The 72089-nt window shown below is 38.3% G+C and overlaps 1 long non-coding RNA gene across 1 annotated transcript; it reads right to left on the bottom strand.

The window, feature by feature from the left end:
• Positions 1-27880: 27880 nt before the first annotated feature.
• On the bottom strand, positions 27881-38419 carry LOC127466833 (uncharacterized). The gene is made up of 4 exons (XR_007902876.1): positions 37919-38419; positions 35912-36015; positions 30880-30953; positions 27881-28082 (listed from the first exon to the last, which is right to left on the bottom strand). It is a non-coding gene; the product is annotated as an uncharacterized LOC127466833 (long non-coding RNA).
• Positions 38420-72089: the final 33670 nt, after the last annotated feature.

Consider the following 72089-nt stretch of genomic DNA (forward strand, 5'->3'; position numbering starts at 1 on the left):
TGTGAATGCCCCATCCCTGGAAGTGTTCAAGGCCAGGTTGAATGGGGTTCTGAGCAACCTGGTCTAGTGGAAGGTGAACCCTACCCATAGCAGGGATGTTGAAACTAGATGATCTTTAAGGTCACTTCCAACTGAGACCATTCTATGATTCTATGATTAGCTGCTAAATGTAAAAATCATGCTATTATTTGATTTTATGTGATAGTGTGAATATCCAGCATCCAGTCTTTGAGGAATTCTCTAACATCATTCGATGTTGAACACCGAGAAGTGCTTGCAAGTAGTAGGTGCTATAATACAGACAGTAGCACATTGAAGGTAACAATGAAATTTCCTTTCCTGTGAGTTGATCAGGCAAATATAACTAAAGAAATCGTCAAACTGATTTACTCACATCTGTAGAAATCTTGAACCTAGGTTGACTTTGCATTCTGTCAAAGTAAAAGAAAAGCTGAAAATACACTGCTGATGATAGTATGTAAACCATATTTATTGTATCAGGTCACAGAATCACAGAATGACTGACATGGAATGGACCTCTGCTCCAACTTGCTCAAACAAGGCCACCCCTTGTCCAAGACCATGTTGAAATGACTTTTGAATATCTCTAAGAAGAGAGACTATACAACTTCTCTGGGCAATCTCTTCCAGTGCTCAGTCACCCTCACAGTAAAAAAGTGTTTCATGATGTTCAGAGGGAGCCCCTTGTGTTTCAGTTTGTGCCCATTGCCTCGTATTCAAAAGTACCTGTCTTAAAATGGAAGAACGTCCTTAAATAAATATTTTTCTTTTAGATACTCAGGTCTAGCAAAAGCGTCTGAAATCTAAGTGTTGGATATTAAACTTAATATGATGCACAAAGAAAGTTAAGAAAATAAAAATGGGATATATGATGAAAGACTGTGCTGAACAGTGAGTGACCTACACTAAGCCAAAGGGACACACTGAGACTAAGGTTATGTATTAAATGTCACCCTGTGTGGACTTTATATTCCATTTGCCCTGGAGTCCAAAGCACCATTCTTTCTTCCAAGGAACATCATTGAGCATACACTTTAACCACCCTTTTAAAACAATCACTCTGAATTCATGTTTTCCTTCATATGTAACTGAGAAAAGGCATGCTACTGCTAATTTTCAGCTACTTGCCAACACTTAGTTTAAAACTCTACTGAGACTTTATTTTTTTTAGTGCTTTGACAGTAATTTGATGGTTTGTAAAGAGTCAGAGGAGTACTTGAGAGGCTGAGAACTAAGTGGTGTCTAATATTAAATGTTCATGAAATGAAGACAGAGAAAATTCACACACTTGAGAACAACTTTATCCAAAGGCTTGGCTGCTCTGTATGTGAGAACAGCTGATTGTAATCCCAGACAGTGATGCTGACATGCAGCTGACTCCAAGGGATCAGAATGATGAAGCTCTGTATGACAGTAAATGAAACAGTGCTAGCTTCATACCTGCAAACTTGACTGTTTTTTTAGAAAGAACCTGCATATTTTCATCTACATTCCAACTAGCACTTTCCAAAAAGTCAGCACAAATAGGCCAATCTTAAAGAGTGGCAATTTTTAGATATCTAAACCCCAATGGACTAAATGATGCCTTGAATAACTGGCAATTACATGGGCTACTTGAAGACTACAGCTCTATGTAATTTCTGTGTTAGCTGACAATCCCTGTTCAGATCTAGCCATGCTGTCCCTTCTCTGATTCACTCTTCAGCTTGCCTTCTCTACTGCACTGGTTGTTTGCTCTTTTCCCCATCCTTGTATCCTTAACTCCTCATCTTAATCCTTCTACTCCCATTAGCTTTTTATCCAAGTATGCTCATCTCACTTCCAGTTTGGCTCCAGACTGGGTTTAGCTGGAAGAATCAAGCATGTCATCAAGCCCCAGCAGAGCAATATTGAGTCTAACATAAGCAGACATTTCCTGTAAACCTGATACCTGGGTTATATCCATGATGTAAAGATGACAAATGGCTCATTAAATAATAGACTTCATAAATGCATTATCACTTCAGTGAAATGTTCCATAGCATTTCTGAAAAGGCAATAAGAAGTGAACTGTAGTGCAATTCTCTGCTGAGCTTCATAGCCAGAACTAGTTCTAGGTCCATGTAAGATGCTGAAAAAACAAGTTGGCACATGATATCACCACCAGATGTTATATCCATCACCAGAGATATAACTTGATGTATTTCTTGTGGTTGATGGGCTGAAGAGCTAATCAAACCGTTATTCCTCTTTGTGTAAAAGCAGTGATACATCTGTTAGGAATTGCACTAAACCTTTGGGATTTTCAAATGCAGCAATGCTGTTTTGCAGATGTAGCTCATTATACATTGCTAGATAATGAAGATTTAGATTTTGGGGGGTGAAGGGAGAGGAATGTATTCCATATTTTGTTTTCTTAGTATTATAACTAAATTTCTTTATATTATATCCCACTTAGCAAAGGAGAGGCTTGGAAAAGAAACTTTTTATTTGGTTTATTTTTTTTTTTTTTGAGAAGTGCCAACTACTTCTCACACTGATCCCTTTACACAGCTCTTGCCATGTAAATGTCACAATATTTCAAAGATGAGATGAACTGACTGTGGTAAAGAGTTGGTCTTACACATTGGCCAGCAAACAACAACAATGCAGGAATTTTGTTAGTGATGCAAAAATCATATTTTAATAATTGCCATTCGACCTCTGAAATGCAGAAACAAAGGATAACTTCAAGTCAACTTGATATTCACTTGACAATAGATGCAGATTGTTCTCTTCGAAATTTTATAGTTCCAAAGAAATGCAAAAAAATAATTTCAATGGAATAAATAGGTCTGAAACCTAGTTGTTTGGAAATTCCAATATGTCTTGGAGCTGAGCTGTAGCATGTAAAGGAGAGGAACATTCAGGGTTGTAAAGCCTGCAAACACAGCTGGCCATGGAGTTCTCTCCTTTAGAATATTATTTACCCAACCATATTATTTTTAGGGCAGCAGCTCAGGATGATTGGTGAAGCAACTGGTCTTTACATTTGCTGCTGAAATGTGTGTCTCAGACAAAATTTCTTGTCTCTGACAAATGTTTTTTGCTGTATATACTATGTCCTCTCTATTCCCAGCAGTAGTTAAGAAACACCTTACCTCATTCACCTAACTGTGATGACATTTCAGGTCAATTTGTGAAAATAATTCAGACAAAACCTTGTATATCTTAATGTGAGAAAGCTCTGGTCAGCCTGTGAAGACATTTTAAAAGACATTTTTAAAGTAAAAGTTTTTGCTTGACCACATGAGAAATCCTGGATATGAAAGCATCAGGATAGGGGTTGCCAATATCCAGGTTCTGTAGTTTGGTCTGTAACAGCCCATGACCTCTGCATAAAGGAAGATTCATTATATCTTGTCTTTAAGAAACAATAACTACATAAGAAACAATAACTACGTAAGAGAAGCTCCATCTTGAGTCAACTTGGGAATTTCCTGTAATGGATGGCACCATCTCTGAGGCCATGAGAGCATATATGAGCAGAACAGCAGACAGAGCCCTGCAGCTTAGCAGGGTCTCCTCACGTGTTCCTGATCCCTTCCTGAGGCTTTGCTGCAGCTACAAAGTCACTGTTGGTAGATGAAGTCCAGTCAGCCTGCTCGCAGGCTCAGGGCTGCAGACAGAGAGTTCCTCTTTTCAGCCTAAAAACAGACAGGTGCCTATCTTTCAAAGAAGGGAATGCGGATTGCAAAGGATTTTGCCACATTTCATTACATTGAGAGGAAGCAAAAAGCATGGCTGGTGATATTTGTGGATGTGAAGTAGTTTGCCTGTTAATTTCAAGGGCATTTACAGCAAGCTGAACATCTCTCTGTCTGAATAAAAGCCCGTTTTGTGGGCTGCCATTTGAACTTGACCACTTTTTTTTCCCAGAGATGTTTTGCTCTTAAACTTCAAGTATGTCTTTTCCCCAGTAAAAGAATTTAGGAACTTGAAACAACCTCATGAATTTCCTCTAACTCCTGCTAAAACTGCCTAGTTTACTACACTGAATTGCACACAGGTTTGAGTTCTCTCTTCAGTTTCTGGTTTACAGGACAGGTCTGAAAATTACATTCATAAATCTTTAATGCACCCCCAAAACAGGACACTGGGCAAGCTACTGTGTGTTGATTTTAAGCCTTGAAAGTCTCATGACATTTTTATTTGCTTCACAGAAAGCAGCAATTGTATGTTTAGCTATTTGTTTTGCAGTTGAAAAAATCAGAAATTTTTTTTTTCTTATTAACCAGACCAGTTTGTGGACACCAGGGAGTCCTTATAAACCAGCTTTTTTCAATATTCTACTTTCTTCCAGATGGCTGAGAAAAATAATGCATCTGTTCCAAATCTCAGGAGACCCACACATTACAGACGTCACTGGAGCCCTAAAACAACTATGTTATGTAAAGCTGGAAATATTTCAAGAGTTCCCATAATTATTAACTCATATGACATTCACTTGAGAAACATAACAGCTTGGAACAAATTATCTTTTCTAACCTAGCTAACTGCAACTAGATTTTCCTCAGTCTGTATGTAAAGTGGTAAGAAGGGAGCAGGGTAGACAGATGGGTTGAACAGTGTCTTGTGCTGCACCAAAAAGGAACAGAGATGGTTCCCAGCAGCCCAAGATCTATGACCGGGAATGAGGTAATTGGGTTACCAGCCCCAGGTTTTACTCTTCTCTGGTGGTTTGAGCTGTAGTATCCATTGATTTAAATTGTCAGCAATACATGAGGAGAGAGCAAGTTCTAAATAACTCAAAGCAGATCCCTTCTGCCAGAATGAACTCCCTTGCTTACTTTTTTGAAGATATTTATACATGTCTTCATCAGGAAAATCCTCTGTGCAACACACTTCACATTCAAGGACTTTCTGGGAAATCATTATGACCTCATGGTGGAGATTTTAGCTTGTTTCTACCTGGGGCATAGCCAACATCATTTATGTTTCCTGTGACAGGGCATTTTATAAAAGTTTTAAAAGAATTTTCAACAATTTTTTATCCCCACTTAAACAACAGAAAATGTCCCCCCTTAAAGATTCTAGTTTGTTTTATTATGTTTTATTATTTATTATGGTAACCTCATTTTCATATGTTAGGTTTTTTTATTTGTTCATCTTTATAGATGGCAAAGATTAAACATTTTTGTCTCTTCAGAATTGTCAATACTTTTAACTGTCTTGTTATTTTGAGTCATAACACAGTAAAAATAAATGTACCAAAAATTAGGATGTATTAATTTAGTATTATCTAAAAATGTCACCCCTTGTCAAAGACCCAGTACAATACCATAGCTTATCAGTACAATTAAAAAAAACCCTGGGTTTAGGTAGTCTGAATAATGCCTTTCTGACCATGAGGAAAATTTGTCTGTGAGGGGTAGGACCTGAGGGAAATGACAAGATGCATGAAAGAAAGAGAGACAAACAGAGGTTTTACTGTGTAGAAGGACTTAAGTTGTTGATACAACCAAGGCATTTTTATGATTTCTTTTTAAAGATGACTGTCTTAAGTCCCACACCTTGAACTGATGCCAGCCTGTCTCTATTTAGACTGTTTCTTATTTTTGACTTATGCATGTTTCCAGTTTCTGTTTTATTGTAACCTCTTTTAATCGTTTTGTATTTGTTTTCCCTTATTTATAGTGTCCATCAGTTCCCCTCCGATTTTTGGCCAAGAAGTGTGTGGCAAGGGAAAGCAATGATCTTCAGTTTGCCTTTGTACAACTTCCTTAAGGCTCTCCCTTAGCACGTGCGGGAGTAAAAAACAGCCCTTCACTTGGATACCCAAATTGGATACCCAGCCCAGGATGTTATCCTCACATGCCTCATGAGTTATAAGAGATAAAAGATATATTTTCTGGATTTGGAAAGTAAATTGGTACATGCTGTTAATATTCCCTGAAAGTAGAGTTCTTTACCAGATGGACATGTATGAAATTTGAGGGTTACAAGGACCAGTGAGGACAATTTGTCTCTTGTTAGCAACTAACAACAACTACTACAGTGGAGGCTAGTAATGCATGATGCATATTGAGACTACTGTATTAACTGAATTGTGCATATAGTTCACTGATAGATCATATTTTGGATGGACCAGACCTATTGCAAAGGTACACTTCTGCTCTGAGAGGTCAATCTGTTCATCACATGCAGTGAACATGTGTCCTGGGTGTCTGTCCAGATCATTCCATTTGTGTGGTGGAGCACATGTACAAATATTTCTGCGTGGGAGGTACCACTCAAAAAATGCCTTGAAAACAGTTTATCTTACCTAGGGCAGAGCAGCCCCTCTGGTCTCAGAAGCTCTGGTAGTTCAGTAACTAGTTGCTGAAATTCTGGAAGCGATATACAGGAAGGAAAAACATATTTTCTCTATGTAACACAATAAATATGTTGATTTTTTTTCTTCTTTCTTTTTCTTTCTTTTCAAATAATTGAGGAGAGAGTTTTCAAGAGGCAATGGCTGCTGAGAATGATGAACTGAAGAATTTCTAAATTGGTATTTTAAAGCCAATGTTTTCTAGATCAGAGGCATAACATGAATGGTCCCTTTCAGTGTCAGTCATTGCTCTGGTGAGCTGCAGGAAAGAACTCTTCAACCTTTAAAGTGATATTCAAGAAATACTTTTAAGCAATCATGTATTTAGTAGAAAAGACTACTTTGCTAGTTTGAGCATTGTGGGATACTCAATTAGTTATTTAGACAATTATTCCAATCAAGTGTAATATTTATCTGGCTATAAACTGTTCATTATTACAGTTATTAATGTATTTGTTATACTAGTGACATTTTTATATGTTTTGGAGCACAGATATATGGGTTTAGAAACTGTATTTAACATGCACAGTTTTAAATGTTTGGTACAGATTTAATGTTCAAATGTAAAATCATGTTATGAACTTCAATTACTATGCCAGGTGTTCATCTTCCCCAGCTAGTTCCTCCAATTCTCTGCTGAAAATTCATGCTCCAGATCCTCTTCCTTTCCCCCATGTTCCTCAGGAAAGTTTCCTTCCGGCTCTCTGAGATCTCTACAGAAAAAACAACAGCGTTACTTATCTTTAGTATACCAAGCTGATCTTTTATACATTCAAGTATGAGCAGTTCATATTTTTCACTTGTGAAAATTCACATAAGATAATGCTGTGACAACAAACTCAGCTTAATGATCTCTGACAGGAATGCTACAGAGATATTATGCTGGTGGTAATAGGTATTTCTACCCTGGAGTAAGGAAATCCCACTTATGCCTGGCAGTGGCTTGGATGCACCTCTAAAGATGACTGATGTTGGGTGCTGAGCAAAATGAGCCATGGGACTTTGTTCAGAGGATATCCAATTAGGAACCCTGAAAGAGGAGAGATTAGTCTAAGGAAGCCTTGGCAGCAGCAGGGAAATATTAATTACAGGCTGAAAATTACCTCTGTACCTCAAGCCTGATCATAAAATTCCAGTCTTGTGCCAGCTCTTTATTTTTTATCCCCTTTGTGATACTTGGATCTTTGTTTGCATACTTAAAGTTATAACGTCCGTGTCCATTACTGCTCGGAGGCTGCAGAGATCATGCCTTTGCTCTAGTCAGAAAGGATCTGTTTTTCTCATAGCATTTTTTCCCACTTGTCCTCAGAGCAACTGATTGTTCCTGTGGTTACCATAGGGACTAGAAAGACATTCAGCATATTCTTACACAATGTTTTTGCAGGCTGCATGAGCCTGCACAATTCCAGTAGCATAACAATATGTTATCTTTATTTATTTAAGATTTTATCTCCTCTTTGAAGGAAATACATATTATGAATTCTGGGCAACTTCACAAGAAGCAACAAGCAACACTAACCATCTCATTAGCTCTTTTTTTCTTTTTCCATTTCTTCTTTCTGTTTTGTTTTGTTTGTTTTTTTTTAAGAAACTTAAAATAAAAAAAGGGAGAAAAAAGTCAGTTCAGTCCTCTTAAAAATCTCTGATCCAAAAGCAGAGATTGCCCTTAAACCAAGAGAATCATAGTTACTTTTGTCTTACTGTCTTAGACCTACAAGACATACAGATATAATCAAGATTAGAGAAAGTTAACATAAAAGCTATTTCATTTGTGTTCTGGGAGTAATAGAATAAAAATGACCTCTTTGTTAATATTCATTAGATCAAAGCTGCATTATGCAGGAATGTTGTATTTATGTTTTAAACTTGGATTTTACTTAGCAAATGGCTTTAGGCCCAAGTTTTGGTGATAAAATTAGATACTGAAAGTCTGATTAAACCTGTCATGAAAAAAAATACTTGACTCATGGTTCATATTTATTTCTGCCCTATTTTCCTGCAAAAAATTAGTTTTTTCAAAAGTACCCTGGTGGAATATTGTCCTGTTTATTTTTTCAGTGCACCTAATTATTTACATGTCAAGTGATTTGGGATGTTTCGGTGCTAAAGCAGATATGCAAAGCACTTTAAACTGTCCTTCAGTTGGCCTACAAAATTTCAAGGAACTAAAATCACTCAGCAGTTTAGAGACTCTTACCCTATCTTTAAAACAGTGCCCTCTTTAATTGAAAGTGTGTTGTAAAATTGTTCTCTGACTCAGGCAGTAGAGCCTCTTTCTCTAGCACTGGGATATTTTCTTAAATGTTTTCCTTACATTTGCTGGGCTTTGGTGTTGTAATAAATGGTATCCTTTTCCTTATTGGAAATAAAGAGAAATTGAAAAAGCTCCAGAATATTCTAGTCCAAACTTGTCCCTTTCTCTTCTTATATAAATAACTGTACGTCTCAAATCAGAAATTCTTTGAAGCTGACCTTCCCTGGGCTTTCTTTGTAAAGCTGACCCTGCTTTTCTTCTGCTGTGAAGGGACTTAAAGGCTGCTTGTCAGATGGTCCAGCCAAGAGAGAAAAAGGAAGGCTTCATTTCTGGGCATGGGTCAGAAAAGTACATGGGTCAGAAATCTCCTGTTTAGAGAAAATTTCCCCTAAGAAAGAAATGTTTTCTTAAAGCCACTTGCAAAGGCATGTATCTGTCTAAAATGCACTGAACATCCAGATTTCCCCATGCTGTCTCCAGGTTAATGAACTTTACCTCTGCCCTGCAGAGCTATGCTATACCCCAGCTACCATAGTCTTTCCTGCTTCTCTTCTCCTTTTAAATCTTACAGCATATTTTGCCCCTGGATTGGAATATGCAGCATGTGTTTGTGTGGAGAACACTCAGCAGGAACCAAGTTGTGTGCTTAATCTGATAAACCCTCACATCCCTGACTCCATGAGCTGTTCACACTATGAGGTTACGTGAGAATTCATGCATACTTGGATGTGATGGGCTTCTAAAAATACGCACTCCAATGTACATGCACACTGACAGCAGAAATGCCAGACATTCCTCACTGCTCCAGGCTTTTCTACTGAATGTCTGTGCATACGAAAAAGAAACCAGTTGGAGGAATGAAACCACCTCCCATAAGGCAGCACTGTAAGACAGGATTTAGCAGTTTCTTTGCTAATTGTTCATAGATTCTTTGTTTCAAATAATTGGCAGCAGTAGCCCAAAGTACTGCAGGTCTCGTCCTGCCCTTGGCTATTCTGTCAATTTGACTAACTGTGAAAAAAATTAAAGGGAGGGCTGCAGTCAAGGAAAATTTGTTATTGAATCAAAAGTGGATCTGCTTCCCTGCCAGACTTTCCGTGGACAAAAGGGTATTTGTTTTCCCTTTGGTACCCACCGTGGCATGGCTTTCATTAGAAAGTTAGCAGGCCAAGGTTACAGCTGTACGGAATTGCCAGCCAGCTTTTGCAGCCAAATGGTCTCAAGCAATCCATGAGAGCACAGCTGTCTCATAGTACAATGAGGTGAGGAGCACATGATGAATAGCTAAGTCTGTGTCTGTGGGGGAACTGGGGAAGGAGAACAGATCACTGAGGCTATTGCAGAATGCAAGTAATACAAATTATTTGGAGCATTTGCTGTCAGTGAAATGAGTTACGCATCTGATAGTGCCTGAAAGAACAGATGGATTGAACCTAGTATGTCACATTCAGCTCATCTAATCTGTAGCCAAGAAGGGTGGGGAAACATTTGAATTCCCAGCTTCAACATCATTACTTTGCTTATGGTTTCCAGTAAGATCCCAAAGCTGGAAGAGCCTGTTTCCCATTTGAGATGCAGCCAAGATTCTCAAAAGCAACAATTCTCAGGAGATTTTATGAGATTTTTTTCAAAAACCACATAACTATTAAAAAACATTTTGGCACAGTTGGTTCTGCCACCAACCCAAACTGTAATTCTGGTAAACTTAAACCTTCAAGTTTAAACAAAGGCCAATAATCTTTCCTGCAGTCCATATTTATTAACAAATACATCTTGTGTTTTGGTGTTGGTAGAAATGTCTATATTTGAATTCAATAGTAGTGAACAAATCACAGAATCACAGAAGCACAGAACATGCTTTGTTGGAAGGGACCCACAAGGATCGTTGAATCCAACCCTTAGCCCTGCACAGGACTATCCCCCAGAGTCACACCACGTGCCTGAGAGTGTCATCCAAACTCTTCTTGAACTCTGTCAGGCTTGGTGATAAATCATTGTATTTATTAAATTTTTGTCTGTCTTCTGTAGGCCTTTAAAATGCTATGTAGAATCAGTTAGTGTTAAATACAGCTATCCTTAAAATCATCTCTTTATGTGGTGTAAAGACTTTTTTGTACAAATACAAGCTGATGCACAGTATAGAGGAAAAAAGGTTACAAGACTGGACAGTCCTCAGTGTTTGGCAGTAGCTCCACATTTCCTCAGAGCCTTCTGCTACCAAAAGCCTAGCTCATAAGGGTGAGCTAAGCAGTAGTGATGGAGAAACTGGCTGCATGAGCCCTGCTCCTGATACACATGTATGGGAGAAATAAATCATAGTGGCCACATGTCATTAGTATGAATCAACACCAGAAATGGCCTTGTGCCTTTCTCTTCTCCTTGTTCTCTTTGCTACTGCTAAAGGCAGAAAAGATTAAGTCATGCCAAGTTTTCTTCCCTCAGCCTTATCTGGATTACCAGTCCTGGTTCCTTCAACATTTATGGGCCATGTTTTTAAGACCTTCAGTCATTCTTGTTGCTTGTCTGGACTGACCCACATTCTTCTTAATCTGCACTGCCCAAAAATGGGCACAGTGCTCTCCCTGAGGTCATGCTACTGACAAGTAGAATGAAAGAGTTACTTCACGTGTTTTGCAGACAAAGTTATTGTTTATCCATCTCAGTATGGTATGATCTATTTTTTTGTAGCAGTTTAGCATTGAATCATTTTCAACTCGTGACTCACCATAGTTCAGACCCTTTTCTGTAGTACCAGAGATCACAATTATTCGTCCTGTCATTATACAGCTGATCGCTCTTATGTGCAGAACTTGACATTCATTCCTGCTGAATGTATTCATTGTATTCTTCCCCAGATGGTTTCTCTAAAATTGCTCAGTGATTCCATTGTAAGCTTTTTTTTTAGAACCACTCTCGTTAGCAGAAGGTGGCTAAAGCCACTGTCACTGATGCCTCATTACCACAGGTAATGTTTGCAGTGCCACTTCTGTCACTCTGCATTAGGATAGCCCAGACACTGATGGCACAAAAGACACCTCCACGCTTGGGGTTAGTTATCTACAGGCATTTTAAGTGCTTAAACTTCCACTGCAGGCAGTTAAAATATGGTTCAGTGTGATTTATGAGTATTTGAGGATTACTTGCTTAACCAGCCATCAAAACAGTGGTTCCCGAGTGCCATCTGAAATGCCCCAGGCTGGCTCAGACATCCAGAGTAGAATGACAGAGATTGTACAGGAACTTTGGAACATCTGGGCCCTACTGGATGGCAGCAAGATGTCAAAAAAGGAGATCCTAGGACCTTTCAAATGGCACCGGATCCCTCTGATAGATTGAATCAACCCCTACACAATTAATAGAGGATTGATCTGCAGAGGTCCCTTTCAACCCTAACTATTCTGTGATTCTGTCATGGTCAGTGAAAGGAGGCAACAGCCACAAGTTGTAGCAAGAGTAATTCCAGATTTATTGTGACAGTGGTTAAGCATTGGAGGAGGCTGCCTAGAGAGTCTACAGGGTCTTCATGCTTGAAACACTTGAAACAACTTGACAAGGCCCTGAACAACCTGACCTGGCTTGGTAGCTGGCCCTGAGGCAGGAGTTGGACTAGATAGCCTCCAGAGATACCTACCAACGAAAATGTTATGACCCTAAGCCACATGCAATGTTATTTTGTAATTTCTTTACTATTGTTTTACATCATGTTTAATTAGGCAATAGAGGGAGAAGAAAAAAGAGAAGGGTAGGAAGTAATTGAAGCTATTTGGTTTCTTTAGTTCGGAAAAAAAAAAAGTCCATGGCAATAACAGCCCATGGTCATTTAGTTAATTCAACACCATTAATAAAAATTAATAACATTTTCTTATCAAGCTTCTTTATCACATTTATGGTATATTTATTTCTTACACGACACTTCATTACTGTCAACTATGACCTGAGAAACCTGACAGATGGAGAAAGAACAGCAGTTCACTGGCAGAAACGGGAACAAAACGCATTCTTCCCAAAGCTTTAGACATTTCTGCCTGTTTCCTGTTGGGAGACCTCTTGTTTAAACTGCTGTTTTAATGGATATTCAAAACTAAACATGCTGTGCATGTTCACATTTGGACAAAACATGGTGAGCTTGCTAGGTCATATTAGAGAGCACTTCACCAGCAAGGATCTCTGCTGATGTAACTTCTAATTTATTTGTCTTAAATCACATTCATGTAATCTCTGTCCTCATGTTCCAGTGAATTCCTAAACAAAGTAAAGGGAAGTCATACATGGAGTCTGTTTCTTCTTCCAAGATCCTAGCATAAAATAGAAATGGGAAGAAATAACTACCATAGGAAAAGGTTCTTCTGTTCCAGCCGTTCTATTATGACAGCTTGAGCCCTTGAACGTTCTGTCTCCCGTTGAGTTACTACTTTTCCTGTCTTGTTTTCTCCAGCCTGACAGCTAGTTTACTGACTCCCTTTTCACTTATGCCTTCCTTAAGACTTTTTTTCATAGTCTGTTTTGTAATTTTGCTATCCTTTCTGCATTCTTTTTTGAATCGTGGTGATGTGGACTCCTGGCAGGTCATAGTAATTAATCATGTGCATGAGTCCAATCTGCTTTGCTGCAAGACCTCTCTGCAAAAAACATACAGTGGGATTCCAGTTTTCCTGGAAACTTTTGCTATTTGAGCTTCAGTGTATTCTCAGTAACTTTTGACAGGACTGGATATCTTACTCTTTGACTCTACTTTTTCATTTGGCAGTCAAACAGAGAAATGCAAAAGTCAGGCCCTGTTGCTTTACTTGCTAAGTTTGTATGATTTATCTGTATTTATTTTTTCCCCCATTGGCTGATAGGATTTCTTGTAATTGAGTTTCTGACTCAGATGCATACACCAACTTGTTTCCCACCTTTTTTCATACATGATGAAAGATGATAATAAACAATGGGCATGACACGGAAAATTCACTATGTTAGAACTATGAGTGATTGTGGGAAATGTTTGTGAAGAATGCTGCTAATGGTGAAAGCAACAAAAGATGTTAATTATCGTCAGAGAATTATGTGTGTATTTCTGTCCAGCTGTGGCTGGAAGAAGACATTTCAACTTGGTGTCACAGGCTGCCATGGCAGATACTACCTATGGGGAAGTTCTTTCTTCAGCAGTTGGAAACTGGTTCATACCTAAAACCTGAGGACTTATATATCAAAGAAAATTCTGTCCTCAGATAATTTTACTATTCATACAAAGGTCCAATACTTTTTGGAAAACAGCTAAGCTATTTGGCTTCAGTAATATCATGTTTGAATCTTATCAAAATATGTTCACTCTTTGCAGCCCATAAAACATATGGGAATATCTTAGCAGAGAGTAAATGAACAGCATTGGAGCAAATGTGATAACTCAGTGTTGTTAAACATCAATCCCCAATGGAAAAAGCTTTGTTTTAATCCCCATATCAAACTTCCACTTATAGCAATAATAGCCGCAAATGAAGATCCAGGGTAATAGAAGGCTGTAGGTGTTAAGATGACTGCTTCTTGGAAAACTGGAAAAAATATGCACTATGGATAACATAAATCTTTGTTCCTACAACACTGAGCAAGCAGTTAAGGACCGTGGACTCTACTAATCAAACATAGAAAAAAGTTTCACTTTTGTGGAAGAAAACAGAAAAGAAAAACAGCTGATAAAACACAGTACTTTGCTGAAGATTGCATCAGATATGAAACTGTGCTAATTTTGGATGAGATCCATTTCACCTAAAACATGTATAGCAATAAATCAAATAGTGCTATAAAAAATATAGTCTCCAGTTTGGATGAAGACATCCTGCTTTAGAGGGGTAAAAATATTTATTGTTAATGACACAGACTATTTCACACTAGGTTGCCTTGGTGCCAAAAGCAGTTCCTGGGTATTTTTAACTTAGTAGCATAACTGTAGTCCTAAGATTCCTTCCTTCCCAAGTAAGAATTTGAATTTCTAAAACTCATCGTGTTTCAGACAGGAATCTTATCAGTCTTAACTTCAAGATGTCCTGAAATTCTGGGCATCAGTAGGCACATTCTAACTTGGCTTGGAAGTTCCCAAGACACTTTTACAGACATTCTTCATAACCTTCTTCTTCAGAGGGACTGTTCTGTTGTGAAGTTTGCTTTTGTCCATATTTCAACAGATATCCTTAGCACTTATTTCTTGGACAATACCCAGGTGGTTAAAGTGTTAATTCAGAAAGTGGGAGGCACAGCTTAAAACGCGAAGCTATTGAACTCCCTGCACCAGACTAGTTGCTGAATTCATAAGTCATGAATGTGGAGAATATTATTCACTTTAATTCAAACCCATTGTGCAGTTCAGTCTGCAAACTGCTTAGCACGAAAAAAGACTAAGGAAGAAGTAGCTAAATGTTGATGAATGACTAGCACTGGGACACTTCATGTTTTAGATCTTGCTCCTTGGAAGATGCATATGTTTTATTTTGGACTATTAATAAAACAAATAAAACTTTCTTGCAAGCAGTCACCAAATCGCTGTCTCTGCTTTGTCTCACCTAATTACTTGAGCAACAGCATAGAAAGTGGTGCCTTCTTGCTTACTGTCCTAACACAAGATCTGGCTTACTTCTGCACTCAGCATTTTTCTTTTAAAAGAGAATGAAGGTAAGGAGCTTACATTCAGTTACTCCATAGTTTTGTGCCTAAATATTTCTCTTTTGAACAAAATTGAGCCAAGAATTTGAATTATTTCTTTGCTGCTTGAATTCTCTAATCATTAATCTGTTACACCAAAGAAAAATATGCCCTCTGAATACATGGTCTTATCAAGAAAAAGCCAAGAATGGGCTGCATCCTTGTTCTGTGTACTTTTAAAGGCAAATGTAGACTCCTAAATTACCCAGAATCTGGAGAGGAAGGCAGGCTTGATGTATGTTACTGCAACTGCAGAAGGTGGTTCTACTGGACAGAATGGCTGTCCCTTTCCTGGTTTAAGGAGGTGTCTCCATCCTCTAAACAGGGAACTCAGGCACTGATTTTAGACAAGCAGACTTCACATTCACAAATATTGTACTTTAAATGTTTTTCAGGTAGACTGCCATGAGTTCATTAAATGCTCATTACATACCCATAGTACTGTTGTTAAATGTGAGCCTCCATCTGGTAAAAGTCCTGCCTAGACCATTCTAAGCTTGAAAGACAATGTAGAAAACTATGGGTTTCAGTTTTTTTTCATACTGTACTTTAGAAAGCTCCTAGATTTTTTTTTTTTTTTTTTTTTTTTTTTTTTTTTTTTTTTTTTGCAGAGAAGGGAACTAGCAAAGCCAGGTGAAAAAAAAAGGCAGATAAAAAACTAATAAACATTCAAGACCCACTCCAAACTAAACCTTTTTACATGGGAAAAGGGCATGCTATGCCTAACAAATTGTCTATGGGAAACTTTTATTATCTTTTATTATCTGAGTCATAATATGAAAAATGACAGAAAATTGGGGCTTAGAGCAGCAGGGTAATTAAGCCCAAAATACATCTTGAAAATAGTCAAATAAAGTGACTTTGCTCTGGGAACAGTTAAAACTCATGGGCAAAAATGTGAGAGGACATTGGTGTAGAATCTGAGACATAATTTCAAGTCTGTCTTTATTTGACCTGACACAAAAGGTTACATATTTACAAGGCAACTGTGCACCCGGGACTATCCTCTGGCACTGAGGCCAAGGGTCATAGAAGAGATTCATTCCATTGTCATCTTAGGCAACAAAGCAGGTTGTACATCCTTTGATATCAGTCCCTGGATTGCATTAACACTCAGGCCACACCTGGAAATTGTTTGATAGAGCAATTGCTGGCCTAGGAAAAATGGTGCCAGGGAATGCTCTAAGAGTTTAACATGTCCAAGTTTCAGTGCCCAGGAATGTTCCCTGGCAGTGCTTGATTTGTTAACACAGAAGTAGCCAAAAGCCTTTTGTTTTAGACACTTAAAATGACACTGGAGGCACCACTAGCAAAAGATGATCTCTATAGAAAATTAAGGTATTCATAGGACAAAAATAACACAAAGGTATTTTACAGCATTGATCCTCAAATCTTTGAGATTATTTTTGGTCTGAATAAATAGTTTCTCAGACAGTGATTTCCATATAGAATATATAATACTGAGTTTAAGATTATTAGATTAGATTAGATTCATTTCACAGAATGAATTATTTAATTTCATATCCAAGATCTTTATTCCAGCTCTAGGTAGGGAAGAAAATAGGATCTAGGTTGTGGTTGATGTTCCACTGATATTTGAGAGGGAACAAGTTCAGAAAGAGGATTACTCCTGTTTCCAGTTTGCATATTTACAGAAGCTAAGTCTATTGAATTATTTGATCTTCCTTAATATATGGTGTAGAGCTCAGCCTAGTTCCCATTAAGTCACCTGTTTGCTGACTTCATGGCCACTGTGTTGCACCTATAATTTTTCATTTTAATTTTCCTATTTCTCTATCTTTTATTTAGGAGCACTATTGTTAAGTGCTATTAATGTGAAAATATCCGTATCTATTTTTTAATCTGTTCTGTCATTTATATTCTAAAAGTTGTGTGAAAACCGAGATGAAAGGAGCTATTTTTTTACCTATAATTGATGGTTGACAACACAGAAAGGAATCTGAACGAAAGCTCATGCACAATCTAATATTTACCTTTTTTGGGGCAGCATGTTGCAATAAGTAATAGGAAGATGAGTGTTAGCAGATGCACTGTCCATCACCATAGGTATTACTCAAATTCAGATAATATGGATGTTCTCTAATCTATGGTAGCCATCACAGGCTACATGACATTTGAAACTGCTTCTAAGGAAGAAATTAAAACCTTATTTGGAGAATTTCTCTGCCAATTGAGGGCAATTAGAATTACTTTTTGAAAGCTCCATCACTCAAACTGAAAGAAAAAAAGAAACTCCATCTCATTCCTTGGGCAGGGAAATAAGGGTTGTGTAGAAAAAAAATAAATAGGTTCTATTGTTTCTTTTAGCTCGGTGGAGCAATCCTCAAGACTTTTTGTATTTTAATTGCATTCTTATCTTGATTAAAAATGGTACTGTCCAATTTTGGTTGCATTTTTTTATTCTTTTGCTAGAGGACCAGCAGGAATGTTCCTTGTACAGTGTAAATATCAGATCTTAATCTAAATACCAAGATGCTGCAAGAATTTAAAAATCACAGGTGTTTCTGATGGATTATAGCTTGCAGGAAGAGATTATGGTAAGCAATCCAATTTGGAAGTGCTCCATATACAGGAACAGGAGTTATGCAGGCCAGAAAACACTGCTGAAGGAATTTTATTTAGATATTTAGAAAAATCAGGACAACCACCCAAAAGAAACCATAAACTAATTGTGAGCTATATTCATAGCCAAACCAGGAGAAATTAGGCTAATAGATTTGTTCTTTTAGTATATAAAACTGGCTGTGCCCTGGAAAGCCTCGGACTGCGGTCTATAATTCTCTCCATAATGGCTGCTGAACTGCTAGCTCCCATTCACATATTAATTCTTTGCAAATGTTTTTTAGTGCAAAGACTCAAGATGTTTAGCCTTGAAAAAAGCCCAGGCTTCAAAGCACAGTTTGTCTTTCCCTCTCACACATATTCCAACGAGATTTTTTTTTTTAACTAAACAATGGGAAATGCCTTTCTCACTGTAAGATTTACTGCTCCTTACAAATATCTGACAGTTAACCTTGGCAGTCATTTCATTGCAAGAGGATGCAAGAAAAATTTCTGAAAATTCTGAGACTCTGCTCATCTGGCAGCTAAAGGATTCCAGCAAAGCCTTGCTTGGCCTTGATCTGAGAGTATGGAAGCTTTAATTGTCCATGTGAATACCTTAAACCAGAAAGGAGGCTGAATGTTGAGGGGCATTTCCCAGTATATCTGCCTGAGATAATATATATCAGTGTTTTTCTATTTCTGTGATTATTTCACACTATTTTAGTTGTCAAAAATCTATTGTTCTCATTTACATTGAATAATCAATTAGTAGCCATACATGGCTACTAATGCAAGTCAGGCAGTTTCCCCCTTTCACTATTTTTCTCAAATTTCTAAATCATATAATACAACAATATGATTTCCTGTTGATTCCTGGTATAATTTTTAATGATTTGCAATAAATTTACAAAGTTATGCACACCGATGTTACTGGGACTATTTCCATTCCATAATTGGCTGCGAATCATGCTTTTTACTGATAATTCCACAGAAATCAATGTGCAGTTGTCGTTGTCGGGACAGACACCACACTGGGATTTCACGCAGAAAAAGCCTTTATTTCATACAAACATGGCCAATTTATAGTCTCCCCTAGCCAGCGTGTTTCACCACCATTGGTGCCCTTACTACATACACATCTTAAGACTGGCTTCTCTGTAGCTTCTGCAACTCAGGGTCACTCAGCAAACAGTCCAGGCTCTCTGGCTATCACAGCTGCCCCACAGCTCCGTCCTCCTTGTCCACCTTCTAATCTTCATTGTTTACATTCCTTCACAACTTCACAGCTGCAACCACTCAAATTCAGGACCCAAACTGAAGCTTTCCACTGAAGCTCAATTGCTTCCCACATGCAGTGACTTTTAAAGTTCTTTTTCAGTAGAAATTTTAATGTCCTAACTTTTTCTTTTTTCATTTAGTAAGACACTTCTTTTTCCATCATCTACTCAGGAACTTTTTACAGACAAACTTATTATTGTGCTATCATAATGCTACCCAGCCATGAATGCCCTTATATACACAGACATTTGTGACCAAGAAAACAATTCTGCAGGAGACAGTCCATCCCAAGTCTGGTAGAGGTCTGTACACCTTGTGTAGGTGAAATGCTATTCTGTGACAAGTAGCAGCTGTGTGCACAGAAGCAACGTAAGTGTGAATAATACTTGGAGAATCACCAGGTAAAGCTCCATAATTCTGTCTAATGTGAACCTCAGCATAATGCTCACTCAGTGCGATGGGGTTTTGTTTTTGCAAACAGCTGCATTCAGGGATGTTCCACTTGTGTGAAGTGATGGCTTTCTCTGTGATGTATCAGATCCAGTGAGAGGAGGTTAAGCTGAAAAATCCACTTCTGTGATCTTGTATATGAGAACTATAGAACCAAAGAACATTGAAATGGGATCTTATGTCAATGTTTGCAGTGAGGTAGAGTTTGTACCAGCTGGAGATCCAGATCATATATTTTAAATATTAGGTTTCTGCTACTTTTTGTGACTTTAGGTTTTAAAATGCATTCTCTTTATACAAGTCTAGTAAAGCATGACATTAGGAAAGCTGAGTGATAAGAGGCTACATTAATTGTAAGAATTGCTTCCCATGACATACTTTTAATCTTGGCAGAGAATCACAGTTTTGTTTCAGGAGGAAAGCAGAAATCAGCCTGACAGTGGGCCAACACTAGCTGGACAGTTATGACTACTCCTACCCTTGGGATCTTTGCATAGTTACATTTCTGTTACCTTAGCTATAAATCAACATGTGAGCACAGTAAATATTTAAATAGAAAAAAATCTGTGATCTGTGAAAAGAGTAGTTGTTTCCCCACACACACACACTGAATAGTTGTCCCACAAAATCAGGGAGGAGAATCTATATAAAAATAATTTATGGGGGTAGTGTATAAAGTCAAATTAAAAATTGGGGAAACTAAAAAACTAGCAAAGAGATGTGTTGATAATATAATGGATTAAAGAACTGTGAAACAAAGATAACGGCATATTTCCAGATTCTTGACCATGTGCTACTTTAATTCTTACCTGTTCAATTTCAGAAATTTTTACTTGAATCACTGCAATTGTTATTTTATAATTAGTGAATTCTAGAGCCAGTGAATTCTATTTACATTAACAAAATTACTCTCATGTAATTTGCAATAACAAGATATTCCTTCTTAAGTGAGAAGGTGGCAAGCATCTTAGAAGAGTAACTACATGAAGAAAATACTTCCTCTGGCATTATACAATATTTTTATAATGGATGAAAAATTGAAATATTTTGGGATCAGCTTTAGATATGGTAAATTCAAATCAGAAATAATCTCACTGAAATTATACATAGATGTAATCAGCAGCAATCTCTTGAATTAATGGTAATGCTAGTATGAAAATCCTTTTCTTTTTATGTCTAATTGCTAAAATAGAGTTTATACCTAATGAAAAGGGCTTCCATTTCTTCTGGTCTACAGCGTAAAATTTTTGTGCACTCTTTTTTTCAAGAAATGATTTCTATGGAGAATACCTTTCAAATCTATTCCAAATATTTGCTACCAGTATGGCTTTATTCCAAAAGTTTTGCAAATGGATATTTTTGAGTGTTTCCAGAATTAATTCTGAAGTCTTCTCTTAGTAATATAGATTCAGTGAAAACTATCAGAAGTTTCAGCACCATGTCTCTTGTATACCTTAGCTTATTAGAGGACGATATATTGCTAGATCCTCAGTCAGCATAAATCAATCTAGTACAACCACAAGGGTTTTTGCCAGCTCTGATCTAGTGTCTAGTCAATTCTTGGCCTGTTCACTAAAACAACAGATAAGTTTGCCAAATTGGACGTAGTATCTTAATTTGACTGCTTCTGCTTTGATATAAAGAAAGTTGACCTACAGTATCAATTGATGTGTTGTTAGATGTCTCAGGTAAAGAACCTCTCCTACCCTTAAATTAAGTTTGTTACCCCTTCTCCTATACTTGGTGGGGAGAGTTTCATCAGGTTTGTGCAAATCCAAATAGAAATCTGTCACTGTTTGTTCTGGATCTTGACCCAGCTTCTGCAGAAGTCAAGGGCAAACTCCCACCAACTGCTGAGACAAATCAGTCATCAAAGGCAAATGTCCCTGGAGTACTGGTTCTTCACAGGGATATGCAGGAGGAGATGATCACACAGCAAGAGTAGTCATTATGTAGGAGGGAATTTTTCTGGGGATGAAGAATTCAGGATGTTTATCAGAGCTTTTGTCATATTATGTTCTGGAATTAGCACACTTGTCTGTTGCAGAAATCCTTTTATTAGCTGGCTTTTTGCCAGGTAGGATTTTTGTTTTCATACTACTTTACAAATTTCCCTAGAAACATTTGTTACTCCAGATTGTGCCTGAATATTTATCTATTTTTCCGGTAAATGTTAAAAATTTGTTCATATTTACTAAAATGTAAAAAACCCAACTAACAGAAATAAACCAGAAAGCATAAAGGATTTTGGGTCTGATCTTTCAAAGCTTTTTCCTGGCCAACTTTGACAGTATTCTTCAGGAGAATTAAGTATACTGAAGTATGTATCAGCATTGGCCTCCTCAACTGAAATGAAGTTTGGGTTCTGATAGAGAGACTTTTTGGGTAAGCCCCAGAATTGAGATCTCAAAAGGTGGGTGCCACACCTGTGTGTCTTAAAGTATGAAACTATTCTGATTTTCAGAAGAATTTACCTGTGGGATAGAAACCGGGTCAAGAAATGAGGGGGATTCCTGGAAGAGTGTCCCAGACACCTTTTCAAAGGCTGAAGACTGGAAGAGGGAAAGTCTAAGGAGAAAAGATGTTTCCACACTTCCTGCTTAAGCAGAAGTACTAAGATCCTTATCCAACTTTTCCAACTTGTCTTCCATGATCTCATATTTACACTTCACTTTCCTCATCTTTTATTTCTTCTTTGAGACTCCTGTGGGCAGCATCAGCATCATGGCTCCTGCCAGTGTGCTGGCACAGGATAATATTTGTATTAGCAGTGTTGCTAAAGGATTTGAAAAGATTTGTCCTGTAATACCAGAACTGGATACTCAGGCATCCAGACAGTGTAAACTGGTGGTCAGTCCCACCAGTGTAAAGACTTAACGCATCATAACTGATGAGTGAGCGTTGGCTGCCTTTGTTATGGTTGGAAGCTGTGCCACATAAGATGCTCTACTTTTATTCTAGGGTATACAAGACATTAAAAAATTTCTGACACACTATGAAAAGATACCAGATGTCCTACGGTTAACAATACATCCAAGATGGGAATTTTTGCATGTTTATTATCCTAGCTGGCAACATTTTGTTTTCTGTTTTTCTCTTTCTTAGTTGTATGAGTTAATCAGCTTTGTGGAATGCATGTTTTTGTCCACATAGTCTTACAGCCATGCATTTCTAGTCAGTGTTGGGACCTCACACATTTATCACACAATGATTATTCCCTATTCTTCGTGGACAGATGCTTGTTTCTAGAATAGAATTTTGCCACTTTGTCTAGTAATTATTTTTCTTCTTTTGCTTTGGGTATCAAATAAAGGTAATTTTTTGCCATGGAACTACTCCCTATTAGAGAACTCTTTGCTAAAAAGGATTTTACCTCATTCGTTTGCAATCTTTCAATAATTGATGTGACTCCATTTACTTCAATAGATTTAGCTGGCTAAAAGGTGTTGTAGCAAGATTTTTCTTGAAAACAGATGTAATCTTTTCACAGCCAGTCAGAAACAGGTAACAGATATATCACAAATCTTCATTTGGACTTTGCTGGTTTAGAATTGCACAATAGATAATAATGTTGTTATTATTATCTAGTCCTGTTTTTGCTGTTTTAATTTGCACATTTATCCTTACGGTAGTTTTGTTTCAGTCAAAACAGTTTCATCTTTTTCAAAGTTTATCCTAGGAAGATGATATGACATAGCATTCTGAAGGAAAAGGTTGATATTTGTCAGAGACATAAAAGATTTGCTTATAATCACTTTGCAATCATTTTGGACCATAAGCTTTAAAAGGTAGCAAATCCATTATTTCTATTAGGAGTAATGCAGAGAAAATAGGATGTGAAGTTATTTAGATACTTCTTTTCTGAAACCAGTAGTTCTCATGAACGTGGGAGACTAGCTGTGGCTTGATTCGCGTGTGTTTTGTCAGAAACAGTCTCATGGTTTGAGGGATAATCTCATTTCACACGGTTCGGGGGGAGGGCAATTTTTAAGTGCAGTCAGTAAAATGACATTAACTACAGTGAATACGCATATGCAAACAAACACAAAGTCCTGTGTGAACTGATCCTCAGCTTCCTGTGGGAATGACATCTTCAATGGATTACATTTGAGCTCACTGAGAATCAGCCGGGATGACAGCTGAGCTGGAAGCTATGCCAGAATACTGGCTGCCGTCTGGTTTTGTATGTTTGTGATACCTATACTTAGCCTGCTGTCTGGAGTAGAGACAGTAAAAATGGAATGAAGTGTGACTGTAAAATGAGCTTGATGTGCGATTCTTCTGAGTAGTTGTAACATTATTAGAATAGAATAGAATAGAATAGAATAGAATAGAATAGAATAGAATAGAATAGAATAGAATCATCAAGGTTGGAAAAGACCTCCAAGATCACTGAGTCCAACCTTTGACTGAACGTCACCATGCCAAGTAAACCATAGCACTAAGTGCCACATGGAGTCATTTCTTGAACATTTACAGGGATGGTGACTCCACCACTTCCCTGGGCAGCCAGTCTCAATGCATAACCACTCTTTCATTGAAGAAATTCTTCCCAATGTCCAACGTGAACCTCTCCTGGTGCATCTTGAGGCCATTTTGTCTTGTCCTGTCAGTAGTTTCCTGGGAGAAGAGGCTGATCCCCACCTGGCTACAACCTCCTTTCAAGTGGTTGTAGAGAGTGATTGAGGTCACCCCTCAACCTCCTTTTCTCCAGGCTAAACAACCCCAGCTCCCTCAGTTGCTCCTCATAGGACTTGTGCTCCAGACCCTTCACCAGCTCTGTTGTCCTTCTGTGGACATGCTCCAGCTCCTTAATGTTTTTCTTCTAGTGAGGGGCCCAGAAACAGGGTGTGTTCACCAATGCTGAGTACAGGACTATCACTGTCCTAGTCCTGCTGGCCACACTGTTGCTGATACAAACCAGGATGCCATTACCCTTCTTGGCCAGCTGGGCACACTGCTGGCTCATTAGGACCCCTAGGTTCTTTTCCACTGGACCACTTACCAGCCACTCTTACTCTTAGTCCATAGTGCTGCATGGGATTGTTGTGACCCAAGGGCAGGACTGAGCACTTGGCCTTGTTGAACCTCATACAGTTGGCCTTGGCCCATTGATCCAGCCTGTCCAGATCCCTCTGCAGAGCCTTCCTACCCTCCAGCAGATCAACACTCTCACCCAACTTGGTGTCGTCTGCGAACTGAGTGAGAATGCACTCAATCTCCTCACCCAAATCATCAATAGTGATACTGAACAGGACTCACCCCAATATTGAACACTGGGGAACCCCACTAGCGATTGGCTGCCAACTGGATGCAGCACCACTCACCACCACTCTCCGGGCCCAGCCACTCAAACAGTTTTTAATTCAACAAAAAGTGCACCTGTCCAAGCCATGGGCTGCCAGCTTCTCCAGGAGAATGTGGTGGGAGACAGTAACAAAGGTTTTGCTGAAGTCAAGGTAGACTACATCCACAGCCTTTTCCTCATCCACTAGGGTGGTCACCTGGTCATAAAAGGAGATCAGGTTGGTCAAGCAGGACCTGCCTTTCCTGCTGGCTGTGCCTGATCCCCTGGTTGTCCTGTATGTGCTGTGTGATCGCTCTCTGTTCAAACTGTTCCATAACCATATATCAAGCTGCTTCCTGAAATGTATTTTCTATTTATGAACTCTTTTATGGCTCTAGGACTTTTTTATTAAGTTGTTAGTACTAGTTATTTTCATACCTTACACTTGGTGCATTTCTTGATAGCAAGGTAACTTCTGAAAAGTAAAGTTGCATTAAGTGTAGAAATTATATGCGCAGAATGGAATTAGCAAGTAATGTATATGGGCAACATAATACAAAGCCCTAAAGAGAGATCTGGCTCTAACTTGCTGTCCTTTCTGTCTGTGAATACATACTTAAAACTGCATTACCTTGTTTCATCAGAAATCACTTTATATGTAGGGATGGTATGTGAACAGATTAAAATACAGCCTTTGCCCAAAAGCATGACAGTGATGTGTAAATCAGATGCCCTTAGTTCCTTCACAGCTGCTGCCACTATCTAATGCAGTTAGGGTCTCTTATAAGTTATTTATTAATGTGAAAACTATAGCAGTGATATAACCTACATTTCAAAAAACAAAGAAAAAATTTCAAATAGGAATAAGAAGGCTTTTGCATACATTTATAAGGTTCTCTTGAGCCTTCTTTTCTTTAGGCTGAACAGTCCCAGCTTCCTCAGCCTTTCCTCAAATGCCATATGCATATCATATTCATGGCTCTTGGCCAAATTCACTCCAGTATGTCCACATCTCTCTGGTTCTGAGTGGCTCAGAGCTGTACCCAACAGTCCAGATGGTTCTCACCACTGCTGAAAAGAGCGGAAGGATCACCTTCCTCATCCTGCTGGCAACACTCTGCCTAATGCAACCCAGGAGGCTATTGGCTTTTGCTGTTATGGCTCTTTGCTAGCTTTTAACTTGCTTAATATGTAATTAAAAATAAATAACTTAATAAATGTTTGTTTTCAAAGCTAATGCCTAGGAACTGTCTTCTTTCAATTTATTTCTATACAAGGCTTAATGGTGGGACAAACTGCTGCAGATTTAGAGTATCATCTATCCTTGTTTGAATGTGCATATCCTCTTTTGAGGTTGCTAGTCTCTCAATGCTAAACAACTCCTTCAGGCCTGAGCTGGAAGGAGTATTTTTCTTGACATTGTGCAACTGCCACAATTCCATGGTTGCTCTGCAATCTTAAGGTTGTTTGACCCTAGCATGTGATTTGTGGATGTGGTGAAGAATATGTTTGCTATGTCCTGCCTTTATAAGGAATCATCAGAAGTCACTGCTAATGGAGAGCCTGCTAACTGGGGAATGATTTCATATAATTCATCTCAAATGAAGTTCATTAGAGTGCACTGAACACTATGAATGTTAACAGCTGTCAATTGTAAAACAATAATTTATGCTAAAATCTCTAGGATGTAAAAGAAAACAGAGTAGCTTGGCAGCATGAAATGTTATGTGCGAAGTAAGTTTTCCTTCTAATATTATTTTTGGTTTTTTATGCTTTGTACATTGAATCAGTGACACTTCATTGTAGGTGTATTTTCCTTGAATAACCTGAGAAAGTGAGGGCCAAATGGAAAACTTTTTAAAGGTCTTGTTGATTTTGTTTAGGAATAAGTTCTGTGATATACTTCATATGCTACTCAAACTCAAGTTGTTTGTCATAATTTAACAATATTTTACAATGTGTACTTCATTCAATGCCCTTCTCATCTTGATTGAGCCTGCATTTTATACATTATACATGTACAGAACATGTACATGTAGATGTAAGTTCTTCTTTTAGTTAAATAACTTCTATTGGTTTTTTTTTTGAAGGCTCGGAGAGATGGGACCAGACCTGTATCTACCTTTAAAACACACAAAATATAAAAACTCTGTTATAAACAGCTGAATGCAGCAACACAATCTGTCTTTAGTTGGAAAAATAACTTGGATTGGACTCAAGAACAGCCCCTTTTCTTACCGTGAAAGGAAGAAGATTTGAGATGAGTAGCACTGTAAAACTTCTGTGTGACACATTTGAAAAAAATGATTAAGGATGTTATGTAAACACTGTGTCTTAGCGCTCTGCAGAGGGAGGCCTGCTCCCATCTTTTGGTCATCAGCAGGAAATCTACTGGTTTTATCTACACATTATGTTTTATCCAGGGTTACATCTGGATGGGGACTCCAGGTCTCCTGAGGGAGTAGATCATGTGCATGAAGAGACCCAAGCAACCATGACCTATTCTGTTCAGTGATAGAATAAGACCTGGATGCTGTCTCCAAAATCTTTGCAGCATGTAGTTTTAAAAGGCATTGGTAAGTGCCACTGCGAGAATGTAAAGGGAAATAGGGGTTCCTTCTTCAGGTACAGATCCTTTTCAAGGAACAGAAGCCTCCACTTATACAGCTTATTTGTGCCAACTTTCGTAAACATAAAGTGCATTACTTTTGTTTACATTACATGTGTGCAGTTAGAAATTCACTATTAGAAGTTCTAGAGCTGTAGACCTAAGCATGTTTCAAACACTAATCCATTCTCTTTCTTACAGATGATTTAGGACATTATTCACTGAAAATAGAAAGAAAATTTCTTAAATATGCTCCAGTACACCATAGATACAATGTTACTTTTTTGTGTTGAAATTACTGTAATTGACTTTACTTCTACCTACAACATGCATTAATGTAATATCTGGAGCAAAATTCTCACAAATCAGTAAACACTATTTTTTACATGATGTGTCATCCACAGCCCATGTATAACTGGAAAAAACCTTCTGTATACAGATGCTTTGGTCTTCAGACAAGGAACTGGACAAAATGTTTCTCCATAGTTTACCCACTTGACATGTGTAAACAGATAGTCTTCGTTCTTTTTGTCTCAGAGCATCATTCTCAAACTCTATGTCACTCTCGCAAGTTCAATCCTCATGTCCCTGGGTGTAACATTACTATTACCTGAAGTAAAGAAAGAAAACAAGCTCTAACCCCAACAGACTCTAGCAAAACCAGGGGCAAGGGAAAGGGAAATCAGGCCCACATTATTTAAAGTGCAGCTGTGACGGAAATGAGGAAGGAAAGAGAAATGTGGGAGGATGAGTAACAAAACCAGAGAAGTGTATGGAAACTACTGAATTTTCTCAGGGGCATTCTCCACCCCATAGCACAACATGTTTGTTAACTTTTCAAATCTCAAACATAATTATAGAAAATCTTTCTCTGTTTCCCCCACTGTACCCAGTATGGGTTTCACCAATGTGCCACTGACCTCTTTGAAAGAATCTTAGTGTATCATTTGGCAAGTAAATGTAGATATCCAAAATTTATGGCAAAACGGCTTTAATCCATAGCTAAAATATCTGGCAGGAGATTTGATTCTTCTAGTGAGTTAAGCCTGGGGCAAACTGCTGTGTTTTCCTGGGCTAAGTTTTCTTTCAGGAAAGGAAACTTTTGCAACTGGCCTAATCCTTTGAGCTCTCAAGCAGGGAACTTACTCTTTCTTTGTTCTCACAGGATGTTTCTCAGCAAGCAAGTGTATTTATAGTAAATATAGGAAGATACAAAATTAGATTTAATTTGCCTCATTGATAAGTGGGATAAAACATATAAGCATTAAAATGAATGTGTCCCAAAGCTTCCCAACCATAATAGGACTCATTTTTTAAAGCAGAGCCTGCACCTTCTGAAAAAGAGACTCTAAATTTTTCAAGTCAAGTCCCAAATACTAAAAGGAAAAAAGAATCTCAGTATTTAGATGTGAAATATGGGTGAAAAATGTAAAAGGACCTAGCTATAGCATCCAACAAAGTCACAAACAAAACTCAATTTTATCCATATTAAACCTGCTTACATATTTGTAGTCACATCTCAAAGGAATTTTAATGGAAATTCTTGTTTAGGACATGTAGTGACTGAAACCAAGAAGTTTCCCTGGACACAAATCTGTTTTGTAAAGAAATTGATTTCTGTTTATATTTAGTCACAAAACTCTTTTTCACAGGCTAGCAGCTTGAGAGTAAGTGTAGGCAGTGAGTCTAGAAACTTTGTTTGGGCAATATTGTGTCCAGATGTGCTTTCTGCAAATAAATGGAGTCCAGAAACTGAGATTTTGAATTATGACCCCATTTAAGATGAGACATAAAAGGCTCAAGGACTGATGCTGAAACCTCAATTCTTCAAGGGGCAAAATGGTAAATGAAGATTTGCTGAGGGCTGGTATTTGTGTTTCAAACCTTCCCTGTGCCAGTGTGAAATAATGTGTAGAAGCACTATGTAAGCGTGAATGAGCAGCCCATGGACAGTAACACAATACAGAAATGTGTTACTGCATGGTAACCGAATTCTGACTGCAAGCGAGGACAGAGCCTGCGGTGACATGCCACAGGTACTAACCAGGTTGCAGCACGAGTCTGGAGCCCCTTTGGGCAGTGGCCACATGCCACTGCTAAGGCTTTCCTTTATATCTTGGCTTAACAGGGCATGAAACCTCATAGTGCACTGGCAACCAAAATCTACACAGGCATGTATGCGTTTAGTAAATTGATGTGAACTGTGTTTGAAGACGCCACAATTAATACAACCAATTCTTTCATTTTCCCCTTAACTCTTTGAAAGATAACACTCCTGAACATCTCCTCTTTTACCTCATCAAATAGGAATTAAAAAATAAAATATGTTTATAAAACTTGACATTGTGCTTAGACTTTCAAAATGACAAAATGGGTATGACAGGCAGAAATATGTTCTCCAGGGAGACTCAACACCAGCAAACATTGTATTCTGATTTTTAATTGAAAATTATATGCCTTCCAAAGAAAGGGCTGACTTTTTTTTGGTTATCCATGTTAGTTTTCCTCCTGACTTTCCTCCTGTTTGAAGTCAGGAGATCCTTAGAAAGGCTGCAATAATCTTAGTGTAATTACAGTGATAATGTAGACAAAAGGAAACTTTCTATTATTTATCAAATACAGGAACAAATTTATCAAATACAGCTGTATTTATCAAATACAGCTGTATTTATCAAATATAACTGCTTTCCCACTTTTTCTTCTTACATTCTGCTGGACAAACAGGGAGTGATAACTAATCACCCTGCATGGAAGTTACTTCATCGTGGTCATTTAGCCCTGCACAATCCTTGAGGTGTGAGCTCTGAACTACAGGAAGGTGCTTCCATCCAGGCTGTTGTAGGACAATTGTCAGCTCATATGTCTCAGCATGACTTGAGTTTTTCAGTATAAAAAATCACTAAGAAATGCAGAATAACTTAACTGGTGAATTAATTGCCCAGTAAATAGTACATTTCTCTTGCACTGCATATTTTAAAATCTGACTGGTTATAACAGATATAACATCTCTGCAAATCTGGCGTTGATATGGTCTTTATTACTGTATTTATGTAAAGCATATATCCAAGTTTACTCAGTTATTGTATCTTATTCTGTGACAGAAATCTGTGATTTAGATTGTACCAGCAATATGTGATTGTGCCAGCACAGGAATACATGTGAAGCTTTAATCAATTTGAATGTTTTATTTCAATGCACTTAATGTGATACACACAGAAAATATGAAGTACTCTTGATACTGTTACATATAACTGGTGTTTTGGAAAGCTGCCATATCTAAATGGAATTCATACACAGGAAAAAAAGAGGGTTCAAAATTTCAGTTATAACAGAAAGAAAGGTAGAAAGGTGCTCAAAGCGAGGGCCCTGCACTGGGGGCAGTTACTTGATCAAATAATGTAGATTACCTCAGGTGGGATGGAAGCTCATCAGTGCTCAGGGCAGCCCCTGGAAAGTTTTCTCTTTATGAATAGGATAGACCCTGAGGAATAGAATGATAATTAGTGGTTAGCAAACTAGACATTGCTAGGACACTACTAAGACACTTCTTGGGCCAATTTGTTGCAGGAACAGGGTTCGCTCCTCAGAGCAATGTGTGCATGCACCACTGCCATGGGAAGTAGAGGAACTTTGTTAAACTTCTCTGAGGATATGTTCTTGAGCAGAGTCCTTATACATGGATATATTTCCCCGGAAAATGCAAAGTGTCAGAAAGAAATGAAAAACACCAGAATGTCTGGAAAAGGAAAGGAAATAATATAATCAGTCTTGGATAATGTGAATAAGAAATTTGAAGAAAACTGGACTTTAGGGAGAAAAAAAGATTAACTGAAAAATATCATGACTTTGACATACATTTTAGAGTGTAGAATCTTTATTGTACCTGACTAGAAACAAACATCAAAATTTCACTGCTGAGCATTTATGGTTTATATAGTAACTACTGTTGGAAAGGAAATGCTGAAATTTTTTTATTTAGCATGAATTTTCTGATTCGAAAAGTCAATGAGAGAAAGAAGGAAATATATAAAGAACTAGCTTGTAAGACAGATACATCTGCCCCAGACATACAGCCAGAGGAAAATTTAAGCCCCTAAAGAGTAACTGAGCAAAAATAGGGAGACGAGTTGCTTTAGATTTTGCAAGGCTCAGTTTTGCATCTGTCATGCAGAGCACTCACTGCCAGCAGGCAAGAGGCAGAAAGAAGACAGTATTCTGCTGTGCTATGGAAACGTTGAGGATAATGGACACAGGACAGGGCAGTGTGGCAAAAGCGCCAGGATGCTATTTGTGTATATGTTATTAGACTGTCAGAGGTGCAGTATATAACCTAGTCTGTATGTTACATAGTTTGTAACTTCTCCCTCTTTCACTGCTCCTTTTCTTTCCTGTTACATGTTAAAGATATTCTATCTTTTTGTATATTTCCCAGGAGCACGCTACCTTTCTGAAAATCTATGCTATGATCTGACCTTAAAACCCTAGAATCATGGCAAAACAAAATGGCAGGTGATAGACATTTCAGATTCTCAAAGAACAAACAAAACCTTCTCCTTCACTTTAGACATCTAAAACGTGAGCATCTGTGCTCCGACTAGTCAGGCTTATTTCATCAACATAAATGAAGAAAATCAACACTTTTACAGTTTGATAGGATTCATCATGTGAATGTCTATGCTGTGGTGAATCCTGTCCTAGATGTGACTCATTCTCTTATTGATGGCAGAAGGAACCAAGGGTGATGAGCTTGGACATAAACTTATACCTTATAGGTATCCAAAGCTAAATGAAATGACTCTTGGCAAGGTTGTGCTTTGTGAGCAGGTAACTAATACATGTTTTGTGCCATTTTGTTTTGCAGTATCCCAGTGAAGGGTTAGAAGTTAAGGGGTGTTTAAAAATGTCTGCTTCAAAATGCTTTCCATAGTAGCAAAGAAGGAGGATATGTGATAGCAACCATAGTACCTACAATGAGTGCCAACTCTTCCTTTCCTGTGAATGGTTAGTTAAGTCAGCACAGCATTTCTTTAAACTAACCAGAACCTTGTGAATATCCTTACAAATAACACGAGCTCAGATTTTAGCAGGAATGACACTGTTAATTGAATGCAGATGGTTTAGGTCTCTGATCAGCTAAATAATCAGATAAGTAAGAGTGACCTGATACAAAGGAAATTACAACATCAGCATAAAGAAAATTATTGTTGTTCCTATGTAAATTAATCATCTGTAATTCACTCTGCTGGGTATGTGTGTTTTGTCACAGCTGGCTAAAGTCATTCCAGACCATTCAGCTCAGGTACTACTTCTAACTGCTGTTCATCTGGCAATGCCAGATCTGTAAAATCCTCATAGCTTCTCTTCTGCAGAAGTTTCTTTCTTTCTTTCAATTCATGGCACTATTTGATTATATTTAAAATATTAAAGGCTCTAGAGTAAAACCCATATGTGATTTGAATGATGACAACATTTTTGCTGCTGTTGACGGTCTAAGTGAACTGAGGCATGCTGGAATCATCCTACTGATTACAAGACAAAAGCCAAACTTAGGGGCAGGCTGACCAATCCTCCTTGGTTCCTCTAGGCTCGCATGTCAGATAGCAGGCTCCTCCACTAAAAATTATTAGTGGATTAATTTTCTCCTATCTGGGAAGATGCTTCCAGCCTTGTTTTCAGGACCTCCAAGCTACCCTTCTATATGAGTATGACAAAAGCTGAGAAGAAATAATTTCTCATCTCATTTCACCCTTTAGTCTTCTTTAGACTTTTTCTCACTGTGTCACTTTAAGCAAAAGGACTGATCAGGTTTATTCTGTTACAGTTGGTTGCATACATAGCCTATATGTGCAAATGCCTTCTGCTTAGGCTGTCTCTCTGAAGATGGACCTAAGCTGATCAATGAACCATAGAGACCCTTCTCTCAGTTCCACTTTGTTTCTGATAATATATAACTCTATGGGTTTCATTCACTGGTCATAATGAGTATGTCTACAAGGTCAATGTTCACACGAGTCATCGAGGTGCCTTTTATCCTCTGGTGTAATTCAACTCATCCTGGAATAGATAAACATAAGTGCCTCACAAGCTACTTCTGTGATATCGTATTTCAATAATTTCCCATTTGTTCAAATGAGGCCTCATTAATGCTAGATGAAGTCCTGCAATAACTTCATAACTCAGGAGACATGTCCTGGGACTTAGTTTATTCTGTTTTGTTGCTGCAAAATAACATGCAGATGGTTATCATGAGCAATCACTCCCAGTTCACTTCCCTGACCTATGTCCTGTGACATTAACATTTTTTCATTGTAAACCTCAAGTGCATTAACATTTGAGAGCTTTCATCTTAGCAGTCGTATAGTCTCAGCAAAAGACATTCATTAAACCCAGCTCATACTCACAATGAGTAAATTTTCTCATTAATGTTCCTCAAAGGTCAGGGAGATGATGAAGGAAAAATTCTGTAGTAGTAATTAATAGTAATGGCTTAAATTTATAAAGCACTTGTATTTTCAGTTTTCCAAAGTATATTAAAAATATGTTGAATAAAAGCGTTTGTACCTGGTGTTACAGAAAAACATGAATATCACTGAAATGGAATTCTGAATAATTGCCAGACTGCACTCTGTATCATAATTTTAACTAATACTTTAAAAATTTCCACTAAAATACTATTATTACTGGTTCTCCTAAACATGACCTTAAAAACCCAGGCACCAAGTCAGGCCTATGTTAATATGATACTACTCAAAATGGGAACTCAGAGATGTCATGATTTTTTGACATAGGCATGGTACAAGTTATTATGAAGCCATTTTCTTTTTCCTTTTCTGGCAAGTGTTTCCAGGATGCTGTCACTGGAAATACTCCATTGTGCCCTGAAAAATAAAGGAGTCTTCTCATTAACTTACTTATCTTGACAGCTAATAAGCAGGATTTCTCAAGGAAAAGCTGCCTTGCACAATTTGCCGTGTTCTTATGGGGAAACTGAATCTTTATAATGACAATTTTCCATAAGAGACAGAGCACACAAGGCTTCATTTCTCTGCAAAGGACAGTAGCATAAATGCCACACCAACAAAAGCACCCACCTTTGACAAGTAACATCTAGCATCACTTTACGTAGCCACATAGTGTGAAAAAAGTCTAAGACCTAATAACTACACAAGCTAATCACCACAGACAGGTCTAACCAGGAAAGCAATTATCCTGGGAATCCATTTCTTGCTGAACAGATCCACTCTTTAGTCCTACCTTACAACTGAAAATTGCCACTGACTTCAGTTGACTCTGAAAAGGGTGTAATTTGTATTTAGGACTATATGCAAGTGACAACACTGAATTCTTGGTGTATGTTGTTCCTTTTAGCACTGCAGAGCCAACAAAGGGGTCTGCAAGAGGGAGTTAGATATGAGGCAGGCTTGTGCTTCGTCAGCAGATCTGTCTCCTCCCTTCTGATTGCAGTTTCCTTATGGCTGATGATGATTATGAGCCAGGAAAAAATCACAGCTGTTGTTCCAAAAAGCTCTATTAGAACAGGGTAAATAAAATCCTGTATCACTGGAAGTCAGTTAACATGAAATGGTCTGATGCTGATTTTGCAGGCTCATTTTTTAGTGTCCATCAAATATAAAGTTTAAGAATGAAGATCTACAATATAGACATCCCATTCACATCCTCTGCTTCAGGGGCAGAAAGTAAAGCTTCTAGCTGTTCTTATATTTGTTTTAATTTGTTCACTTTTTAGAAATGTTGATTAGGTTACAAAATACTCCCTGGCTGAAAGCATGGAAACGGAGGGGTTGGTTTTGATATGCAAAGTCTCCATTCACAAAAGAGGCCCCAAATCTGCAATGTTTTCCCCCTTATATAACTTTATAAAAATTATTGATATTAATTATAATTTATTGTTGTACAATATAAAATTATATTTTATATAATAAAAGATAAAATTACTGAAGGAGTTTTGTGTGCTTTAGCAGAAAAATGGGACTGCCTTGAACGACAACAACGAAGAAGATAGGGAAGAAAAGGCTACTGCAATGCTACCACTTACTGCCTGAAGAGGGAAGAGCTGCTCTGAGCAATTATCCACTTTCTGCTTTCCAATGTGCTCAGAGAAGAAGCATCAAATTGTATTAAATCCAGGAAAACTGTAATGTCAGGAGAACAGTAATTTTTTGTCTCTTGTATTTACTGAGAGCCTAAGGTCTTCAGAGCAGGGATTGACTACTGCTGTGAGGTTCTGTGTAACATGACAGACTTCTGAATACCATCTCAATCTTCATAATAAAGTAGTTAAAGAATATGAAGAAGCAGAGGGTCACAGTCACAGTTACACTTGGCTATGCAGCCGTAAGCCATTTATGGTAGTTGGTGTTTTAGTAATGGAGGTAGAATTAGACAGTAAAAAAGAGAAGTTGTATGTAGAGGAGTTACATGATAGTTCTGATGGAAGGTGGCATGTCCTGTGGAATGACAATGAGCTCCAAATGTCCATGTTTTCTGCTTCTTTAAGGTCTTGCAATAATAATAGAGCTGTTCTGCAAATAAAATCATGAAAACTTGGAGTAACTGCAGAATATAAACTACTTATCACCTATATCTGCCTGTGCTCTGCAGACAGGTGATTTAGTCTGCCCTTTCTGATGTGAAAATTTATTGTTGAAAATGACATTTGAACAGCTGGCGATGTTTGGAAATTCCCTCTTTAAAGATCAGAAACTGAAATGCAAGGAGACAAAGTCCTACATCAACAAAGTACACAGTTTTCATGGAAATTGATTTAACTGATTTCAGTGTCTAAGTATTTTTGAAAATATATGATGTAAAGACATCTGAATAAATCTCAAGGGAACTGTATTACAGGAGAATTATCTGAACTTCAGCTTATGGAATTCAAGGTTGTTATCAAAATTGCTTGATAGTTGAATCAAGAATATTTTTTAAATGTTGGTAGTCACACTGTATTACCCAAGACTTGGATTCAGCTATTTATTCTTGAACATAGACCATTAAATTCTAATATTTGTGGGCTTCTAAAAGAATTTAGTTTAATTGAATAAATACATCTGTCACCTAAGCCATGAACATAGACTTTATGAGCAGGTAAAGTCTTAGAGAAGTAAATAGACCTAATGATGTAATAGACCGTATGGTCTATGTTTGCCATCAACAAGTATTTTTAAGCTTAATTGGCATTTACAGCAGCTGTACAGGTACAGAAAAGCAGGAAAAACATCTAACTCTGTCAGTAAAAAGACCTTTAAAGCTCTTTCACAATGAGTATTTCAGTGTCAGAAATACCTTCTCATACAAGTAACCTTCTAAATAGGCTAAAATAATGATATCTATCTGACTTCTGGCAGATATCTGAAAAATCTACATTTGCACTTTATTTATCCTGGAGCCAAAGACCTAAATGCACGTGTTTTCAGTTGCTAGTTGTTTTATGACTAATTCTTTCTATTTTTTGCTTTTCAATCATAATCAGATGAAGGACATCTCTGACAGAGCAGTTTTCTGCATTATGTATTCAGTGTAAATGCCGTGTTTTTTCTGAACATGTGGGTTTAATTATGTTTTTTAAAGATTTCTTCCTCCAGCTTCTCCATGCTGTGGCTGCAAAGAAATAGGGAGAAGTGAGAAAATGAGAAAGATAAGAGCACCTTTCATATAGTTCTGCTAGATACCTGCTACAACTTTCTCACTCACTGCTCAGACATTTGCTTGTTTTGACTGGATCAGTTGCAGGGTTTCATGCCCTTTAAGCTCCATTAGTCTCTGGATGATGACTGATTGCTATTCTGACCTTCACGAATGCCCAGCTATTAGTCCCACATCTGACAGCCTTTGCAGCAGTGGGACTCCCACACTCAATGCAAAAACCTACCCAGGCCACTGACGTGCCACTTGGGTACGTCCCCAGTCATGTATGACCTGGGTCTGGAGACTGGGTTTCTAATGCCACTCTGAAGACTGAATAGTACAACATTTGCTGAATTTTGAGACAGAATGGTGATCTAGTCTTCTGGACTCAAATTGCATGATTTCAGCATAAGAAGAAGCTAGAAGCTGTTGCTATGCCTATATTAGCAATGTGACATATGTGATGTATTAGGAACAGCTTCGAAGGGACTTAGCATCCATGCTTCACATTATTTTGGGCAGATTTTAGACTACCAGCAGCTGGTAACCAGCAGATCCTAGGAAGACAGAGTAACCTTTTCACTGTGCCAATCTCCCTCCTGTGCAGCAAGACACCATTGCACAACTGAAAACCATAGACTTCCAGCCTACAGGCAGACCCTCTCTCTCAGCCACTCCAGGTTTTTTCCAAGGAAAGGCCACACATGTCCCACCAGAACTCCTCCTGGAGTAGGTAGTGGGGCATTTCTTGAAAGAGAACAACAGCTCCTCCCAGTTTTGTGTCATCTGCAAACTTACATATTATCCCTTCCAGTCCTGCATCCAAGTCATTTATGAAGGTGTTGAAGAGTACAGGGCCTAAGATGGAGCCCTGTGGAACCCCACTTCTGACAGGTCACCAGTCTGATGTCACCCCATTCTCTATTACCCTCTGTGCTCAACCTGTGAGCCAATTGCTCACCCACCACATGATGTGGTGGTCCAGCTGTGTGCTGGACATTTTGTCCAGAGGTATCCTGTGAGAGACAGTATTCAAAGCTTTACTGAAATCAAAAAAGATTACATCAACTGGCTTCCCTTGATCCACTAGGTCGGTTACCTTGTTATAAAAGGAAATCAGGTTTGATAAGCAAGACTTTCCTCTCATGAACCTGTGCTGGCTGTTACCAATGACTGTGTTATCTTTCAGATGTTTTTCAATACCTCCCAGAATAATCTTCTCCATAATTTTACCAGGCACTGAAGTGAGACTGACAGGCCTGTAGTTTCCAGAGTCCTCCTTCTTGCCCTTCTTGAAAACTGGGACAACACTTGCTCGCTTTCATTCAGCTGGGACCTCTCTAGGTTCCCAAGACCACTCAAGAATCATCGAGACAGGTTGTGCAATGACATCAGCCAGTGTTTTGAGGATTCTGGGCTGAATTCCATCAGGCCCCATAGATTTGTAGGGATCCAACTGAAGCAGCAGATCTCGCAGAATTTTAAATCATTCTTACAGTCATGGTCCTCCATTTCAGGGCACTGAGACCCCCTTGGTCTGTAATCTGTAGAAGACAGAGGCAAAGAAAGCTTTAAACACTTCTACCTTGCCTCTGTCCTGTTTGTGAGGTGACCATCCTCATCCTATAACAGGCCAGTGATATTCTGTACTGCCTATTGCCATTAATATATTTGAAAAAACTCTTTCTATTGCTCCCCACATTTCTGGCCAGCTTCCACCCCAGCTGAACTTTGAGTGCATGAATTTTCTCCCTGCAGTGGCAAGCAGCATCTCTATATTCTTCCTGTGTCTCTTGAACTGGCTTTCACTGCACATACACCTTCCTTTTTTTCCTTATTTCCAAGAGAAGATCCCTGCTCAACCAAGCTGGCCTTATGCCTCACCTGCTTGACTTCTGACACTTGGGAATTGCCTGTTCCTGTGCCCTTAGGAGGTGATGTTTAAAAAATGACCAGCAGCCTGAATTCCCTGAACAGCCTGAATTCTGCTCTCCTCATGTCCAGAGTTGAGGTTTTGCTGGCACTTTTCCTCCTGTCAACAGAGATTTTAAACTTGATCACTTTGTGGTTGCTGTGGCCAAGACTGGCACCAATCTCCACTTCGCTCACAAGATCTGCTCTGTTGACAAGCAGCAGATTAAGGAGGGCATCTTTCCAAAGTAGCTCCCTTAGGACCTGTTCCATAAAGTAGTCATCCAGGTTTTTTAGGAATCTTCTGACCTGGGTTGTACCAGCTGTGTGATGCTCTGAGGTAATTTTTGGCAAGTTGAAGCCCCCCATAAGGAGAAGGTCAGTTGATTTACAAGTGTGCCTTAGTTTCTCAGAGAATAATTTATGAGCATAGTCATCCTGGCTGGAAGGTCATAGCAGACTACCACAATGACATCTGCATTATTTGTTTGTTCCTTACTTTTCACCCAGAGCTCTCAACTGTGCCTTTGCCAACTGTGAGCTCCATACATTCTAACTCTTCTACTACATACAGTGCCACACCTCTGCCTCTTCTGCCCTGTTTCTGTCTATCTCATTTCTTATTTCTCTGTGCCCTTTTCTTTCTCTTTCTATCTCTCCTCTCTTAAGGTAAATCTTAAATCCCAGAACAGTATTTTCCCAGTTGCAGTTTTTTCAGTTACGATTTTTCCAGTTATTATTCTAGAGTTGTTAAAAATAAGTTGCAACCAGACATGTCTATCTCATATTGGCCTTTTTAGCCACCAACGCACTTGCAATAAATATGGATAGAGCCCTCCCCAAATCTTCATTTGTGAAGCCAAGTCATGACCATAAAAATAAGCAAAAAAAAAAAAAATTATTATAGTTTTTATAATTGGTTATGTAGTGTCGTTTCACTTTAATCCACTCCAAGGAATCCTTTGTAAAGAACATAATTTTGAAGTATGAAGGAAACTATAAAACATGCGTGTCTCTGCAGATAATATTCTATTGCATTGGTGCATAAGAGTATATTTACACATATCACGCAGGTATCATGGAAGATGACATATGATGAAGGGCATGGGGGGAGTGAACAGAGAAATACCCACTGAAACACATGGAAAACATCACTGGGCAAATGCATTATGCTTTTTTGTGGCTCTTTTGTAGGGAAAATGCTATGTGAACTCCAGAGTACAACTACGGGGGGTATATTATAGACCTGAGTTTGCATTCAGATCTCATCCTGTTTAGAAGATCATCTGGTTTCAAACTACAAACATAAGACTGTGTTCGTATGTTTCTGTAATTTTGTTCCGTTAAAAACAGCAAAGAAACATATCTCAGATCTCATGCAAATAAGGAGCAAAAACTCAGTTTAGAAATTATCAACAGTTCCAATAGGAAAGGTACCATGAATTCACTGAGTAATTTTCAGAAGATATTGGTATGATTGGGATACACTACAGTTAGCATCTTCTCTTTCTAATAAAATGGTAAATTTATTTGTTGAAATAAAAATATTGCAGTTGATTTAGCCAAGTACAACTAAAAAGAACAAACTTGTGAAATACTTGCTGCTAAAAGAAATGTCATAGTAAATCACAGTGAGCACCTGAATTGAGTGAAACTTTATCCCTAGTATAACCAGAGATACCACAAGATCCAGAGCCTGAACTTTGTATCTCATGCCATTTTAGAAACTTCAGTGGCTAAAGAAAACTCCTATTTTTGCAAGACATCAGTCCATGAGATTGAAATTTTGTGTCTCCTGAAATTTTGGCATGTTGAAATATTTTTATTAACATATTTTTAACCGCTCTGTTTAATATTTTTATTTTTAATTTTTTTTAGTGGAAAAGAAACTGACTTATGCTTTTGTCTGCTAAAACTTTTTCTTTTCAATTTTTGTCTATACAGACTTTCAGGAAATAATTATCCCTAGATGCAGGTGAAAGATAATAAAGGAAAATTTCACTCCTTTCAGATACACATTGTGACAAACATTTGCATACATTTTCTCTTTTTCCACATTATTTGTAAACATATAAAGTTACATGATCAATAAGTCCATTTGTGTGCTATACCATGAATGAACAGTTGTACTTAATAACAAAAAATAGTATTTGGGATTGATGTTTGTGATTTGGATTAGATGGACTAGCAGATTGTGTATAGCAAAATATCAGAAAACAATAAAGGGGGTACCTTGAAAACAAACAGTAAGGCAAATGCATTGTTTATGATATACATGTCAAAGTTAAGATATGTTTTATAATACAGACCAACTGTTTAATAAGCTGTGTTCCTTAGAGATATTAATTGCAATTTACTCCCACTTGTCTAGGTTTGACAAGCTCAAATTCCCACATCTTTCAGCAAAAGTCCTGCTCAGCTATTAACATCATGGGAAATGTGTTTATAGACACTGTCAGGCCCTGTAGTTAGAAGAGTCAGCAAAACTTACCCATTCATGTTTCTCATGAACTTTTTCCCTCTCTCCCCCTCTGTCTCAAACAAAAAGTTGGGTCTGTGTTTGTAGTGTACTGTGCGTGAACTGTTTCATTGCTAGCAATTAAAAACAAAGCAAGTCAAACATTTGTGGGAATTTATGAAGTGGCTATAAATCCAGCACATGCCATCCACACTCTTTTCAAACCTCTTCATATAACCTCTGCTTTTTTGTTCTGGATAAAGAGCATTGACTCTGCAAAATATAACTGCTTGAAAGAAGGAAAATCCCTATGTCATGTAGCATGCACCCCTCCTCCCTGTCCCACTCATATCCCAACTTTATAACAGGAGATTAGGAGATGGGAGTGTAGTTCACCAAAGCAACCTAAACACTATAAAATCAGGAGACTATAGATGACACAAAGCTATCCTTGCTATTGTCAGACATAACAATAAGCTTAGGAAAGGCCCGAATAAAAGGAACTAAGACAGAGTGTAGTTGCACAGAATGGTACAGAAGAAGTGGGAATTTAAGCCATTATAAATATAGTGTCATAGTACTTACACTATTGTACCATTGAAATAAAATAGAATCAATGCAACTGACAGCAGTGTTTGGCCCAGTCTGACTTAATCAGAACAGAAGTCAAAAGAGTGAAGTTTGCAGCTTGCTGTGCTAGTGAATATCTTGGAGAAAATGTAAAACCCTATTCATGCTTCAAGACTCTCCTTTGGCACTGTAGGGAGAACTCTAAACCTGACTACTGTCTCACCAGTTGAGGACTTCCCACTTACAGAGAGTTATAACCTGCATACTTGGAGGATGACTTGGACTTGTCTGGGAGGAGAGCGAGGCAGTGAGCCCACCCTGTGCTGTACTGTAGCAGCCATCAGCTGGTACCTCCTCAGGGACATTCCGACAGCTGAGGGGACTGAAGGTTCATCCATACCTTGGAAACTAAGGAAGGGAAAAGAAACTCTGACTTACTAGCTATTGATTATGTATAACATTTGGTAAAGCATTTAGTAAACTATATTCTGTATATTTATGTTTTTTATGCACGATTCAGTAACAGAACAGTGTAATAACTACTGGAAGCAGAGAGAGAGCTAGCTAAAGGCATCAGCCCCTCCAGTTTGAGAATTTTGGTAAAAGGTTCAGGTACTGAAGCTAAACACTTTTCATGGAGAGCACAGTTGAGGTGAGAAGGCAGCAGTAAACAGTCAGTCCTCCAAACCAGGCACCAGGGAAAGGGAAATATGAACTTCACGCCCTGACTGACAGACTTCATAACCAGCACAGCACATGAACTTGGTGACAGCCTATGGGCTGTAATAGTACCGTGTCTTTGCAGGAATTGTCATTTCCCTGAATCCCTGTCTTATTCATTGTATGTCTTTTCTGTTCTGAAAGACATAGGGCAGAAGAACTACCGATAGCAAAACTATGAAATTCTCTTTGTGAACTTTTTTCCAAAGTCTTGAAGCACTTTTTCTGTGTTGTTTTGTTGTGTCTTTTTTCCACTTTGAGTAAAGAAAAAAAATTAATCTTTCCAAACAGCCTTTCTGGCCTGTGCACATTCGTTCATCAGTTCTACAACATGGTTTTCACTCTGTTCTCATTTCCTCTTCAAGTCCCACTTCAGCTCAGAGATAATTGATAGCAGTAATAAGTTGTTCTAATCTCTGCAATAGCTGTGAGAGGGAATTGAAACTGCTTGCCAGTAGGCTTTAGCAGTGCTACTTTGGAAGATATGAAGTATCAGAATGCTAATACTGGACAGCACAGTTAGCTGATGGGATGAACCCTTTCAAGATATGCTATTTTTGATCATTCCAGTATAAAATTAACTCTGGTTTTCACAGTTATGTGCTGCCATTGCAAACACTGATGCTCAGAAATGGCAATCTGTGTTTCAGTTTTAAGGGAGACTGTACCTTACCGGATACTGACATGCCAGGCCATCTTTTTTCCTGAGGAGAAGCCTTGCTGATGTCTCCACCACCTTCCTTGTGTCAAACCTCTCTGCTCTCCCAGCTCCTCAGTCAGGTGTTCCCCTCACATATCTGTTTCCAGATTTTTACTCAGTCAATCCATATTTTTCTCCCTGAGCCTTTTATCCATCTACTTTCTTACCAGTCCAGTTCTCAGCTCCAGTCTCCCCAGCCCCAGTGTCTCTTGCTGACTCCCACCACACTCCCCTGGTTCATTCAATATTCATTGACTATTTGTCCGAAAAGAGCTCTTTGATTCTTCACCACACTACCCAACTCAGTTTCCTTTCCAGACACAGATCTGCCTTGCAAACATCTCCTCACTCACAAACTTTATCCCATACACTTACTTTTGGACTTTCCTTTCCTGTTCTTCCACTCAGACTTTATCAGAAGTCTTCATGCTTTCAGAGCTGCCTCTTCCCCCTTCCTTTGCAAGGACAAGCTCTTTCCCCTTCCTTTGCAGCTCAGACAAGCTCTAATTTTTCCATCTGCTTTTCCTGCCTTGTTTTCCCAGCACCAGCCTCTCCTCCTACCTCATTTCCTCTACTTGGATCCTCATAACTAGCCCCTACAACACTGCTACTTCAGGAACTAGAGTTACGCATGACTAAGCCCCATTTCTGCAGCTCACGCAAAGTACTGTTTAGAAAACTTCTTTGTGTGTATTTCTATTTTTGTTGCCAATGAGAGCAGTGTCTAGAAGCCTCAGTTGAAGTAGAAACAGAGGGGTGGTGCTGAGGAGTTTAGGAGATTTGGACTGGCTTCAAACTTCCATCAATGTAGCATAGGGAGGCAATTAATGGGGAAACCTGGAACAGTGCCCAGATGCAGAGTCTGCCTGTGCTATACAGCTGGCCTTACTCATTTTAACATTTTCTTTGGTTCAATTCACCACATGGCTTTACTTCACTGGGATTAGCTCTTCAGTAGTTGTAAGCTCACACAACTTTATTGAAAGTAGTGTAGAGATGCTGGTTTACAGCAAATAAGGATATAGTCCCCCCTCTTTTTTTGACTTTTAATGAAACTAAAAATTGGAAAAGAATTTCACTTGGTGTCATGTCAAAACCCCAAGTTAAACATAATTTCAGCATAAAACCTCAAAGTGGTCTGGATAAATATGAAAAGACCATGAAGTTTAGGCAATCTTTAAACAGGTTTGACTTCAGCTCTGTACATACAATTATCTGATTTAGTTCCCAGTGTCAGGTTTTACTGCAAAAAATTTGCATTAATTTAATTAATCTCCAGCTGGAAGAAGAAGCATAAAAATGTGCACAGTATATTCAGACTTAAGTATTTGCTCACCCTTATTCTGAGCCCTGCATTTTCAGCAAACAATCTGAAATGCTCAGTTTCATAGACTTCTTAAACATTAGAGAAAAGATCTTCAATGGGAAGTTAGGCTAGAGCCAAAAGAAAATTTACGGATCTTGAAAAGATGCAGTGTAACAGCTATATTTTTAGGCACTTTTCCCTGGAATTCAATACAGAATCGAGAGTTATAGTCCTCAGGGTATGGGAAGGGTTGTATAATTCAAAATGGTAGTCCCAAACCTCTGTGTGCTGAGACGAGAAGGTTAGCCAACCAGAAATTGCCAAAGATGGATCATGACAGAAATTTTTCTACTCCCTTAAGTGCAGAGTTAAGGCGTCAGGTAGGTATATTGACTAATGAAGATATGTTTTAGAGTTACATTAATTATCTCTTTATAGGTCATGTTATGAACTGAATTCCTATGATACTCAAGAATTGGTGTCAAAAATTGTAGCTGGTTCTGTGGAAACTCCAGGCATTAGTATGTTTAGGAATTTGTGCCAGACCCAAGTGCTTACATGTTCTGTCCTTATGCTTAATTGTCAGTAGAAGTATAATGTTTGAAGGTCTTGGAACTGAATTATATAGTAGAGTAAAATGCCCATCTTTTTTATAACTGTCTTATTCATTAAAACACATACCTGGGAAAAGATGAAATTAGGGTCACTTAGCTTTATTTACTGCCTCAGCTAAAGGAGGAATATAAACCTCAAATTCTTTCCTTGTCAAAGGGCAGCTCAGATGTGAGACTGAAGTAGGATGGGAAGTACTGCCATTGCTTCAGTCAAGGTAGCCAGATGTAGAAAATTGCAAGAAGCAGCCAGAAATAGGCAGTCTGACTCAATGGTTTGGTGGTTTAAAATCCTCATGGAAGGGGAAGAGTCCTGACTTCCTACAGGTGAATTTCTGCACCCCATGATATCCAACATTGCATGTATGGAACAAAAAATAAGTTATACAAGTAGTTCTTGGTGTGCAACTCTTCACACTACTTATGGCCAGAAATTTATCAGAGAAAATCCTCAGGCAGCTGACAGAAACTGTGAAGCTGAGATTTACATGTTATCATATTAATGTGAAAGTGCACTTGGCATGAGTATGTGTCAGGCAATGTGAGTAACCCCCTTTCACATGTTATTATAAAAAACCCCAAACAGACAGGGGAAGATCAATCATAAGATTCACAGATTCAGAGGCCAAGGTAAGTAGTACAGTCAATAGTCTATGATCTTCCAAACACAAAAGCAAAGGCCATAAAAATATCTGGACTAGCTGCTATTTAGACCAACTACTTTTCCCATTTACTTTTCTCCCACCTGTGAATATGATAACACATTGATTGTAGTAAAATGACGCAATGTTCAATGGCATATAATTAATTCACTTGCTTTTTCGGTAGGAAATTTCTTATTCCTTCAATAAAATATGTCCTCCCCCACTCCCAATTTACAAAATAAAATCTCTTAATCAGACTGTTCATTCAAAAAAAGAAAAAAATCTTCAGAGAAAGGGCTTTAAACAGTAATTATGCGATGATCTCAAAGAGTTTCAGTAAAACATACTATAGGCGTGTAATTATTTTCTCATCTAACTTCTTCTTGATATAGTTCAAGGGAAAAGGAAAACCAATTTGGTTGCTCAGGATTTTAGTATAAAGCATCTTATTTACAAAGAATGTCTCCATTTTTCACTTCTTAGATTAAAGAAGAACCCTCAGTTTTGACAGGAGTCTCAGTTGCCTGCAGTCAAATTATTGTTGAATTTTTTGTTGATTTTCTACATTTGTAGGTTGTTTTCTGAAGCAATGTTGTAGGTTGTTTTCTGAAGAGGCTACTCCTTACACTAGAAAATTTTGTCCAAAAATGACTGATACTATCAGTCCATTTCATAGCTTGGAGTAAAATACCTGGTTTGAGCTGAGTTTAAATAGATTTCTCTCACATAATTGCAGATCCATCAGTAATGTTCCCAGACCACCAAGCTTCCTGAAGAAAGCACTCAGTGCCAAAGTCTGCTTCCATTTATGTGAATATTAAATTCTGCTATTATATGTGCCAGTGGTCAAGGAAGCAGGTTGTAAAAGGGTAATTAAGAATATCATTTCCCCAGTGTGAATTAGGTGTGTGTTTTTGAAGGCAGATTTTGGCTGCTGAACCACTGGCTTTTCAAAAGTTTGCTTCCCATGAAGTTGCACTTAGTTACTGTGTATTAGAACTGGTTTGGGCTATGTTGAAGATTGTAAAAGGAATTTTACTATCATCATGGCTAGGCTTCACGAACAAAGATTAGGGAAAGGTCTCTACCTGCATTTGTCACAAACGCACTGGTGGCTAAAAAGGCCAATACGAGACAGGCATGTCCGGTTGCAAAAGGCACAGCAGAAAGACTCCTTAGGTGGTGTATTCTGAAAGGCACGATTCTTTCTGTGTTGTCTTTTCTCCTCGAGAGTGATCCTGCATGAGTTCTCAAAAGCATCAGCAGTGTTATAGATGGTGTGTCTCCAGGCCTCCCAATTGGAGGCCAGAGTAGACCAGTTATGTTGATCAATATGGCCAAGGCTGAGGTGTTGTTTCAGGGAGTCCTTGTATCTTCTTTGGGGCTCCTCTCATGCAGCAACCAGTGGCAAGTTCACCATAAAGTAAGATCTTAGGGACGTGGTGATCTTTTATCCTTGAGACGTGCCCTGCCCATCGCAGCTGTGTTCTCAGTAACATGGTCTCAATACTTGTGACTGCTGCTTGCTCTAGAACAGATGTATTGGTCACATAATCTGACCAGTGGATGTTTAGGATTGTACAAAGGTAGCATTGATGGAAGCATTCTAGGAGATGCAGGTGGTGGCGGTAAATGACCCATGATTCAGATCCGTATAAAAGAGTAGACAGCACAATGGCTCTTTAAACACTGATCTTGGTGCTTTTCTTCAAGTGTTTATTTTGCCAAACTCTTTTATGAAGCATTCCGAAAGCACTATATGCCTTTGTTAACCTGTTGTCTATCTCTCCATCAATCTTACTATAGATATGTACTGTTTATAGATACTATACCATTTATTCTCATATTTTCACTAAAGTAAAAATCTTAAAATTTGATGCATTCTCTTACTTTAGATATGGTTTTGACTAAAGAAGAAATGTGAAGCTTCAGAAAAATCAAATATTTCAAAGAATTTTTAGCATTTTTAATGTTCTTATATTTCAAGAAATAGATGAGAGATCTAAAGCTGTCAAACTGTACATTTATATAATACTTTTCCCTTAGTAAGGATTTGTTTATATTATTAACAAGTTAATAATATTGACAAGTTAATAACCTCCCCCTACCCGGGGAGGTGCTGAAACAACCTCTCCAGGGATGTAGTAGAGTCCCCACCACTGGAGGTTCTCAAGATGGAATTGAACAGGATGTTAGATAAACGCATCGAGACTCCCTTTCCCATAAAAGATTGAACGAGGTAATATTTGAAGGACCCTTCAACAAGGAAGAAACTGGAGATACCACTTTGAAACTTATTAAATTCCACTTTGAAACTTATTAAATTGTTAACTAATCTAGATGTTTAGCAATTTTGAATCTTCAGTGATGAATGTGGGTTTTTAATCAATTACATAGAAGAAAGAGATTTGGAATTCCGCTGCCCAGTTTAACCAACCCTCTCTGCCACACCCCTAGGGTTGCTGGTCACCAAGCCCAAGAGCCCCGATGTGAGCTGTGGACCACACTCAGAAACACATCAGTCGTCTATCTGACTGAAATAAACTACACTTCTAACAAAGAGAGAAACTGATTCCTCAGTTCTTGGGTTCTTAAGACAAAATTACTCTTTAGGAAAATCTAGGTAAAGAGATCTACAAAAAGACATTTTAATCTTAAAGGTTGAAGAGAGTAGAGTCATTTAACCTTTTAACTAGACAAACATGAGCTTAAATTATACCACTCATTGCATGAAATAACATGACATTTTATTCCTTTTGGAAATAAAACTGCTTCAGTTCATGCTGAAGAGATACTATATAGCATAGTAATACTACCACCTTGTGGGGAAGAAATGTGTCCCAGCATGTACAAATATTCCTATGTACTCAATAGGCAGAGTCAAAACCAATACAGAGCTAATGTTGCTGAAATTAAAAATGAAACAAATATTCTAATAGAAGGTCATTTGCATTGAAAACAACAAGATATTGCAATGGATAGATTTATCTTCCAATTTGGGCTTAATGTGATAGTTCTGTAAACTTTGCACAGCTTGTACAGCTAATTACAAACATATAATTTATGCCCTTGATTTATTAATATGTTTAAAATTTATAAATTTTTAATGTGTTTATAAATGCATTATAAAATAATGCATTTATATACAAAAAGCTAATGAATAAATATATTTAAGTACCACTTTGCACAATGTTTCCTTCTATTCTGCTTTCTCCAACTCTCATTTTCATAGAAAACATTGAAATTAGGCTCTTCTGAGAAATTGGACATCTGGAAAAGGCTGAAATATATCTAGCCTGTAATCAATCCACTGATAAACAAGACCATTCTTTCTCCTCCTAAAGTCCCCATTTTTTTTTCTAAATAAGTTCCATACTCTATCAAACATAAGGCAGGGTCTGTACAGACAACAGTTTCATTCACTACAGGCCTAACAGTCTGTCCTGTTCACTGAATGACGCAGTATCCTGTGGAAAAAATAGTACATGCTTATGTTTTTAAAGGCTGTAGTATAAAAATGATACTTAAGATTTAGCATGAACATTGGAAACTTAACTCTAGAATTTCCTAAAACTTTTGAATAATCTTCAATGTCAGTAACAGCCAATACAAAAGTTTTCATGTTTATTTCCACAGATACAATTTTACAGAGAAAGGTGAAAATATATTCTCTTATCCATTACTATAACACCACTGAAGTACTCCAGGTCTTAAAAAGGTAAAAGGAAGCTTTCTTTATTGGAAAGTATGAAACACCTTCTAAAGTATATACTAGTGAAGGGGTTTTGTGCTGTTGAACAGGGAAATTGTTTTACTCCTAGAAGTGACATTTTTTCCCTCCATCTTGGTATCCATGTAGTAATAATGGAGTCCACGTGTAACAGAATGTTATCAGGGTGAAATACGTTCAAAACACACGCTAGCAGAAAAAAATTTAGTCTTTTAGAAAGGACAATATGACTTTATATAGGTGAAATAAATTATTTTTCTTGTCCTGCACTGGAAAAAACATTGCAGAAATCCTATGCTGTTCAAAGATACAGCGTATCTTTGTGTCATTTACACTACCCACTTGACACACTTAACTTGGATCCTTCAGTGCTTAAAAAGTAGACTTCAGGCTTTCATAAACTGATTGAGGCAAACTAACCCATCCCTAGGCTTCCTACCTGACCAGAGAGGTGTCTAGACTGTGATTTCAGAGATCCTTAGAGAGAAACCCACCTCTCCACTACTTGAAAGTCCCAGATGGGTTAATGCTCTTTTAAGAGCAGGCATATAATGTACAAGGAGATATGAGGACAAGGCTTAACCCACACAGTAGTAGTGCAGTTGCCAAGAAATTGGGGAAAGGCTCTAGGTTTACACTAGCTTGAGGATATTTGCCCTACAATTTCTGCTACTCTGTAGCCAAAACACTGGCAGAAAAGTCAGGACTAATTCTCCTTTGAACTTTTTCAGTTGAACCTGGACCATTTACAGTCCAAACTGCAAACAAAGCAAGAAAATAAGCTGAACTCCTGTGAGAAGGGGATTTTACTGAGAAAGGTTACTTGTTTTTCTGCTCCTTGTTTTAGTCATTGCCAATGACTTTTAAATGGTCAAATGTCCTCTGGTTTTGGTTCCTGTAGATACATTTTCTCAAGACAGTTTACTGCTTAGCAGATCTTTTCTTTTTTTCTTTTTCTTTTTCTTTTTTTTTTTTTTTTAACTGTGTAGACCTTCTGAGAGCCTGAATGTGATCAAAAGATTTTTTTTTTTTTGTCCCATCTAATAGGTTTCATGTCTAGCTTTCAGACATAGAGTTCTTTCAAAAAATCCTATCAGGTTCAGATCCACAGTCAAGAAGAGCAATTTGTAAAACCTAAACTCCAGAACATACTTGTAATTAGTGTCTACATTTGGCATTGCAAATTTCCCCTGGCATGCAAACATACAAAGAGGTCTTTTTAGTTCCTGTTGTGATTCAGAGCTGAGACAAAGAGCTGACTAAAACCCCGGGAAAAGCAGGGTCTATTAGGTGTGCTCTGTTTGAGCACCACTTGACACACAGTAAGCACAGAGTTCAGCAGACAGCAAAGCAACCACAGATGGTATCTATCATCTGAAAAAAGGGAGTAGGGAACTACTTTTGCCGAGTAGACTCAAAACTAGGACACTCCCTCAGGAGAGGTGCCTGGAGGTCCTTAAATAGGGTGTTTATTCTCCAGATTGTCCAGTCAATTTCTGAAAATCTCTAATGATGGAGATACCACAGTTCCTCTAGCAACTTGTGCTTAACTGCTTCCATGGGAACTTTCTATATGTAAATAAAAACTTGAATTTTCCCCTGATGAAATTTACAACTGTTGCTTCTCGACCTTTTGTAGACCACCTCTGAGAAGAGTCTAACTCTGTCTTGCCTATGAGCTCGTATTATTAAGCAATCAGATATCCCTTTATCTCTCTTCCCTTCTGGGGTGTCTTTGATAACAGGTTTTGTTAAGGTATCTCATTTCAGGAATATAAAAGTTAAGTACCTAGTCTCAAATCCCTTTTCAAACTTTTGATTATCACTTTCAACCAATTCATTCAATCTATTAAAAGATCCAAACAGACGAAATCATTACTTGCAGTTGGGGAATGATTAAAAAAAACCCAAACCCAGACATCCAAAAGCCAAGAAGCCCAATTGCTTGAACAGACTGGTTCTACTGGGAGGAAGATGATTAGCAGCCAGATTAGAACACAACCAGGCATTTGCCTGGGGACTTTTCAGTCATAAAAAGGGTCAGCTTGAAAAGAAGTTTAAAAGACTCCTTTAATTTTTTTTACCCCGGAGACAGAGGTATAAGAAAAGCTTATGAAGCAAAGACTGCTGTGGCACTGCCAGAAGCTGCCCTGTAGCATCGCAACCTTCCCACAGCCCCACAACAAGCTGTCTGTCCCACCTGAGAAGAGGGACACACATGGGGATTCACACCTTGGTGTGCCAGTGGGACTCTGAGGAGCACTTTGCACCAGTCACAGCCCCAGCAGGCTTGGGGAGCTGCAGGGGCACATGTAGAGCTGGAGCAACCACATCTCTGGTGGGAGATGAAAATTTATAGCTTGCAAATGAGAGAACCCTCATTCTCAGGATACAAGGTGCACAGGTAACTTCACAAGGCCACAAAGAGGGCACAAGTGAGCACATCACTCTTTGTGTGTGTGTGTGTGTGTGTGTGTGTGTGTTGGGGTAGGATTAGAACTTTAAGAATTTTTTATGGAATAGTGTTCAGAAATTCATAGGTATCTGTAAAGTAAGATATGGAGGTATCCTCAGAAATGCCAAGGCAATGCAAGGAATTCAAAAGTTTATTTAGAAGGCCAGAAACTTACAAAAACCTGACAGTGCTGTTTAGGCAAGGGGCCCCAGTGAGAAAAAGCCAAATTCCCACCCTTTCCAGGGCCTCTTTATCCTCTGTTTCTCCCCCACCTTCCCAAGGCCTCTGTACATGTCTGTTTGGGGTTATCTCTCTCTGGCATAGGACAGAGAGAGATAACACAGCTCTCTCTGCAACTCCCTCTAGACTGCAGAAGGGGAAAAAAAATCTAACCCTCTTGAGAAGGCACTTTGCAGGCTTCCTAAGCAAAAATGAGTTTCTAGCTTTCCTGTTACAAATTATACTGAAAGGACACTACTCCTACAGTGTCTATTTACACTTTGTATGTATCTAGTCTTAAGTTTTATCTGTTGTATTGCTGATAATGATCCCAAAGTACTGATTGGCAGTAATTTCTGTACCATCAAGAAAACAGAAACTGCTTTGATTGTGATTTGATTCAATACATGGTAATGGAGCAGTTCTCCTTGCAGTGCTTTATGAATACATGCCTTTCACCTTCTGTGGCCAGAGATGCAGTGAGTGTCCCAGATGTGGTTTCAGGATCAAGCTTCCCAGCAGAGAGGTGCTGCTCTGGACAACAGTTTCCCCATGAGGAGAACATATCACTAGACCTGCACATGCCATTGCAGAATTTCAATTTGAGTGAATCAGCATTTTCTAATGAAAAAGTTCAGCCAAAGGACTCCTAATTTGCTTGATGTTTTGTTTAGTTCAACCAGGCATCAACTGTAATATCACTGCTTTTAAAAAGTAACTCAATATGTTTTTTAGCAAACCATCATTATATAAAATATTTTAGGCTGAGGGCCTTTTCTATGCTGGTGGAATAAACCAGGCAGTGACTTAGATCTACATAGCACCAATAATAAGCTGGTTGCATTGAAGTATTTTTCGAAGACAATGCTTTTATTTATGGTCTGTGTGGCATCATTGAAGGCTCCCTAGGGATTTGTTCTCATTGTAGACCTCATACTAATATCACAAGCTTTAATATCACAACTAGTCTCTGCAGTTGTGGTGTCAATGCTCTTTCCATGGTGCCCACAGATCCATTCCATCTCTTCTGCTTAAGTTTCTTATCAGCAGTACCCCTACTTTTCCTTTGAAACCTCTTTTCTCCGTCAGATCAATCTGTCTGTTTTGTCAACAGTGAAAAAGCCACTAAGAAAAATAAAACTTTAGGATACATGCACAGAGAATCCACAGGATCACACAAATATCTGAGAGAAAACAAACTGAATATGCCTTTCTCCCCTGAGAAAAGAATCAAAGGATTTATTCACTACTGATTTTAAATTCTCGCAATTTATTATTTAGCTTCTGAAACAACACTACTGAAAAAGTCAAAAGTTGTGTTTTGCATTATTTTTGTCTCTAAGTGCATGGTTATGAAATAACTTAAGCAGTTCCTTTGTACAACCCCTGAACATACATGCATGCACTTAACACAATGCCCCAAACCCAGGACTTACTTGGTTAGGGAAGCCTGAATCCTTTTTTTTTGGAAAAAGGTCTTCATATATTTATTTTTGCATGCTGATCAATGAAATGAACTTTTGGGGATAAAAGTCATTACTCATCTTTGAACTAAAGTATCAAATCATTAGGAAAAAAAATAAGGCAAAGGAGAATCAGGTGGGATGTTGCTAGGATTTCTTACCCCACATCATCCCCTTGTTTTGAGATGGGAACTATGCTGCCCATATATTTTTCATCACTAAAGTCACTGGCAGCGTTGAGAAAAGCTGATACTCTCCTTCTCAACAATGGATATTTGTTTTTCTTGTTGACACTTTTGGCTTAAATCTTAGAATAAAAATATTTTTGTGTATGTCTTAATGTTTATGTCATTTCCAAAGGCCTGTTGAATCACAAGCTGGCTATCTGTGTCCAAAACTGTCATGCTGGTCTAATCTGTGATATGGTTGCTAGTGAACACAGTCTGCTGGCAAAGGCTGGGAGAGGGTGAGGAATTCAATAGCTTCCTCAACTAAATATAATACTTCACAGCTGTGAGAAGCATTATGAATGGTGCTATAACGGATAAGGTGGAAGAAGATGGAATCAACAAAATGTGTTCATGGACTCTGTGCATCTGCTAAACCAAAGCAAGAATATAGCTTCACCATATGTTGGGAGATCGTGTTCAAAGTCTGGAAACAATTGCCTTTTGGAATTTCCAGGGCAAGTTAAAGGAGTGCATGTATTTATGGCTGGTAATTTTTAGTCATTACAACGATGAACAGAGATGAAAATAAGTGGCAAGCACTTTCATGATATAGTAAATTCAGTTTATTTTGCTGCAAATTACAAGTCATTATTTCAAACCCCTGGAAGTCAGGGTCTAGACTCCAACTCATCACGTATCAAAAGGAACAGGGCTAATTTTGTGTACAAGTGGGTTAGTATGTGTAGCATGAAGATTACAAGCCTATGAGCCGATCCAAAAATTGGCATGCAAGTAGATTTTGAATGGCATGAAAGCATCTGGGACAGGACCAGGTTCCAGAGGTATTGAAAGAGAACCAATGACTGTGACTTTCAACAACCAGTTTCCTCTCAGTTCCACATTCAACACAAGCCACATGTCTCATGTGTCTCTGGGGGTATTATGAGCCCAGACTTCTTATAGCTAGTGGAACAGAAGGAAAGGTGTATTAGAATTAAACTTTGTGTTTTGTTAAAAATTATGACATGATTTTAAAGCTAAAAACTCCCAATATGCAGTCTGTTCCTAATGAAAAAAGTATTCTGTTCTGGAAAACTTAGTAACTTAGAGAAGTCTTGAAGAGAAGTAATTCAACAGAAACCTTCAATATGCTACTATTTCAAAAATAGCTGATGCGATGGGTAAAAACTTAATAAAAGAAAAATGAGTAGCAGAAGTGAAATTACTATCTATACCAGGCACATCCAGTATTTAAAAAAAAAAAAAGTTTGAAGAAGTTTGACAGGTGCAAAATGAGTCACAAAAAAATCAATTAAGGACTAAGGAAAATACTTCGTGAGATTAAAAAAATCCAGTTTATTTAGTTAAAAAAAAAAGTCCTAAGCACAATTTGTTTAACAGAACCTTATTATCTCCATGTGGAGAAAACATGCAACAGAGAAAGGTAACAAAAAGTAGCAAGTGAAACCTGAAGCCAGAGAATTTATAGTCAAAACAAGACACAGCACCATTAAAAGCTGGAGCTGACTATACAAAAAGTGATGAAGCTTTCGCTCTCACTATCATAGTTCCCAAGCCAGGGGGACACAATCTTGTTATATATATATATATATATATAACAATGTAATTATAACTAAAGTGGTATGTCATCCCCATTTACAGACAGAGGAAGAACCAGAGGCACTGTAAGTAAGAACACGGTACAACACTTGAGTGTAGAAAGGTGTATCAGGGGTTAATTATGCTGATACTTTTGGTCTGTGTTTGGCCCAGCCACCTGTAAGAGTTTATATTTTCCCTGCCAAGTTCACTGATAAAACAGGAACTTTGTCCTTAGAGAGAGAGCTTCTTGTATAAACTGTATTAATTGCTGTGCTGTGGTTGGTTCGTCATCTGCCAAGGACATTTGAAGGAGAAACTGAAGAGAAGAGGATGAAGTAACGCCTCCAGACTCAATTAGGGAAGACCCCTGAAGCATACCGCGCACGTGGAAGGGAAATTCCAAAGTACTCACGCATGCGCTGAAGGGATGCACTTGCATAACCAAGGAGGTGGGACTGAGAACCTCTGGTGGGGCAGTGCTGACCACCCCTGCCTAGGCAGATGTAATCAGTTAATTGTATAAAAGCAGATAGTTCTTTTCTTGGAGGGTAGCAAGCTTCACATCAAGGACAACGTTGCCTTTTGGCAGGGACGCCTGCCAATATGTGAACTTACTGACTCTCCAAGGATGCAGCTTCTGCTATGGGTAATGATAGGCATGCTAGGTCGGTAAGATAACTTTATGGTCAATAGCTGGGTGACTGGGGAGGTTGTGCTGGGGGCTTGTTTCTCTCCTCCTTCCTCTCTTTTGGGTTTGTTCATTTTGTTGGCCACCTCTTGGTAATAAATATCAGTTTTGTTGAGCTTTCATTGGTGTTATGGTTTTCAGCTTCAGTATGCTACGAATTCTCCCTAATACAAAAGGGCAGTATAATTCTGAGATCAGGACAGACAAGGGGCTTAATGCAGTCATGTCTAGGATCTTCCCTATTTTCTTATTTGATGTTCAGTTATGAAAAGATCAGAAAACCCTGCTCAAACTTTTTTTAAGCATAATTTTTGGGGTTTGTCATAAATCATAAGATCTAATGCAAAGGTAACTGTACAAAAATAAAAAGGATGTCAGACATGGGAATTCAGACCAGACAGTCTAACACTTTTTAATTGTTTCAAACCTTATGTCTTTAAGTGACTAGGCTGTATGTAATGAAATCCTCTCACTATTTAAGAGTGATCTGGAAGAGATATAAAGATAAAATAGCACTCTTGGGAAGACCTTATGATCAAGAAAAGTCTTGAAGCTGACTCAGCACTTGTTAAAAAAATAGAAAAAGTTAAATAAATGCCACATTCAGTCATTTAAAGTTATAAATTATAGACAATTTGGGAATATTTAGCTGTCTCTGTTGCCCTGCCCAGTTTACAGGAAGCATTAGCTGGCTTCTCAATTCATGAGCCCTGTGCTAAGGTTATTGCAAAAAAGGATCCAACTGTGGAGCAACTGCTTTATCATTTCAGATGTGTGTTACATTACGCATACCTTCAGGAATTATTCTACTTATGAACCCACATTAGGCCACTGGTACAGCTTTCACATCTTCTTGTAAGCTCTGCCAATACTCTTCCGACACACAGAAGGTAAAAGTCTTAACTGTGAAGCCAACTTGCAAGGACCTGCATTTCAAGCTTAGAACCTTTCCATACATAGAGCTCCTCTCAAATTAAATAAGATTGTTATTCTAATTCCACCTGTTTCTTAGCTCAAACTCTTGTACCATCACAGGAGAAAGTATCAGGTGAATCACTTAAACTACGCTAAATTGTCAGAAGAATAATATTTTACTGCAAGTGTTCAGAATTTGGTGCAGGTGTTTTACTCTGGGACACTAGGGAGAAGCTTAGAAGGTTTTACTCTGGGATTTTCCATATCTCCTCACCCTACTTGTCCTACATTCTTTTTTTTTACCTGCAACAACTTTTAATTTGCAGAACAGAATTAAAGGTTTAATAATAGTACAGAAAAAAAAGACTATGTCATGTACTCCAGTGTCTGGTCTGATCTGTGCAAGTGTTAGCTTTTCTACCACTTAGATGGTAAGCAGTACAGAATTGCAGATTTAGAACAGGTTTCTTTTGGTCACCTAATAAAATTTTGTAGTTTGGAGCATTTTGGAGGGAAAAGCAGATTCCCTGGATCCCACAGTGCAAATTGGTATAGGTCAGTAACAGAAAAAATTTCCAACATTTAGAGAAATTGCTTGTTATACTTTAAGTATACTACAGACAAGTCCCACAGGATTTGCACAATGAGCAGAAATTCTAAATTTAAATGTATACAATGAGGTATGCAGTGATGTTGTCTAATTACAAGCATTTGAGGAGAGGAGGGATAAATATGGTCAACCAGACTGAAAGATATTTTCGTACGATAGTGTCCTCTAGAGATAAAATATTTCCAGAAACTGGAATGGCATGGAAGAAAACCGTTATTTTTTCTATTCTCCTCATCAGAAAAACGAACAAGCAAAAGTGGTCATAGGAAGCCAATCAGTTACTTTGAGTGAGAACCTGGGAGTTAACTAACATATACTTGGATGATCAGTGGACCAGGATCCTGGCACAATGGGACAAACAACTTGCCTGGTAGCAAATACCTACATGTCGTGACAAAAGAAGGAACTGGAGGGACTTGTGCTTGAAACATAACATGTGACATAACTCAGGATTTAAGTTGTAGATTGATGTTTTCTTTGTAATGTCTGATATAATCAAAATACTTCCTATGTTTTATAGAACTAGAAAGAGTTATCACAGACTACAGTAAGATAAAAAGTTTACAAGTTAGCCTATAAAATATACAAAAGTGAGGCAGACTAAGAACAAGAACAGATGAGGAAGGTTTTTATCCATTAAGCAGTAACTAAAGAGTTTTGTTACTGCAAATTGGGAATAACATGACAAATGTAAATTCAAGTCTACTGTGAGATTTATCATCTGATAAAATGGAAACTTTACCAAAAGATATCTCAGTCCTTACTGTAGATGGTGCTGTAGCATAAAACATACATTTCACTCTGGCTGCTGATTTTAAACTATTTAGCTATGAGTGACATACAAGTTACTCTGCGCATGGGATTGATCCAGAAATTGTTGTGATGGGTCATGTAAACATATTGCAATTTATGTGTAGTTTTATGTGAGCAAATGATTGCTAAAAAAAAAAAAACCAATGAAAAATCTGTTGAATTCTTTTCTGTAATCCTAATACTCTGGTGCATTTTACCATATTGTTAAAATATATTCTTCACCAAAGGGGTTATCAAGTACTGGAACAGGCTACCCAGGAAAGTGGTTGAGTCAGCACCTCTGGAGGTAATAAAAAGGTATGTAGATGTGACACTTAGGGACATGGTTTAGTAAAGGGTTTGGACTGCCTGGGTTAACTGGGTTAACAGCTGGACTCAATGATCTTAGATGTCTTTTTCCAAAATAAATGATTCTGTGAATCTATGATATGCTACGCCACATAAAAGTTTAGAAAGATGTCTGGGATATATTTACAGAGAAGGTTAAATCTCTATTTTTTCTTTGTTTTGTACTGATTTCTTCCTTCACTGGGAACCGATGTAAATTAATTTTCTCTATGCAGGGCAAATACAGAGTAATGCATATGTCATAAACAATCCTTACTCAAAAGACACCCCGTTTTGATGTAAACTGGGACTGATCACAGGGACAGGAGGGACCTCAGGAGAATGGTCAGTGCTGTCCTGTCCCTGCCTATTCCATGGTGGCACCAGCTCCTTCATCTCACAGGCACTTGAGGAGTTCATGCTTTTAGTGCATATTGTCTGTGCTACCTGTTTTGAAGTTTAAATGCTTTTCTGGTGTCTTTTCAGCTGGCAAATGGTGCACTGCAGGACAAACCTTGCAGCCTCCACCTTCCTCCTCCTCTCTTTTGACTCAAATGGTCAGGTAAGCACCATCCCGGACAAAAGCTGCCACTTGGCCAAGTGCTACTTCCTCTCCTCACCATAGCAGAAGCCATCCTATTTGTCTTTAAAGTGTGAGAGAGGCTCCCCACATCACCATGCAGTACCAGCAGTCAAAATCACTCCCACAAATGGCCTGGGGACACGAGCCCTTTTATGAATCCTGTAGCTAGTTCTCCAGCTGCTGCAGGCCATCCAGTCTCCCCATAGAAGCTGCTGGCCCTTGGTAGCAAGCTTCTCCAGTTCCCAGAGGTGATGCATCACCTTCCACAAATGTGGAATGAAATTTGTGTGCCAATCCACTGCTTAGTATTTCCGCTGAGAGTGCTGCTTATACACAAATATTTATCACATGAACATGAAAAACTGCTCTTCTTGAAAATAGGTGGAGCTCTGTAAAGATACACTAATGTAGGATCAAGTCCACTGAACACAATAATTGTAGGGTAAAAGCAGCATTGAAAATTAAGCAAATAAATTAATTAATTTGCCTTGGCAAAAGCAGCTGATATGGCTCAATGCTGAAAAAATGAAATCATAATTACTGAACAGGGAATAGCCTAAGAGCATTCTTTGTATTTTTATTCTGTGTTTTGTTCAGAATCAGAACAAGCAAATGATAATGTCAGTTTTAGGCGAGTTTTTTGTGCTCCTTTGATGCAAAATATAATGTGCTTACTTCAGTGGAACACTAGGACTGAGAACAACTCAGAAAGTTTTGCTCTTATCCAGATACTTGTGCATGAATCCAGATGTCCTTTCCTCATGTCACTGTGTAAGAAAACAGCTTTTATTTCTTACAAGCTAACTGGCATCATGAAGGAAGCTGCAGCTGCCTGTTGCACACTGAGGCATTGGGTGGCCTTCTGTTCAATGGAGCCTGCAGCTCCACTTTTCAGACCTGTGCTTGGCAGGTGTCTGCCTGATGGAAGACAAAAAGGCACCTGCAAAGTGCATGGGGCAAGGAGCTCACTAGCCTGGCCAGCAACTTTTGTGCAGAGAGTGGGTCTTCAGACACACTGTAAAACCCAGTCTGACTTTTAATTTCACAGAATCACAGAATCATAGACTGGGTCAGGTTGGAAAGAACCCCAGTGGGTTATCTTGTCTGAACTCCCTGCTCAAGTAGGGTCATCCTAGAACACATTGCACAGGATTGCTTCCAGATGGTTCTTGAATATCTTCAGTGAGGGAGACTTCAAAACCTCTATCTGTTCCAGTGCTCAGTCACCGTCACAGTAAAGAAATTCTTTCTCATATTCAGGTGGAAATTTCTGTGCATCAGTTTCTACCTGTTGCCTCTTGTCTTATTGCTTGGCACCACTGAGAAGAGCCTGGCTCCATCCTGTTGCCACTCTCCCTTCAGATACTTGTATACATGGATGAGGTCTCCTCTTAGTTGTCTTTTCTCAGGGGTGAGCAGGTGCAGTTCCCACAGCCTTTCCTTGTAACAGAGATGTTCCAGCCCCTTAATCCCTAATTTCACGCTTACTTTCAAATGAAAATTATCTCCGGTGCAGCCAGATTTCTGAAATGATCAGACCAAGAACTTCTCTAAGTAATTTTCTTGTGCATCTTTGGCTGAAGGAGGCCCACTCTTGCTTACATTTTCTTCTCAATGCCAGGCTTCTAGAAAATAAAGCTTTTGCTGCATGGTTGTGTTCATAGTGCAATATCTGCTAATCATTTTGTTGGAAGCAACAGCTGCCCCTGACACCAGCCTGCAACCTGTTTCAGCAGGCACTTCCACATTATTGTATACTCTAGTGCAACCCTTTTAGCTGTGGAGGAACCTCTAGTCTGCTATGCAACAGAAGCTGCTTCCTAAACCAAAAAAGCAGTATGCCAAAAAGGGAGATGAGGGAAGAGATGCAGAAAAAGAGAGAACATTGACTGTATCTGCCATCTTACCTTAGAATTAATATTCTGGTAAAATACTGTTTAAATTGTTTATCATCAGCTTATACTTGTCCAGGTAATTTTTCTTCTCCCTTATTTTCTATGAATTGTCAGTCACAACTATTAAATTATTAGGGAAGCCACTCAAGGAAAAGTCCTGCCCTTTATCTTCTGGGTGATGCTGGGAGAGGTAGAGCAGAGACAGTTGCAGGAGAGTGACCCATTTTGCCTTCATGGACACAAGGAACCAGAAGCAAAATCTAACTGTGCTTCTCTGTGCTGCTTTGAGAAATATGTTCATGCACCTGCCTCTTTTGGCTCCAGTCTTTTACATCTGGACAGAAGAGGTTAAAAATGGTGATGTGATGGCCTAAAAGCAGATCGTCTAAATAGTAGTTTGGTTGTATGACTGATAAGCTGTGAGAGGCTAACTCTGCTACAGTGATGCCCTGAGTAAAGTTATCAAACAACACAAGATTGTCAAGTTGAGTCACGTGGCTGGGCAATATGGGCAAGGGAATCTGGTCTGAAAAAGATGTAGGATTTAAAGAAGAGATTGTAGTAGTGAGCTGAGGTCAGCCTGTCAGCGCTTTCACTGAAGAGGGCAGGATTCAGTCTTGTCCTTTGTACCTGGACAGCCAGCTGTTCCTGGAGCACCCTCTCTGCTGGGGGACAGGCAGGCTGTGGGCCAAGAGGAGGAACTAACCCTGGAGGCACCTGCCAGACACTTTTATCTAAGCCCCTAATTTAAAAGCTGAGAGGTCAGCTGTGTTTTCTGCCCTCAGCTTTTTGTTTTCCAAGCCTAGCTGCTGTCTCCCACAGTCCCCTCCTTCCCTGCAGTATTTTACAGGACAGAGGAGAGCAGCAAACCTAAAACGTGTCACTTCCAGACAGACCCTGGAACAGCAGTGGGCTGCATTATCAGAAAGTTCATTAAGATGCAAAATTGGTAGCAGATATTGTTAGTTCTGATATCTCCTTGAAGTTATTTGAGAAAACCGTTTAACACTGATGAAACATTTGTGTCAATAAGAAAAAATCATGGTAAACACAGGCTAGTCACAAGCTATTTCTAAGAAATAATTGATTTGTCTTTCTGTGCCTAAATTTACAGTCATATTTCTGTTCACTGCCTTTGATCTATGTACAATAGACAACACACATCCAGAATAATAACATATTTTTAAAAAACCCAATCAAACAACAACAAAAAGACCCCATTGCTTTGAGTGACCACTGAAAAAGAAAGAAAATTCCCACAATTTTCTAAGGGAGTTCTTTTTCCTAACTATCCAACTGATGCAGTATCATTCTTATGCTAGTAAGTATGTCTGCTTTAGTTTTATCATAATTTTTTTCCCTAACACAAGTTTACAGTAGTTGGTCATTCCAATACCCTTTTAGAAGTTCAATGTATTGATATAAGTAAATGGTTCCATTTATTTCAGCAACCAAATCTAAATAAGGAAATAGCTCAAGCTGTGAATAGGCTCTTAGACAATAGTTTTGGACACTGAATTCTTGGCTTTTGATGCTTTTAAAGTCCCACTAAGTACATTTCTACATTTTTAAGTTTCAAATTCTTGTACATATCTGGCTTGTTGTTTAAATTTCTTATATTTTTACTCAACCTAAAGATTTTTACTTTTCTAACAGATTTTGTCTTTTAAAAGTGAATTTGAATTCTACTCATAACTTTGAGTAAATGGAGGTCCCTGGAATATTCTGTCTTCTGAACTGTGGGCCATATCCATAGTTAAGGTAGGTCCACCTAGCTGCGCTGTCCTCAACGCCAAAGTACTGCATTTGGGGTTCTGACCTTTTGATGCTCACCTATTTAATGCAAGTAATAAATCAATTTTAAGGGAATTGCCAGCAGACCAAATATGGTCCTGAGAAATACAGATATGTCATTTCTCCCATATGTTAAGATAAAGTCACAGTGTTTTCATTTGTGTGCTTTCCTACATCTGCTAGAAAAAGCAAAGAATAATCTTCTACTACAGAAGGACACTTGAATACAAATCAGCATCATTACCATAAAAGAACCAGGTAGCTAGTTAATTTAAATAATTCCTACATCTGATAAAGTACTTTATCTAGTTTATAGTATAGCATTGATCTGTTCTCTGTATTTTCAGCCATAATATAAGTATGAGTGTTGTAATTAAACTGGAGGATATGCAGTTAGCCTAACTATCTGTCCTCAATAGCACTACTTTAGGATTTTGATGCAAAAGTGAAATTCTGCTGAATTTTCCCAGTTTGAATTTTCATTAATTAATTTCACTATTGTTTATACATTACCATGGATTTTCTCTACTTAATGGGAATTTATATGATGTGTATTTTTATCTGAATTATATTTAAAACAGCAGTGCTTGGTTTAAGAGGGCTCTTAGATTCATAACTTACAGTATGAAAAAAAATACAAGTCTTTTGAAAAGTGTAGCTAATGAGGTTGGATGTGAGTGAATTTCAAGAGTAAATATGAGTATCCCATCTTCTCAATGATGAAGATTCACTAACTCATACATTTTATTTTTAATGGGTTAAAAGGAGCAGGGACAATTCCTTAACAATTGTTTCTTCAACTTTGAAGAGCGGAGAAAGCCTGAACGAATCAGCCAGCACTTCAGATGATTTAAAATTAACTGCAAGTACAGAGTTTTCAGATGCTTACATCTGTAGAATAAAAATTATATGAGGCAATTCATAATTATGTCCCTTAGTTCAGTAATAAAATTTAAATTTTGATTTCTAAAACTTACCTTCTCCACAATAGAGTTTAAATTTCACCAAAATGCACCATTTCACTTCCTGCATGCCAAATTCCTTAGGACAGAGCCATGCTGAAATAATTTTCTTTCAAATATATATTTACATTTTATATAAAATACCACGTAACTAAGCTTTGATGCTAAAAATTATTTGAATTATATGAATTATATGAATTATATGAATATTAAATTCATATGTAAGAAAAAGGGGAAAACCAAAGAAGTTTTCCTCATTTTGTTTTCAAAGATTGAAGTTGTGAGAAAAAACTATGGGATTGTTTTGCTATATTTCATACTTTTCCACTTAAAATAGCACATCTAAATGATAAAAAAAAGGAGGAATGCAAAATATTACAGGTACCAATCTCCTAGCCAGCCTACAATGGCTGATGTACCTATCAGAAAAATTTAAATAATTTCTGTCTTTAGGATGTTCACCCTCCCATAAACTCTATAGATAGGTTTTGATTCAGACACCTTAAATGTTACTCTGATAATATCAAGTGAAGGCAATTATGAAGTAGGGGTCTAAGATTGATTGATAATACCAGAGACTTTTTTTTCCCTCCTTCTTTCATTTAGAGTGATGTAGTGAAATTTCAGCTGTAATGGCAATGGTTTGAGAGAAGGAAATGTCTACCCTGGCTTCAGGGACCTTCTTTCAGCTCCACTTGCCAGATGCAGTTATATTTTTGGGCAGAGCTCAGCAACAGACATCTTGACTGCATGCAGTAACATTTCCCCTGAAAGCCTATTTGGTTAGAGTGACTCCCACAACGTGCAGTGCCATCCATGGTATATTCACTTAGTTTTCAAATGTAACAGGACTTGCAATAACATTTGCATTAATTTGCATTTCAGTGTTGGCATGAAAAATACTGGAACTAGTATATATGGAACAGATATATTTGGCCATTTGCCATTTTATGACTGAGAAGACCCATGCAGGGACTGTGATGACTGACAGCTTCCGGTAGTTACTTAGAAATAATAAAGTGCTTGGTTTAGGCCAATTTATGGCCTTCTGCAGGTAATCAAAACTCCCATGAAATCATCTGGATCAGCGAAGAGGTTTACTTTGCTCACATTTGCCTCAAACCCCACAACTCAGTTGTGTCTTTGCACTTACCACAGCCCCTTCTCAGCAAGAGCTTGTCAGATGCTCTCTGACAGGCACATTAAATGTCAATTATCGTGTCTGCTACTCGAGCAGTAAAAGCTGTTTGATTGGTTGGTTGGGTTTTATTTACCTTATTTTGTTTTTACTTATTTATTTATTTATTTTGTGAGTCTGGAGCTAGATAAGAATAGAGCTGTTTACTTTTGTTTACAAAGAAAATAAGAAGCCATCTTGGATTTTCCAGAGTAAATACTATACTGCTCTTTAATTACTTCAAAACACTGGAAGAGTCCACGGATTAAAATTTAAGATAATTTGAATTATCATATTAATCATGATAGAAGATACTAAAAGTGTAAAATATTTAAAGAAAATATTAATTATGTAAAGTCTTTGTTAAAAGAAGTTCCCAAGTGTCTGAACACTGAATGCTCTCAAAGTAATGAATATTTTTTCTGAATTTTTCCATTGTCTTCCAAGATGTTCTAAGATTTTTACATGATAGGAAATTATGATGGTCCTAAAGACAAGGAAAAGAATATTTAAATTTTGCATCTGAAGTTTTGCCTTAATTCCATGCACATGTAGAACATATTCTGCTGATTTGGATCCTTAGTATCTAATTTAAGAGAGCTGAGGCTGATGAATGGCTGCAGCAACAAAATTGTTTTATGACTCACAGCTCAGAAAATGATTTTTATACTCCACTCAGACAATGGTGATGCTCTGTGCTAATTTGCTGTATGCGTGCAGAGTGTTGCAGAATGCTTTTGATGACTCAGCTTTATTCCTACTGACTGACCGCCTCCTGTTTGCAGGTGTGCATCCTGCCTTCCCCCAGAAGTGGTACCCATCACTCCAGCCTCAGGATCTCCCAGGGCCCTGGGGCTAGATTCTCCTCTCCATGATCTGTTCTCATGGCCTTGCACCAGCTAAGCTGGTAATGTGGTTGTGGTGGGTTCTCAAAGGAAGCAGTAGCGTCAGGCAGGAGAAACACTCAACCTTTTTACCCCTTGTTTGGGTCTTTGGGGCACATTACATACATTATACATGCATCTAGTAATATGCCTTCACTGAGTTTAGTAGTGAGAATGCAGCACCAGCTCTACCCAGCACATGCCAGCCAGAGATAGGAACATATAATCAGGAACCACCACTAAGTGTTTGAACAGGTCCTGATGAAGACCTTGTTTCCTACTGCAGGAGAGTGTTATGAGGGAGACCTGCTGCACTGGAGGAGAGCCTTGGGGTGGCTGCTTACCTGAGGACTCCCATCACTTCTCTTCCCACTGGCCACTGAGAAGAGTTTTTCCTTCCTTTTTCTCTCTGTCTTTTGCCTTTTGATTTAGTTTTTTCACAAAATAATTTTCACTGTTAATGTCAATATATGCCATGAGCTATGAGCTTCATTTGAAATTTTTGTGCACCTACCTCAGCATCCACCTTGTAACAATTGCTCTTTCTGCACCTTGCTGACAGATTCCTGCACCCACTCATCTTTTCTCACCTTGCCTTTTAAAGATCATTTTCTGCATCCCAAAGTCCATGTACCTTAATTTATGCAGAGCATAGTTGTCATCTGCCCTTTTCTGTGTGTGCTAAAACCCACAATGTCATCAACTACATCCAATCTGATACAGTTTCACTAGCTCCCTGATTATTTTGGTATTCAACTCAGAGAAAAGTCTGCAAACAGACTTGTACCCCAGTCTGCACATAGTATTCTGCTGATACCCCTAATCTCCAAAGCTTATTCATAATCCTCCATTCTATGGTACCTCATTTGGAAGAAAAGAAGAATTCACTTGATGTCAAGTTCCTGGGCAAGGTCAAATTTTGCTTTATTGGTATGTACCACGTTGTGTCTCACAGCAATTAAAATATTTTGCTTATTTTCAAAGGTATATTAAAACAAAAACCCAATAATTAGCTCAAAACTACCAAACAAAACATTAGTAAAAGATGTAAGAAAGTCTCAGTACTTCTGCAGGGCTTTATATAAACACTTCCAAAATTTCTACTGCACCTATTTTCTACTGCCACGGGTTTACTCTGGCCCAATTTTTCAAACCCCCACAAAATTGCTACAAGCTGAGAGAGGTTTCACAACAGGCAAGACAGACTTGACGTGAGGAATAATATTAAAATTTCTTGCTAACAGAATAGAAACTAAAAAGTAATAAAATACACAGTATTTAACACACTTTTACCACCCCTCCGACCCCTGGTCAATGCAGGAGGAGAAACTCTCAGGGCAATAGCTAAAGTGTCTCTTCCAATTGGAGTACGGAGGGTCTCTGCACCCCCCCAATGGTCTTTCATGGGCTGCAAGGGGACACTTGCTCCACCATGATCTTCACCATGGGTTACAGGGAGTTAAAGCTCTGAGTCTTTTTCCCTGCTCCATGGGGTCCCTCCCAGGGGAGTAAGCTATTGGGGGCCCCCTCCAAATTGGATCCACAACTTCCCCCAGGTCGCAGGTTCTGGGGTTCATCTCAGTCTTTATACCCCGATAGTTTTCATAATAGTTCCACCCAGAATGAACCTGCTCAGTGTGGCTTCTCTCTCTCTCTTGCAAATTGGAGCAGCAGTGGTAGCTGTGCTGGCTGTGCTTCTCCACTTGCTCCGCTCTGTGCCACGCTCTGCTGCTGCTCTGGGCCCACGCTCCACTCCGTGCTGGATGCTGCTGCCACTCCAGGCACCGCAGGGCCCGGCCAGCCTGCCACCACCCCTCCCCGTGGTGGGGGAAGGTGGCGAGGCTGGCCAGAGAACTCCTAGACAGTTTCTCTCTTGCTTTCTGGAATTTCTTCTGCTGCACATCTTGGCCAGAGGCCCAGTCCCGGCCCTGGCCATGCCTGCCCTTGGGCCAGGGGGGTCCTGGCCCCCACGGGACCCGGTGGTCCCTCTGCCACCTTTGTGGCTCTATTTTCTTCTGCACCACTAAGCTTCTCTTCCAGCTACTCAAATGTGTAATTTGCAGAGGCATTACCACAGCTTTCAATTGACTCTGCATCAGACGTTCATCTGGAACCATCCATCTTTCAGATCCAGGGGGAAAAGACAAGTAAACCCATGACATCTACACCCTTACCCTGGATTTGGAAACTGGATTATTCTGTATATATATACCAGTCTGTAAAACTGCTTATGCTTTTATTAAAGTATTGCTGAAGTTCCAGTGGATATCTTCCCTGTAAGGAAAACTTGGCTCAGAGGTAGGATTTGACTTCAGAAATATTTTCTACAATGTTTTGATTTCAGGGGACATTAGACCTTACTGGCTGGATCAGGCAATATGGTGGATTGAGATGTCTTCATTTTTTTTGTAGCTGAATAGATAAACTCCATCCACTTAATATGTTCAATGGACTTGATGAGATAACAGAATAGACCCTGTTTAAAACAAAAGAAGGAAACATGCTGAACCTCTCAGATGGCCAATAAAGTGAGTAATTCAGTATGAATCCAAACATGTCTTCTGGATCATTTTAAGTAAATTTTAAGAAATTATTGAGCAAAATTTGGAAATAAAAGAAATATGTTATTTAGATCAGCTTTCAAACATTAAAAGAAAAGGAAAAATTACAACTGGAATATTTTTGTGAAACTTCTGAGAGCCGAATGTCAGTGCTGGTGGCTGTCTAAGGTTTCAGCCTTAGCTCTTGAAAATGATTTCTGACTCTTTTGTATTAGTCAAGTGGGGCAGAGGAAATGCTTTCAAAATAGTCTTCTTAAATCTGGAGAATTTTTTTGTTTTTCATCTCCCTCCAGCTGATTGACAAGTGTTTTGCCAAAGAGCACGTGTACACACAGGCAAACACCCACACATGCACAGACGAGGAAACACAGATCAGCTTAACACTTTGCAGTCATTCGTTTCAGAGTAATTTACTATAAAACAAGCAATAAAAACCCCATAGAACTGGTAAATATGGCTTTCCCTATTATGGACATTTAAGTAGTTCAGATAGGATCTTTAAATTAAAATGACTCCTCAGTAGCTATTTGGGAAAAGAAAAAAAGCAAAAAGAAAAAAGGTGAGCTTAAATCCTGTTTGCATATCTGTATCTACAGTCACAGAATAATTTTTAAGTGTAAAAAAGATGGTGGTAGTGGTATTTCTTTCCATGCAGTGTGAATTTAAGGCAGGGATTCAACACAATGTTATCAAAAAATGCTGACAGGGAATGCCCTGTCAACCTGTTAACAGTGGTTAATTCATCATCTATATAATTCTTCTGCAGCAGGCTCTCTATTATACACAAGGATCATAGAAGTGGGTGACACATGCAAATTAGATCAGTACAGGTGTTACACTGATTCTTTCCTCTGACTCACCTAGTGGAGATGTAGTCTGTACTCCATGCATGGCCACTGAAAGATTTAATTCCATAAAGAGTCCATTTCACACCACTTTATTTTTTTTTTGAAAGGGAGGTTAATGCAACAAAGCCTATCATGCATAGCATGCTCAAGGAAAAACAATAAAAAGATAGTTTTCAAATAGGTGTCATATAAGCAATTACTTTCATATATTAATTAGAACAGGAATAAAATCATATACATAATCAAGACCTTCTTATACTGCTATCTCTGGATATCAATGCACCATGGCACAGCATCAGGCCTCCAATCTCCTGGGATGAGTTGGATGTAGCTGTGAATCCCTTTAAAGTCTTGTTTTCTCTGAGGGATTAGGATCTATTTGCAAAGGAAAAGGAAGGTCCCAGCTATTTGTTCAGGAAAACTCACGTCAGGGGCAGAATTTAAAGTTTAGATCTTGGGTGCAAAAATGCATTTTCCTTCTGCCAGGAACTGAGATTTCAGATTTGCCTAAGCTTAGCTGCTTGTTTGCTACACTTGATCTAGCCCTTGGGCTCCTATGTACTTTTATAAACATTGTCTGAAGAAAATAAATGAAGCATTTCTGTAAAAATGATCAATAGTAAATATAGCTTCACTTTGGGAATAAGCACAGGAAAATCCAAAAGTTTGCATAAATTCCTGTTTTGTATGAAAGGAGATCAAATTTTATTCAAAAAATGACTCATTCATAAATGGCCTAGAGCTTTGCAATACACGAGTTTTAGAGCAAGATTTTTTCTCTATTGGACAGTACTCAAAGGAATGCTGCAGACAGCATAGTCAGGAGAATGAGGGCACGGAAGTGAAACAGTGACAGCTGATTCAGGACAGGAGAGGAAAGGTAATTCCAGGCTTGTAGTTAGTATTAACTTACTGTCTCAGTACTTTTCCTATTTTTAATAATACTATTATATTTTTAGGTACTATTTAAAAAAAATGGAGTTGCTGCAGAAACCAGAAAGCTCTTTAATAAAAGATATCTAGATATTTCAAATTTGTTTTGTTCTTTTTCTCATGGATATCAGAATAGCATCCTCATGAATAATAGTTGATCTTGCAAACTGGAACTGAGATGAGCACAAGAATGTAAGAATACAGTTCAGTCATGGGTATAAGTGTACATCTGATATCATTGAAGGCAGGAAAGTAGTTTGGGTGTCAAAAGTAGGGGAACAGAGTCAGATTTCCACATTTTCAACAATCTCGTGTACACAGGCAAACTAGATGGTGTAAAAGGATTATATTTTGCATATTTAATAAGTTTTCAGCTTCCTCATCACAAATTCTTATTAAAGTATGTCTCTAATACTTTTTAAAGTGTTAAGTCCATTGCTGCTCCTAAATTTCCAGTGTACTGAAAGTTGTATTTTTCCCTGGTGTGAAAACTGAAGTTTTGTTTTTTCCTCTTCTAAAAAATTATAAAAACTCTTATTCATAACTTTTCTAATAAAGAAAGACCTTTGTAATTACTTATAAGCATAGTAAGTAAAACAGTCCTACTGCTAATTCAGATTGGTCTAGCAGTCTCCAAAGTGTTTCCAGAGCCTGCAGAACAAGAAATACTTTGTTAAATAAATTTCAGTCCTGTCTGTCAGATTTTTGTAGTGACACGTTAATTAAATAAAACATTCTCTTAAACAAAAATTTATATCTATTTAAGATGCATCAGAAATTAGCTTTAGCTGTAAACACATTTCATAGATGTTTCAGCTATTAAATATCAAGCAGTCTTTTTTTTTAACAGAGAAAAACCTTAGATTGAAAGATGAAGAAGATTCCATACAGTAACCACAAACCCCATATTTTTTCCTGGAAAAAATAGAATTTTAATAGGTCTCTAGCATTTGCATGCATTTTGAAATTCGTTTTGCTTGAGAGCTGCTTTTAAGCTGGGTGCCCCCTTGCTTGTTCCCCTCCTGCTCTCTGTGCAGCAATGCCCATGGCAGAGCACATTCTCTGTTGATGTGAAATACAAACCCCACTCATGGGCTCATTTCCCAGTCCAGCTTTGTCCCATCCCCAGTCACCAGCCAGGTGCCCAATGCCTGGGCTGGGCAGTGCCCCCAGCTGCCCTACTACTAGTCAGGAGGTGGGACACGTCCTGGCTGCCTCACCCTGCCCTCCCACCCCAGGGAGCCTCCAGCACCTCCAGCAACCACCCACAAGCAGCCTCCAGCCCCGACCATGCCCTGAAGTAGTTCATTAAGCTTAATGTAGATATCTGTGGTTTTTATATCTACATTTGTGATGCTGTGAGCTCATGGAGTATTAACTTCATCCTCATGTAGATAACTGAAGTAAGTCAGAAGTGTAT

Source organism: Manacus candei, unplaced genomic scaffold, assembly GCF_025592945.1.
Source record: "Manacus candei isolate 608988 ecotype Guabito, Panama unplaced genomic scaffold, ASM2559294v1 h1tg000011l, whole genome shotgun sequence".
NCBI classification, from domain to species: domain Eukaryota; kingdom Metazoa; phylum Chordata; class Aves; order Passeriformes; family Pipridae; genus Manacus; species Manacus candei.